We start from the raw sequence: 60,948 nt of genomic DNA, 5'->3' as shown, positions 1-60,948 counted from the left end.
TTGATTGTGTGCAGGTGCAGTCCCTAACGGTCGGGTCCCAACCACGTCTGCATCGGGTCCTGGTGGTCCGACTACGTCTGCCTCGGTTCCTGGTGGTCTGGCACCGACCGCGTCCACAGTGATTCCTGGTGGCCCAGTCCGGGCCACGCCTACCTCAGCTCCTGGTGGTCTGGTCCTGGCCACATCCGCGTCAGCTCCTGGTGGTCTGGTACCGGCCACGTCTTCTTCAGCTCCTGGTGGTCTGGTACCGACCACGTCTGCTTCAGCTCCTGGTGGTCTGACATCGACCACATCCACAGTGTTTCCTGGTGGCCGACTCTCGGCCACGCCTGCCTCAGTTCCTGGTGGTCTGGCGTCGACCACGGTTACCTCAGCTCCTGGTGGTCTGGTACTGGTCACGTCTGTGTCGGTGCCTGATGGTCCAGCACCAACTGCGTCCGCCGGTTCCGGGGTCTCATTTGTCTTCGTTTCTGGTCCTGGTTCCAACGTCTCGTCTCTCCTCATCTCTGGTCCTGGTTACGGCGTCTCTGCTGTCCTCGTCTCTGGTTCTGGTCCCACGTCTAGCTTCGTCTCTGGTTTTGGCTCCGACGCCACGTCTGCCCTCGTCTCTGGTTCTGGTCCCACATCTGTCCTGGTCTCTGGTTTCGGCGTCCCGCCGGCTCTCGTCTTGTCTGTCTGACTGGTGGCCTCGCCCCTGGCACATCCTGCTGCAGGGATGGCGCTGCCTCCTGCGTCGTGGACCACCTCGGCTGCCCGGTCCCGGGAGCGACTCCCTGCCCGGAGGTCACCATTTCCTGCCACTGCAGTGGGGCAGCCTCTGTCGTCGCCGGCCGCCTCGACTCTTCAACCTCCTGTAATGTTGCTCCCTTGGAGTGGATCATCGCTGGTGTTGGGCCACTGGAGGCGTCATGCTCAGACGCCGACCCACTAGGACCCCAGTCTTGTCCTCGGGCACTGAGTGTGCCTTTTCGGCCCGGCGGCTGCAGGGCCTCGACTCTCCTCGCCACCACCCTCCTTGAGGGATTACGTGGACTTTTTTCACCGTCATGGACTCCTCTCATGGACTGTTTTGTCATTCTGTCAATGGTTGTCTTGTGTTTTGTTCTGGCCCTCCTCCGGTCCTCCCTTCACCCATCTTGCTTGGTTGTGGGGGGGGTTCTGTCATGGACTCAGTCATTTAGTCATTGCTTTTGCCTACTTCCGGTTTTATGTCGTACCACTTCCTGTTTCAGTACCTATGTGAACATATCCAGTTTGTAATCACCCACCTGTATTTAAACCTCAGCCGTTACTGTAATGGAAAAATTGTGCCTTTGTGCTATTTCTTATCCAACACAGTTGTCATGTGCTGGTTAGGTGCAATACTGAACTGAACATTGTCACACAAACAACTAATCTCTTGTGCCCTGTTGTACATCAACTCTAAACATCTGATGTTCCATTTGACTGACTAATAATTTATGATATATGTTTGTCTTTTACACCCGGACTCTGGCTCCTTCCTATCTGACTCCCCACCAGACCCAAGTCTGTTAAAGCAAATGCATCTTGTCTTCGAAGCTTGGTGTTCCTTCCTTTGGATAACAAGACACGGATGATGCAGAAGTGAGAATGCAAACATTCTTACTCACAGCAAGATAAGGTGGCACAAACAATTCTATTGGTGCAGAGAGACATTCCATCAGAGCCAGAGAAAGGGGTTAAAAGGCAGAAGCAACTTGAGGATCGTGGGCTCTTTGCATCACACCTTTGTGGTGTGCGCACTGATCTCCCCAGCTGTTTTTTGGTTTGTTGATGTGCACAATCAACATCCATGTTTTTGATTTGATTCCCCATTATTTTTCAATAAATCGCACAAAAGGACAACCCTCTCATATGCCTCTTTATAGAAAATTTCCACCACAAAGGTCTATTCTGCTGTTTTACAATAGTCTGGCATCAGAACATGACCATTTTAAGTTGTAAGCTTAGAAACCAATGCAGAAACACTAAAACATCGTTTTGGAGCTTTTCAGGCCATAAGAACACTAGTTTAAACCAAAACAATTGCGACTGTGCTTTTAAGATGTATCCTGCTGTTTTACAGTAGTCTGGCATCAGAACTTGACCATCATAAGCTGTACTGTTGGAAACCAATGCAGAAACACTAAAACATCGTTTTGGAGCTTTTCAGGTCATAAGAACACTAGTTTAAACCACGGCAATTGCAACTGTGCTTTTAAAGAAGTGACTTTTTAGCAAAAACTTGAAACGGGGCACCTACAGTATTTCATATGTTGGGGTTTTAATTTTGAAAGGATGAGCTGATAATAACAATTCAATTCAAACATGCAACTAATCAATCATGATCTCTCAATAATTACAAATCTATAGTATTTGGTTTAGCTATTTGATATTTTATAAGTTTTGTTTTTTTAATTTAGAAGGACATAAGATTTGTAGAAGTATTTTATTTGCAACAAGAAACCATTGTAATTAGTCGCCATTATTACATAACCACAACCAGAATTCTTCATTTTTATTTAAAAAAGGATCTGGTATGTAATTTAGTATATGATAGAAACTGATGAAAAGAGGAAAGTTGACAAGGTGACTGGCTGAGCTGAGACGTGATGGTCTTTTATACTGTACATGTAGCTGTAGAACTGTAATGTGTGACGGACGGGTTAGTGGTTAGTCTTCACATACAGTAGTCGTGTAAGAGTTTACAGGTGATGTGTGATTTGGTGATATGTACTGTATGCAAGCCAAGAGACGGAACCAACTGGTTTACCTGCCCACGTCCATTAGACATTGTTTTAAGATTACATCCTGTTTTATACCTACTCAGCTCTCTTTCTTGCTTCTAATGTGTGTGTGTGTTTAGCAAACCATCTTACTTTCATTTTTATCATCTTACTGACGAAAACAGAAATCAATCTAAAGACCAAATACAGGAAGGGGAACAAGCCTAGAGAAAGGGTAAGACAGAAACTCAAATTCACAACAATAGTCCAAATTGAAAAAGTTTTATTATTATATTAAAGATTAGTCTTTTACATCTAATTATCAGAGCAAAAATCTGAAATTTACACTGTCACAATGAACTCCCCTTCACTTAGTTTTTATTAAATTGTGTTATACTGTACATATACATATTTACACATGAAAAAACATATTTAAATATAGATAATATAAAATGTGTTTTTCTGTCCTCTACCTAAAAACTGAACTGACTTGAATGATTAGTTGTGTTATATCGTCAAGCGTCTGTTACTACTTATCATTTTAGAGACAGTTCCTAGAGAAAGATAAAATGTTATTTAGAAGACTTACTGTACTTGTACTAAATGAACATATTTAATATAAGTGTGTCTGTATATTCTGATTCCTTTGGTTATATATATAAATACTGGTACACCCCTCAAGACTGCTGAGTTTCTAATATGCATAGGTATGCTAGGTATTTAATTAGGGAATTACCAGAAAAGGAGTGGTGCTAAGGAGGAGGAGGAAACATTTTAAAACAATATTTCATTATAACACTGTCGTGATTCACATCCACTGCCTGACTCCCTTATATGGTGGACCCCCAAACTGATCAGACGAATAAACTGGCTTTATTCAAAATTTTAAATGCGGGGAATTAGAAGCAAGAAAGAGAGCTGAGTAGGTATAAAACAGGATGTAATCTTAAAATGCTTCCAAATGGTAAAAAAAGAAGTACCGAACTGGTAGGTGGGAGCAGCACGGATAACGTTGGAGAAGATGAAATGGCAGTACGGCTTTAAATCAGTATGAATCGGTAATCAACTGAGGAGGGAGGTTGGGTTGGAGGCCCAGCAGGATAAAAATTCTTGAGTAACTAAGAAACACATGATGTCTGGGGTCTTTCCACAGGCCTGTACTGTACCTGACATAGCAATGGTAGTTCTGTGAATCTACAGGCTAAAAGACAACAACAAAAACATAGGGTGCAGGATGGTAGTATAGTCGCTAGACATTTTTCATCTTAAAGCTAGTTAAATAGTAGTGACTCTAGTCCCTTCATAAATCATTCGTCTATTGTCTGTAAGTTAAAACCTGCCATGAACTACTGTACATTTGCTATTTTGCATGGTAGAGAGTGGTGTAAAAAGTATTCACACACAACTACTTTGGTTTAGTGCTTTTTAAGGAACAATCAAACAGGTGCAATTTTCATTGAACTCAGTAAAACATGCGTTTTTAAGTCTGTCGTATTTAGTATGACTAGAGCATCATTTTTTTTCTTTCTTTATAAGATTTTTAAATCCTGCCATTGATCTCCATTTTACAAATTCTTCGATACTTCTAGCAGAGTGACATCATGGCTACTAAACCAGGTGAGTACTTTATGTATACAGTATGTATTCAATTTATAAATATATACACACATATTACTGTAGATGGTAAAAGAGCAGTTTAACTCTTATTCATATTGTTGTTGGTTATGACATCAGTTCAGTTCATGTGTTAAAGTCTGATTTAAAAAAAACGTTAAAGTTAAAATAGATTTTCACTAAATAATAAAAAATAAATTGAAAAACAGAACTGAGCAATTTTACTGTAACTTATCTAAATCTTCAATAATGCACCTAGATATCTAAAATCTATCTAAAAAAATCTCTGTATGTGTGCTGTTTGTGAGATGAAATTTCCCTATTGTGGGACTATTAAAGGTTTTCTTATTCTTATTGTTCTCATTCTTAATCAAAGTCTTTCTTTTTTCTTTATTCTGACAAGTACAAGTACACATTCAACTTACAATTCAACACTTGACCCTGTATGAGCTTGGTTCTGTTGCTCCATGGTCAAATCCAGTCAGGCTTCATTGTGTTTTCTGTTCTGTCTATTTACGAACGGCGGATGCACGAACCTCTTGTGTGATTTTGAGTGATTTGTTCGCGTGCAACATATATTTTGCGAACAGCAAACGCTTTGAAAACAAACGTGAACACAACATATTTATAACGCGTGTGCACGTTTGACCAAGCAGGTGTACTGAGGGAATAAAACGAGTGACGCGAGGGTAAACGCCCACATCAGCCCACCTCAGCGCAGGACGTCCCAGCTTCGCCGCTGCACACTTTCAGTTCCCATTCATTCGCGAGGAAATTGAAACTTACCGATCTGAGATCGGCCCGAGAGACAGAGTGGAGCGAGAAAGAGCCGACAGACACAAACGTGAGGAGCTCAGTGTTGTTCGCATCTTTATTCTCGCCTGTATGGGGTGCCAAATGTAAAAGGAGCACCTATAACTAGTTTTCTCACATTTAACTAAATATCACAACATGTTTTCTCACATTTAGTTAAATGTGCAAAAGTCTAAATGTAAATGTTAAATGTAAATGTTAAATGTTAAATGTAAATGTTAAATGTAAATGTTAAATGCTAAATGTTAAATATAAATGTTAAATGTTAAATGTAAATGTTAAATGCTATATGTTAAATGTAAATGTTAAATGTTAAATGTTAAATGTTAAATGTTAAATGTAAATGTTAAATGTTAAATGTAAATGTTAAATGTTGGCCGAGTGTAAAACTGAATATTCATGAATGGGCAAGTAGACTCCATCTTTACCCTCAAACAGCGCTGGTCTCAGATCAGAGACGCGAACTCAATCACCTCAAACAGTGCGCGCAAACCCCGCCCACATCTGATCTGGAAACTTTTGTTTTTAGCCTGGACGTAACTTCGGCTAGCTAGTATAGTTAGCCAACTAATTCTCCACCGGCGCCACAGAAATATTCTTTTTAAATCTACTTGACTCCTCATTAATGGTGTTTACGACAGAACGGCAGTTTGAAGCGGAGCCTCAGCCCGCACACCTGCCGTTACAGCCCGTTCAATCTCCCCCAACGGGAGGGAGTCGGAGCTGGCGGCCATGATGGCTTCGACTTCAGGCTTCTCTCCAGTATTTTCGTGCACCGATCCAGAGTCAGATGTGGGCGGAGCTATGCGTACTGTTTGACGTGTTTGAGTTCGCGTCTCTGATCTGAGACGAGCGCTGTTTGAGAATAGGGATGGAGTCTTGCCCATTCATGAATATTCAGTTTTACACTCGGCCAACATTTAACATTTACATTTAACATTTAACATTTACATTTAACATTTACATTTAACATTTAACATTTAACATTTAACATTTACATTTAACATTTAACATTTACATTTAACATTTAACATTTACATTTAACATTTATATTTAACATTTAACATTTATATTTAACATTTAACATTTACATTTATATTTAACATTTACATTTATATTTAACATTTACATTTAGACTTTTGCACATTTAACTAAATGTGAGAAAACATGTTGTGTCATTTAGTTAAATGTGAGAAAACTAGTTATAGGTTCTACTTTTACATTTGGCACCCCATACGCCTGCGTCGTTTTCGATGGACTCTTCCAACTACGTCGCTAAACTCAACGAGTATTCGCAGAAGACGCGGTCGCAGCTGAACTATAAGGACCTTGGCTCGAGTGGCCCCGGTCATGACAGTGAGGTATTTAGCATTTCACCTTTTTATCATCAGTACACTGACTAACTAATTCACTAACATCAATATAATTGTGTCTGTGCATTTAGCTGTCATTGGCGTCAACGTCATGTGGAGACAGAGCATCTATGACTAAATCGTAGGTACCTTTCTGTTTTTAGCTACCCATAGTTCATTGGTCTCCCTCATAGCTAAAGATGACTCTTTAAAAGAGTTAAAGCTCACCTTCAGTATGTCTGCCGTCGCTTTTTACCAGGAACGCCAATGAGTCATCCTCACATGACGAGCCAATGAGCATCAGTGACTTTGTAGTATTCAGATATTCATCAAACCATCCAGAGGAACAGGTTTGTCCTCCATTAGTAAAACATAACCGTTGTCAGTGGATAAAACATTTTAGCCAATAGTTTCTAAAAATGCATTTTTGTGTTTTGTTGTGCGTTGCAGATGAGCCTCGGCTCGATAAAAAGCCCGTCCCCTTTACCTTCAGCGTGAGCAATTTATTAATAAGAATAATGAAAAGGTACAGCTGCTCGTATTGTTGGTGCCGCTGTGGTTTATCGCTGCTCGTCACTGTTTTCATCCAGAGGTTCTCTGAAGACGTCCAAAAAAGGGGAAGTGAAATTGTGGCATTTAAAGCTAAGAAGCAGGTACGTTATTAATCTCAGCAATATAATTATGTTGTCTGAAGTTATGTCATTCTTGAAGGATGAAGAGATAGAACTTGGCGTCAGTAAAACATCAACTCCTTCCAGGTTTGAGAACGTGAATCACCATCAAGCTGGTTGTAGAAGCATTTTACTTAAAACCAGTTTGTGACTCTACAGATTCACAGCAGAGTTTGATTCTATTGAGCACCTCGGCAAAGGAGGCTTCGGTTCTGTTTACAAAGCCAGAGAGAAACTGCTGGACACATGTTGTGCTGTGAAGGTTGTCAAGTATCAAGAGTGAGTAAAACTGCAGTCGTGCGTACATTTGCTCAGTAAAATACATTACATGAGAGATGGCTTTAATGAATGAACCACTATAATGTAGGAAAGCTCTGCGAGAGGTGAAGGCGCTGTCAGACCTCAGTCACCACAACATAGTTAGATACTACAGCTGTTGGTTGGAGGACTCACCGTACAAACAGGAGCCCGGCAGCCTGAGCTCTGAGTAAGTCCCTTCAGAACCTTATTAAACTGTACGTCACATATCTACTCAAAGCCTGAGCGTCTGTTTTATTATTTGCTTTTTTAGGTCTACCAGTGCTTCATCATCACAGTATTTATATATTAAGATGGAATTATGTGACACCAAAACCCTTCGGAACTGGATAAGGAACAGGAACCAGAGGACTGAGGACATCAAGAGACGAGAGGAGAGCCTGAAGATCGCTCAGCAAATTGTGCTCGGAGTCGAGTACATTCACTCCAAATATTTCATTCACAGAGACCTGAAGGTGGAAGGATAACATGAATTATATACTCACCTTCATTACACCTTGATCTTAATCAGATGTTCTTTTTGGCTTTGCTGTCGTTTGGTTAGCCTGATAACATCATGTTTGGACATGACAAAGCAGTGAAGATCGGGGACTTTGGTCTGGTCACTGCTGAGGATCGTGCTGATGACGGACACCGGCTAAAGAGAAGCAAAGCTGGAACCAAGTCTTACATGGCTCCAGAACAGGTGAGGCCTCGTTATGCTTTAGTAATACAGCAGTAATAGCAGTAATAGTCATTTTCCTTCTAGGTATCTGACTCATAGCCACCTGCTAATACAGTGTTGATGTATTGGTTTAATTACAGAAGAATCATCCGGAGTACGATCACAAGGTGGACATATTTGCTTTAGGCTTGATTTTCTTTGAACTCCTTTGGAAAATGTCTACCAGCCATGAAAAAGTGGAGGTGAGTTTCTCATACACAAAATCTAACACTGTGTTTTGTTGTTGTTAATAGGTTTCACGTTTAACTTCCCTTTACAAACTATGTGCTGCGACACAAGGAGTAGATTTTTATAGCAAATATACCACAAACATCAGATCAATACTAGACCTTGTTAAGTCATGTTTAATATTACTTGTTAACCAGAATTTGATTTCTTTGTTCATTTCAAACCAACTAACATGTTCATTTTCTTTTTATCTCGGCATGAATGTCAGACTTGGGGGAACGTCAGATGTCAGAAGTTCCCTGAACCATTTAGAGATTCTTTTTTCCAGGAGGTAGATGATCATACTCTTCCCATGTCTAACAGTATTGTACATGTCAGTCAGTTGTGGTGATCACAGGCTGACAGCCAGTGATTTTAAACCTATACAATCTGATGCTGTAGGTAGTTTTGATGTTGAAAGTGCCATTAATTTTATGTACTGACGTGTTTTCATCCACGTCATTACTAGTTAGTTAGTTGTATTGTTAGGGTTAGCTGCTAATGAAAAAGCTGTCAAGCAAATAAAAATGAATGTACATGTCAGACACCAACATCACATAGTGCTGGTAAAGATTTTCCATCTTTGCTTGTTTGTTTTTTGCAGGCACAAATAATGAAGCAGATGCTGAGTGAGAGGCCAGAAGACCGACCTTAAGCGTGTTCTGTGAAGGCAGAGGTGGAAAAGTGGACTCAGCAACAGCTGCTACTGAGAAATGTGACTGTCTGAGTTTATGTGTCATGAGATTGTATGTCCTGATGGCTGTGATATAATGGAATTATCAAAACAGTTCAGCATGAAAACGGGTTATGAATTGCTTTTATTAGCATTTAATCAACAATTACATCATGTTGTAGCAGCTTTGAAAAATGAATGTCATGTCTCATTTTTATAATTTTTCCTAAATAGGAAACCTGAACAATTTTACTTGCAGATTAGATTTGATTGTAACTTATTTGTCTATGAATTTTCTAACAGATGTGGAACTATAAGCCTATAGTTCAGTGTTGAATATGTATTTTTTTGAACCTATCATATTATATATTAAACAAAGATTAGACTATTTCATAAAGGAAAAAGCTTCAGACAAAGAGCAGCTATAACTGTAATGATATATTCTTTTTTAAACAAAAGTATTATAACCTCTGCTTTGGGTCTAGATATAAAATTCAAATGTAGGAGACAAGATTTCCTTTTGTTTCAATTTGGAACAGGTTAACAATGGTATACTGTGATATGACTTCCTTTCTACTGTAGTAGCACTGTGTACCTGTATTTTACTCTATCACAGGTGATGGGGGAGAAAATATAGTGGGTGTTAAGACATACAAGATCATAAAGTGTTTGTTCTATTTCCATACACTAACCTTGTGACATTCTTATTCAAGCGGAAACGTCATGCACAGCTGCTCAGGATGCCAGTTTGATTCACGAATAGAATAGAATAGAATAGAATAGAATAGAATAGAATAGAATAGAATAGAATAGAATAGAATAGAAATACTTTATTTATCCCAGATGGGAAATTACTTTCATCCCAGATGCTCAATAAAAAGTTGCACATACAAAAACAGACCATATAAAGAAATATAAATAAAAAATATATACATATACATAAACATATATAAAGTTACAATATGGTTAACCAATATAGTTATAAAAAAATAATGGTATTTGATCACACACAGAGATCGCAGAGGGAGAAGTTATAAAGATTGATGGCCACAGTATGCTTCACAAGGATGTTGTGCATATGAGGACCATTCTCAGAAATCCCTTGTAGCTTAGACAGCAGTCTCCTATTGGACACTACTGTTAAATTGTCTAACTCCATTCCTACAATGTCACTTGCTTTACTGATGAGTTTGTTGGGCCTATTTCTGTCTGTAAATCTCAGCAGCAAACAGAATAGCACCGGTAACCACAGACTCATAAAACAACCTTAGCATAGTTGGCCTAGATAAATTTATTGTCAATAAATACTCCCAGATATTTATAGTCCTCTACAAATTCCACACTGTGTCCCTGTATATAAACTGGAGCCACCGGTGCCTTGTTCCTCCTCAAGTCCACTACTAGTTCTTTAGTCTTCGCCACATTAAGCTGCAAGTGGTTCTGTTCACACCAAGTGACAAAGTTATCAACCACAGCCCTGTATTCTGACTCATCATCCTTACTAATACATCCAATTATAGCAGAATCATCAGAAAACTTCTGAAGGCTGTCAAGTAGCTGAAGTCCTTTGTATAAAGGGTGAAGAGAAAAGGAGAGAAGACTGTCGCTTGTGAAGCACCAGTGCTACACACAACTGTGTCTGACACAGCATGGTGCAACCATACAAACTGTGGCCTGCTGGTCAGGTAGTCATCAATCCAGGACATGATGAGAAAATCAACCTGCTGTCGCGGTCAGTTTCCTGCCCAGAAGAGCTGGTCTGATCGTAGCACTGGAAAAGTCATTATTCTTACTTATTTTCATTATTCTCTATGTGCTTGCTGGCTTGCCAGGGCTGGTAGGCAAACTGGACACGGTCCAGGTGGGGCCTAACTATTGGTCGGCGTTGCTCCAGGATCAGTCTCTCAAAGGTCTTCATAATATGTGATGTAAGGATGTAACTGCCACGGGTCAGTAATCCGAGGATCCCCTGGGACGTGGTGTCTTTGGCACAGGAACTAGGCAAGATGTTTTCCAAAGCACTGGCATTCTCATGAGACTCAGACTCAGGATAAATAAATGGTGAAACACTCCACAAAGCTGGGCAGCACAGACTTTAAGAACCTGTGTACTGACGCCATCAGCAGCCTTACTTTTAGGGAGTTTACTGTGTTGCTGTCTTTTCACTTGAAGGGGTGTAAAAAGTGCAGATTGCAGGGGGGAGGGAGGTAACTGGAATCATCACTCTCAGTCCAAAAAGACCAGGAAGAGCTATCAGGAGAAAGCGATGGAGGACGACTACAGTTGCTGGAGGCATTATCTGGAGATAGAAGCAGGGGAAGTGACTGTGATCGCAGACAAGAGTCAGGAGAGCTCCTAGATGTTCCGACATTAAACCTGTTAAAAAACAAGTTCAACTCATTGGCCTTAGCCCCACTACCATCAACTTCACTGCTAGCTGGTCTGAAACCAGTGATGGTCTTCAGACCCCCTCCAACCTCTTTCATGTTGTTTTGTTGGAATTTCAACTCCCGCTTCTTCCCATAGCAGTCTTTAGCCTCTTCACCCTCAAGCCCTTCTGGGCACCAAGTTGTAGTAAGATCTTCCGAGAGGTGGGAGGGAGGTAGAGCTGTGACGGTGTATCCTGCAGTGGGTGAAAGTCAAGGTCCAGGATAGATGTTGGCTTTGACAGGACCCTTCTGTCACCCACGTCCTGTATTGCATCCAGAGCACAGCCCAGTACAGCGCTGACCCCTGAACTACTATGTTTCTATTTTGTCAGTCTATATACCCGTTTCCAGTAAAATAGTTTTCTGCAACCAAATGCAGGGTGATTTGGCATAGACACAGTTATAAATAGTTTTTTTTAGTTAATTGCAGATAGGTATGTTAAAGCACACATTTTCCCATTTATCTGCCATAACAGCAGCTGCTTTAACTGGTATATTAAATCGTTAAAGATTACATACAGGTATATTCATGCTGTGTTTGTTTTTTATTTTGTGAACTCAATCTAAGGCATTACACTATTAAAGAGTGTTACTTGAGTTATAAATATTACAGTATGGCAGAGGAAATTCAACTCAGATTAATTTCAGACCAGCTCCGAGCAAGAAGTTACTGCAACTCAGCTCTACAGTTTGTTCAGTGGTCTCACATGGAGGATACAGTAAAATTGAACTGAGTTCATTACAAAGCCTGGAGTTTGCTGTGCAGTAATTCAACTTGAACTGAATGTTAATAGAAGATCATAAATTTGAGGGCTATTCATAAAAAGGTTTTCACTGGATGCAAGCCTCGATATGCTGTCAACATATTTTAACATTAAATATTCGGACGCCCAAACTGAAACTGAAAGAAGCAGGACTCAGTGGGACGGAGTCTACTCGTTAATAAGATGAGGGAAGAGCGATCTTATCAGGACTTCGCGGAGCTGAACAGCTGTTTGGCTACCGAACAAGGTAGTTGGTGCTTAGACACAGTCTACTGTACAGTACAGTACTTAGTTTGGCCTCATTAAATAGTAAGTCCGTCTACCGAACGATCCGTGAGCTAGAGATCCTTGCGGAGTCAGTTCACCAAGCATTTAAACACAGTTTTCTTTCAGGTTTCTATCCAAGCACCAACCACGTTGTTCGGTCTCCAAGCAGCTGAAAATGGTAGCGACGCTTCTACAAGACCCGTCTCTGATAAAACCCTTCGTTAAATAGCCCTTAATATTTTGATTAGCGCAGGAACGGGCTATGCTATTTTTAGCCCCCAGGTAAAAACAGGAAGTGAAAGTTAGACTGACTTAGCTTGTGACCAATCAGAAACAAGACTGGCGTTAGGAAGGAATGGGAAGAGAAGCAGCCAGTCAAGTTAAGTTAACCGGTCCTATCCGTTGGAGGAAATGGCGGGGAAATCAAATTCAAATATTAAAGTCCTGCAGTGACGCCCACGTTTTGCCCATACATTAAGAAGTGATTTGTCATTATGGATGGAAAACAGTGTACTGCGAGACTTAAGAAGTATGCGCGAACGACTGGATCAGCCCTGGAATTCCAAAGGGTAGAGCATAATGGCGATAGGTGAGATCGTGCAGTACATTTTGATAACTTGATACCCGACCTTCCATTCTATTTTATATGGAAGTGTTTCTAGGCAAAGCACGTGCACCTTTAATCACATCAGCATTTAATGTTACAGCCGAAGAAATAAACAACATTTCATACACTTCTTAAACAACTCTACAACTGCGTGTTTAACTTTGTAGGTTTCACTTTCGCAATGACATTTTTTGACCTTTAAATTTCTTCAGATTTAAATGGACTCTTTTTTGCCCTTCCTCATCTTTGCTAATTTCTGTGTAAACTGTGGTCAAACAAGTTGCATGGAACGATAATTATATTATAGGAATATAATCTGCTGTATGTACCACAGCTGCAGGGAACCCTACATTAGAATGCTGACAATTATTAACCCACTCATCAGGATTTGGCGTTACACTTTTAAGTTCCCACACTTAGGTAGTGGGGCCACAAGGTAGAAACCAATAACTACACATACAAGGCCTGGGCTCCCCTGGACCTTGTATGTGTAGGCCACACAGATTTGCTGCCTAAAATGCCAAAATGCAGATATTTGCCAGTCTAACCAGGCTTACAAGTATGATGTATGATATATATGATGTGTGTGTGTGTGTGTGTGTGTGTGTGTGTGTGTGTGTGTGTGTGTGTGTGTGTGTGTGTGTGTGTGTGTGTGTGTGTGAGGCAAAACTATGCTACATGGAGAATACATAACTGGAAACACAGATGACTGAAATGGTTGTCTGTTTGTTTTTTATCGTCAGATTCATCTACCGGGCAGTTATCAATGGTCAATATTTTGACAATGGTGTGGGGGAGAACCAAAAGAAAGCCGAGGAGAATGCAGCTAAAATTGCCCTGAGTAGTTTGAGTGAAAAGGAAAATCAGAGGCCAGTGGTAAGATATGGTGCAGTTTTATCAACAGGGTCGTTGTCTTGGAAAGTAACAGTAATATATATATATATATTTCCTTCATCAGGGAATTATACCTAAACTCAACTATAGACGTCTGCTCAATGAATACGCTCAGAAGAACAGGATGTTTATAAAAGCTGTTGAGACACAAAGACTGAAATCAAGGAATTCTTCACCGTAAGTCTCCATGCTGCTTATTTTTTAAATTCTTTTTGTTTACTTGTCATATTAAATGCTTTAAAGCAAGCTCTACTTGATGTCAGATGTTGTAGTTATGTGGTTGGTGGTACGAAGTACCCATTAGCCTCTGGAAAAACAAAGAAGGAAGCCAAGGAAGAAGCTGCTAAGCTTGCTTATCATGGGATAAATGGCAGTAGAACTGCAGAGGTAGGTTGTGGGGGAGTTTTTGAGTTTTTTTATTTTGAATGTCCATATTATGACATGTGCAAACCAATGTGTCATTTCTGTTTCAGGTGCCCTGTTCAGCTTTGTGTGAAGCTTTTGAACAGCTGCTTACACCACGCACAATACTGTAAGACATTGAGTGATTTCCATGTTTTTTTTGTCAATGTGTTATACTAATATTTGCCTTTTATTCTCCTAGAGACTTTAGTGATGGTGAATCCAATAAGACAAATAAGATGACAGCAACAAAGGTGACAGCAAGAAGCGATTGTGTTGAAACAAACCCTCCCAAGACTCAGGTCTTATATCACTTATAATCATTATTGATACTACTACTGTAAATCCCTGTAGTTTTTTCCTGCAATTTATGATCTAAACCATTATTTCTGTGTTATTAAGGACACAGTGGTTTCTGATACAGGAAACAATCTTGGTGTTACATTTAGGTATGGAAAACAACGTGACATTTTTATGGATGTGAGTGGTTGTGTACTAAGAATTAACAATACAAGAGACATGTCCATGTGTGTCAACAGGAACAAATCAGAATTTGACTCCATTGAGCCTCTGGGTAAAGGAGGGTTTGGCCATGTTGTCAAGGCAAGAGAAAAAGTATTGAACAAGTTCTTTGCTATAAAGATTGTCCCCTGTAAAGAGTAAGTTTAGCATTGTTTTAATTTGATTAAATTTTTCTCATTTACTGATATGGTCTGACATGTCTTTCTACTATTAGCAGCAAAAAAGCTCTGCGGGAGGTGCAGGCCTTGTGTGAGCTGGAGCACTCTAACGTCATTCGCTATTTCTCGTCTTGGCTGGACGACACCGGATGTCCATGGGACAGTGCGGGCGACAGTTGGAGCACTTCACAGTATTTATTTGACTGAAGCTTGTTTTTATAGTTTTTTGTATAGCTGTATATTTCAATACAGTACTTGTGTATTGTTTTCTCAATCTTACAGGTCGGAAAGTTCTCTGGCTACAACGTTTCTATATATTCAAATGGACCTGTGCGACACCAAAACACTTAAAGCCTGGATAGATGAATGTAACACCCTGGGTGTAAGAAATTCGCTGCCAAACAAGAGGAGCATAAAAGGCCTTGACTTTGTTTTACAAATTGTCTGTGGAGTTGAGTACATTCATTCTAAGATGTTCATCCACAGAGACCTGAAGGTGAGCCAGTCTTTACAACAGTTTATCTGCTGCTTATTAAAATACGCTCACTCAATGGACACTTTATTAGGCAGCGTGTATTTGTAGGACGGATTAAATAAGGTGGATTGTTTATAGTGAACTGATGAAACCTGACATTCAATAAGATTATTTATTTATTTATTACTGCACACCAGGCGTAAAGCTACATGTCTATTTCTTTGTCCCATTAGCCATCCAACATTCTGTTCAAAGGGGGCAGAAACTTAAAGATTGCAGACTTTGGTCTTGTCACTACTGAGAAGGATCACAATGATGAGAACATGGAGAGAACAGTGAATAGAGGAACCCCTACATATATGGCCCCTGAGCAGGTGAGAAAAGTAACTGTATGGCGAGTAAATTATAAACACATGCAACTGATGATGAGATTGACTTCAATGCATATTGCCTGAAATATCTGCCTCTTGTTTTCTCATGAACTGATTTTCCTCTTTTACAACAGACATGTGAGAACATATATGACCGAAAAGTTGATATATTTGCTTTGGGGATGATATGCTTTGAAATTCTCTGGAAAATTTCCACTAGTCATGAGAGAGTAGAGGTGAGTTATAATGCGAAGTTAGTCTGTCATTATCTGAAATTCCGACACATCACGTGTTTAGATGTGAAAGGTAGCTTCAGCAGCGCATTAATGATGTGTCAAACTGGATCCATAGAGTGTTGTTGTTTTTGTATTACTTTGTAAATTTCAGGTTTTGAGCAACATGAGAAGACAGGAATTTCCCGAGGAGTTCTCACAAAACTTTTATTCAGAGGTACTGCTATTAATATAGATAATGCAACACAATTCAATATTGCCTACAGAGGGCTGGGTTATGGCCATGATCACCAACAGCTACTGGTGTTTGTATTGTTACCTCTTTAAGACATTTCAGTAGAATTGATCTGGGTCCATCTCAAGCATACCGGTTTTTATTATGTATCCGTTTGACTGGTTGAGCTCTAGAGCGATGCTGTGTAATGTTTGTATGTTCTCACATCAGCTTTTAATGTTACAGTACATGATCATAAGACCAATGCTGAATGTAAAGCCAGAAGATCGGCCTGAAGCAAGTGCTGTTCGAACCACACTGGAAAAGTCCAAACACACCCTTGACACTGAAGAAACTGTACGTCGCAGCAACAGGACCATCTGATTTAGTAGAATGAAAGATTAATGTATTTCATCATGCTTGGAAAGGGCTTGGTGCATATAAGGCCTCATCAGTTTGATGATGACTGTTATATCTGTATTGTTAAGGACACTAAGGATCAGTGAAGGTAAAACTGTTTTGATAGCCTGAAATAACACCAGGATGCTGGCTGTCATCTTGGAAACATACATTTTTTGTCTCCAATATCAGGGCAGTTATTTATGGAGAAGTAACTTCTGAAGTCTAAAATGTTTCTAAAATGTTATGATATAATCTGAAATAAGACAATCAAAATGTGTAATGTGAGACGGGAGATAACACCACAGTTTGTGTCACAATTGCTGTTGCATCATAAAACATTTCATACTATCTTCTGTACAGTTATGTGTAAATGTAGCCATTATTGCTCCGTTTTTACTGCCTTTTTAATGATGTCCTGTTGAGGACTTTTGCACCACAAAGTACCAAAAGCTAAAGTGTATTTTGAAGTCGAGGTATGTGGGGGTTGCATATTATATTATGGTAAGCAAATTTCAGAGATTTTCATAATAAAAGTGGCTTGATACCACATCATGGAGCGTCCTGTGTCACATTCAGTGCTCTTGGTGCCTCAGAGTGTACTCACCTCTGGGGCTTCAGAGCATGTATGTATGGAGAGTTTTTAAAAAAAATTATTTCAGTACTACATTTAAAATGTAGTACTTCAAACAGAACTGTCTGGATCTTTTACTTGCATTTAACTGCATAAACTGCAATAAATTTGAAGCACAGGTGCTAGTGTATGTTTACTACAATACTGTACTAGTACATTTGCAAATAATGTGCAATCGTGCTTAGTTTAATTCATGCACTGAGCTCCAAGACCTGTAGGGGGAGCTGTGGCTCCGCTAAGCTCACGCTGTTCATAGTGTTCTGACTCCAGGTCTCCTCAGCCCGTGGGTGAGAGCGTTACTCACAGTGAGAGGGCCCAAACACAGGGAGCTGTCTGACATTTAATCATGCCTCTGGCGCATGCTGCATGATTAGCATCTCTGCAGAAAGCGCCAGTAACAAGCGCCAAGCGCAGGATCCCACACAATCACCTGGCCGCGGTGCACGCCGGCACACGGGCCCCCGGTAATCAGCCCCAAATCAGCTCCTGGGGTTCAGTGTGTTAACTCAACAATCAGCGCGCTGCAAAGCCCCAACACCGGCTCAGCGCCTGCGGATGGACGACATGACCGGGTTGTGTTACGCAGATTGAATAGTCTGTTTATGTCCGGTGAAGCAATCCAGGGTTACTGCATCCTACCTTACAATGGATGCTCCTCTTACACGTTTATAAAGGCCTAATTCATTTAATAATAATTAAAAGAAACACATATTTTCACATTAACGTGAGGAATTTCTTAGCTGTTTTTGAGCCTCGTTCACAAAGTCCAGAGGAGTCATTGGGCGCCGCCGCTGCCGAGTTCTCCTCAGTGATCACCAGCTATAGCTGCTGTTTAGGGCAGATAGCTTTCAGTGGCTTTATCCCCGTCTTTATCACGCGTTCTCACGGATTCCAGCCGCCTGGTGCCGCTGACGCCGATGGGAATCAAAGCAGTAAAGCCGCGAGCCGTGAAACTGAAACAATGACTTTGAAGTCATTAAAACGGCGCGTGGAGCCGAGGAGGGGCTGAAGCCTGGTGATAACTGTGCGGGTCTGTCACCGTGAGTGACGCCTGTCACATCAGTCACTGGCGAAGTAGAACTGCTTCTGTCTGGCTGAGTGAAGAACAAACTGTGAACTTCTGGGCCTCGTTGCGGGTGATGTGGAGTAAAAACGTTCATTTTGAAGATTTTGTTTAGAGATCAGTGAAGGAAAACTCTGAACGGCCGCTCCCGTGACATTCACACTATCGAACCAACGCCGCCTCTCGTCTTGGCGGCGTCTCCGATAAGGAACCTGGTGAGGTTCCAATCTTCCACAGCTGTCGCGCTTGTGCGAGCAGGGTTATTGGATGTATTGAGGTCACTTCCTCGGAGAGGCGCGCGGCCACTGAAGCGCTGCCCCGGACCATGTAGCCAGGGGTGAAATGGACTCTGCAGTCAGAAGCGCAGCGGCCGAGAGCCTGGGCCGCGTCCCGGGGGTCGAGACGAACCATTAGAAGTAGCAGCAGCTACAGATTGTTATGTGCTGTGTGTTGTGATGCCAGAGCTAACAAACAGCACGTATATTTGAAGCCGTAGCCCATTAGCCTCTGAAGCAGGGTCACGCTTGACTTTATGTTGGACTCACCTCCACTTGATCCACTCAGGAAGAACTGACTCAATTGGACGAGTCACTGAGTTCATAAAGTTTCTTTCTTATAAATGGCCGTTTTTCTTTTGAGGCCTTTGCGATCACAGTCAACCTGCGTGTGAGCGACAACGTTCAGACAGAAACACCTAATGTTTATTCAAGTCACAATGAATCAGCTCCGGCAGCAGAGCAGATGATGAGATCCTCGCTATGACTCCTACATGCCATCCTCCCCCAAACCTGTACAGTAGTTACATAAAACACAGAAATACGAGCTCTCACAGCTGCTCCATGAATCAGAGACACTTCTTTGATAAGGTTGATTTCATATGAAAAAGCAACGCAAACAAGAATCAGAACTGTCAAGTGTCAGAAATAATGTTTTTACCCGTTCCCAACATTTTTAAGGTTTCTCTCCACAGGCTGCGTCTGTAGCAGGATGAATGTAAGACGAGTTCAGACTCAGTCGAAGCAAAAACCTTTATCAAACACAAACACGTACAAACACCGGAGGAAGGTTTGAACCGCTTTCTCAGCATCGTATCACATGTCAGCCGCGGCGCAGGCTCGCGCGCTTCCGGTGGAGTTTCCATAAAGCGATCAGCGTGTCAGCGTGTGTGCAGCTCTGGGCTCCGTGCGGCTGCTGAGGGAGCTGTCGGGAGAACTCTGCGGCGTGTCACTTTGTGTGGGCTGGTAATTTACTACAAATGATGCTGCATTCTCCGCGCTGACAGCCTGCCAACACTGTCAACGGGCAAAGTCGTTTGTCACCCCCCCCAAAAAAGTCCCCAAACGCTCACCGTCGCAGCCCGACCCCGGAGGTTTGAAGGTCAAGGGCGCGGCGGCAGACTCACCTGTTAAATCTTTAATAAGAGAAGGAGCCGACCCCATCTGGAGTTCAGCGGCTCAGCGGCGGCGCGTCGGGAGGCTCCTCTGAAACGATGCTCCCCGTTCTCCTGACAGCCCAGCTGTTGTGCCGATTTCACGCCCGGAGGAGAGACGGTGTGAAGTGATGCAATCGTGATGCTAGGACGGATTCCTCGGGAGACAACGCCGAGAAAGAGACGGAGGAGAGAGAGAGAGAGAGAAAAATGGATGGACTTAAAATAGAAATATAAACTGCACTGGTTGATGTCGGAGCTTCGCCTTCACCTGTGACTGGTGCAGGAGATGAAGGCTGCTCATGAGCACTGCCGCCAGCAGCGCTAATGTTGTTTACTGCCGCAAGGATGCTTTCAAATCAAGGACGGAGCGTCGTCCTCATTGCCGCCATTAATATGTCACAGCAGTAGTAAACACTAGGCTACAGGCAGGTCTCAGACTGGGAGGTAACTGCTTCCACACAGACCCTGCAAAGGGAGACGGATGCTATTAAAGACTCTGCAGTCCACCAAGTGAAATATTCAGCCCTGCCGGGATCAAAGAGAGGGACTCAGATGCATTATTTAAAGGATAAGCGGCGATAATTGAAGCGGCGCGATGGCGCCGGGACCAGACGTGAGGAGGAGAAGAAGCCAAGTGTGAATGGGCACAAGTGCATTTCTTCTGTCGCGTTTGCAGATGCACGCTTGCCTCTTCCGCCCCGTGTCAGTAGTAATCACACAGTCACCTACAGGAGAGGAGGGGGGGGGGGGATGAAAGCGCCGGGAGACCAGGACAGGAACAAAGGCGGCGACAGAGCGAGGAGGCCAGCGCTTGGACGCCGTGCCCTGACAGAGCGCCCGCACGCCTCTGGGACGGCTCCGTCCGTTTATCTGCTCTGCCTCGACGCCCGCACGCCCACCCCTCCGCTCGCCGCTCGGGGGGACTTGTGTCCAGTGTGGCTGCAATCAGCCGCTCGCCTTGCGCTCGACAGCTGGAAACCCAGGCGCGAGCGCGCACGCTGGAGTGAAAGGTCACCTCAGGTCGCGTGCAACATGAACTGTATAAAAACAGGTTGGTGCTCATATTTGAATACAAGTAAGATAATATGATGCTGTTATGTCTGCTAACATTAGCTTATGTATTTAGATGTTGGCTGCCTAATTAATCATGCATATAATGAATTCATATATCTGTAGTTTCCAAACAAGAACACGGAACTCAGCTCGCTGAGTGATTAAGTAACCAATCATCAAGTTTTCATTTGTTATCTAGTCAATCTGCTCCACATTACTGAGATACACCTACTCACTCACTCACTGCTCAACCCCCTTCAGCTGATGACTTCAACCTTTTAAAATCCATCATTTCAAACCTGTGATGAGTTCTCCTGGTCTCTATAAATGAACCGTACACACACACACACACACACACACACACACAGGTGTGAGTGGGCGATACCTGGATGGCTGCATCTGTGGCTCTGTGGGTCCCTGTAAACTGGGCTTAGTCATGGCCCTGGGAGCTGTGTGGGCTGCTGGGTTGTCTTCACTGTGGGCTGGGAGTAGCTTTCTCTTTCTCTCTGCTGCAGTAACAATACTCTGCGTTAAACGTCAGGTGGGTGTTGCTCTGTTATGTGTTCTCACCAGTATATTATAGTCCGTGTGGTAAAACACAACACATCATTATTTTTGCTGGTGCTACAGTTGTGAGGTCATCAGGTGAATCCAAGGCTGCCCCCGTAATGCTTATATTAGCTCAAATACCAGTAATACCAGTTTAATAATAATACTAAAATAATACATTTTAATGTTAATACCAGACATTTTTGTTTTTCAGCCTGAGAATCTTTGCTTTTTTAACTTTTTTATTTCAGCATGGTTTCAGCTGATGATTATGCTATTATTATTTTATACTATATATATTTTTTAATTATTTATACATTTACTATTTCAGACCAATTTACACCAATTTCCAACCATATTTCCATATGATGTCAACAAAAAACAAAAGAACAGAAAGAAATACTACTGGTATGCGACTGGAGAATTTTACAGACCAATAATGAAACATTCCATTTAAACTAATTACTTCATAAACTGACATAAAATGTGGCATTAAGAAAAACAATCTCAGCTGCTCAGCCAGAAATAATTATTGGAAACAAAACCATCCTGGACACTTGCGTCAAACTGGTTGTTAAGCTTTTGTTTCTAATTCTAAATGTAAAAGTCACACATGCCTGGCTGTGGTTCTCCCTGGAGACAAACAAACATCTGATGTGTTACTTTGCAGTAGTTTTACACAGATCTTAGTGTTGCACGCGTGAGAGAAGGTCAGTGTCTGCTTCCATTCTCTCATTTTGTTCCACACAATAAAGAAGCTGTTTGGTGAATGTAATAAAGACTTTTCTCGCCGCCGTGCGCTGTGTATAACCTGATAACACGTCCTCTTAAAAGCACCTCTAGGGATAAACACAGCTGAATCGAGCACATCTGGGCTCTGCGAGATCCTTTTAGGGACGGGCGAAGGTTCTCGTCGCCGGCTCCCGTGTTCCTCGTCAGACCCAAATTAGTGGCATTACCCTCAGAGCGCCTCCTCCTAAATGGATTTCTTGTTGCGCGTGAAGCCTCGTAGGGGAACCGGGCTCCGCGTGGCCATCTGGCTCTGGACTCCCTTCTTCCCAGAAATCAACACCCTGTGGTCTGAATCACACTCACCATTAAGGTCTCTAAGCACTATTGACTGTATGAGCGCATGCTGGGCTTTATCATTACAGGCATGTCATTCTGCGGAGAACATTACAGATGCTGCTGCTCCTAAGAGCTTTTTTAATGCTCCGTATTATCTCCAGTGATGGACATGGACAAAGGAGCCGTATTGATTGCTGACATCACATGTCTCTACAGTCTTTCAGCGACGGCCCCCTGCATACGTTTCTGTTCATGGCATCTCGCCTGCGTGACAGAATCACTAGAACTAATTTATCTTGTTTCATCTGCTTAAAGAAACAAAGTTATCGTCTGTGCAGGTTTGCAAGAGGACAACTGATGAGACTGATGCCACTTGTATTTGGGTATTAGAGTTGTGTTAGAATTAACTGGGTAGCTATGACAATTCTTGTCGTGATTCTGAGTGAGAACTTTTACTGTGAAAAATCTGTCTGAGGTATGAAGAATAGCAAGAAAGAAAGAAGTGAACCTTAATAAATTTCACTCTGTGACACTGGTAAAATTATTGTGATTTTGTTAATGAATTTAAGCGATTGTTATGAGCCTCATGTACATCAAATATGATAAAACAAATCTCCAAATTATAACATGCTGTATTAAACACCGTCTTTTTTCTTCTTTTAGTTGGTTCCTGTTTTTTTAAGACAATTGGTCCTTCATATACAATACAATATTATGGTTTTATGTGCCATAAGTGTATGCCCTTCTGGGCTCCTCATTGTGTTTCTCCCCCATCTGCTGGATTCCTGGGAGAACAATGACTGAACCCACATGCCAGTAAAGTTTCCTGCCAAACAACCAAACAACCAGGGCTCAGTAAAACAGACTCCTGCTTGACTTCTGCTGCTCGGTCGTCTTTCTCTTTGTCACATTTAGCATTCAGTGCATCACCTTGTAATTAGAAAATACGCTCAGCTAATTACACCGTGATAATGACATTACACAAACATTATGTTGGGAATAATTTTCAATCTGTAGAAACACCTGGATTTGCCCTTGGTTGCCTTAAGTTCACTGTTTGTGTAAAACCCAGCGTGGCCTCCAGGGGGCACTGTTGTACCAGGCTACATCTTGTGAGAGCTGGATGAGGGGAAGCTGTGGAGCTGTCTACCACCCCATCTGTGTTTGTGTCCTCACTTGGTGAGACAAAGGCACTATATTCTTACTCAATCTAACTTCTACCTACGGAAGAAGACAGATCACATTTCACTGTCCCTCCTACAGCAAATTAAATCAAAATCCTATTGTAGAAAAAACGATAAAACCCCAAAAAATTCACTACCACCATTGTATGACCAAAACAGGACACAGGCTACATGTTGACTGCAGGATACATATATATATATCACCTCAGAGAGGAATGTATGGACAGCTCTCAATTAGCAGAGTCCATCAATCGACACCAGGCGTGATTCTGAATGACTGTCCCCCTGTTCATAAAACCAACGAGCTCATTTGAATCGCGGCCGTGTTACTGGAGGAATGTTGATCCCAGCAGGAACAATAGGTCTGATCCCAGTCCAGGCAACATGTAATTAGTCAGAGGCTGCATGTGTTGTCCATGTTTCAGAAGCTCTGGGATAATGCAGGCCGTGCTGTATAATTTCCTTGACCTTGCCCCGTGTATTTTACTGCAATCCTCCTCTGAAAATCTTTGATTGGCCTGCCCCTCACATCTCACCTCCACTCGTTGCAGCGCCTGTTAAACCCACTCGCTCCTCAGGTATTTGAATATGGACACCATCTTTCACCGTGTTATTGGCTTCCTTCTCCCCACACGTCCTTCATTACAAATGATCTCTCAGCACTAATGAGTACGTGTCTAAAAATACCCGGCTCGTCCAGAGAGCTGGATGTGTCGTGGCGCGTCCTGGGCTTTAACAGATGTTAATGCTTATGGAACATCAGACCGGTGTAATGAACAGAGGAGCGTTTAGAGAGAGAGTATCTTAATATTCAGCATGCATCACCCGCCCTCTGAAATTCCACAGCCTTGGATTTAGTGCCCCTCCTCACTACCTTTTTAACATACCAGTGGTGTTCTCTGTTGCCACGGTAACACCAAATGACCTTTCTTGGGAGGTCGAGCTCATGTCAGCGTGTTGCTCGAAAGATTTCGTTCCACCTCACGTCTCACTGGTGGCTGCTGCAAGTGGAAATGCTGTAATGTGTAATGTGTGTGTGTGCGCGGCGACATACTGGACTTTGTGCTGATTGACGGATGAAACTCATGAGGCATAAGGTGTTAATCGTTAATGTAGACGCGTGCATTGGCAGATGTTCAGAATGAGAGGCAAGATGCTCCTGCTGCTGAGCTACAGTGGGTTGATTGCTAAACCACCCCTCAGATCTAACAACGGTGTGAGGTTGGCTTCACGGAATGAACCAGAAAAGAAAATGCAGTCTAGTGAATTCCTGAACAGGTGGTGGTGATCTTCTCATCTTTCCCCCCATCAGACTGGTACCGCTACAGGATCTTACTTTCCTGGAGGGGAGCCATCATCCCATTAGAGAGCCCTTCGGCGAATGTCACACCTCTCACGCGGCTAAAAGACAAAACCTGGGAACGACACTGTGAAACAAAGACCTCCGTCGGGTGAGCGGCTCAGAAGGACCGACCCAGCATGAGCAGGAGCAGCCAGAAACTCAGAGGACTCAGGGAACGTGGGTTCCAACCGCCCAGAATTCTTGCCCAAAAATTCAAGTCTAATCCAGACAAGATGTTGGATGTTGAACAACCTTGTTTTCCTTTTTGTGGCGCAGATCTAGATAAGAAGGTGATGTGTGGCAGCAGCAGACCCCTCTGGAGGGGCTTTCATTAGATATTGCAGCCCAAGCTTCCTGCAGGGCCGGGGTCAAAGATGGCTCCTATTTGCACCTGATTTCAGGGCCAGGAAGATAATTGACCACCGCAAAGTCCATGTGGTTCAAATGGAGGTCTTGTTTAGAAACAGGCGTCGTTGCACGCAATGCAGAGCAGCTCACGCGACTGCAACGTTGTGGGATAAAATAAAGACTGAACAAGGAAACACTGAAAGTTCTGTTTAACCTGACCGGATCTACACCTCACTGAACTCGGAGACCTCAGGACAGACATGTGACAACATCACGGGTTGTCGGCCTTCCAGTAAGTCTCTCGTGCTCCTGTAGTTTTCCTGTGCGGCATAATGTCATTGTTATCACCCCTTCCGCTCAGTGTGTGTGTGTGTGTGTGTGTGTGTGTGTGTGTGTGTGTGTGTGTGTGTGTGTGTGTGTGTGTTTCCGTGTCCGTGTCCTTCACAGGTGGTAATAAGATCCTGTGGACTGATTGTGGAACAAACGGCCCGGGGCAGTCCAGCTGCACAGGGGTAGGGTTTCAACCCGTAAATGATGATGTCACTGTCCCCATGTGACATAGCTCGGTTTCACTGTCAGATCAATTATTCACAGCATTTAATTGGATCAGCTGAATCTAGACCGCTCCAGGGATCCGTTTCCAGTAACAGCAGCTGCAAATAAACCCTGAGCCAGCACACGAGACATAAGGCTCCAGATCAATAAGGCCTCGCACAGTTTCTGACCACCTCGCTGGCTGTAAAGCTGCTGCCCAGATGACGTGTGGAAGGAAATAATCTCCATGGTGAAGTATATGTTTCCTCCTCGCAGATGAACCTGGGCTGCTCCACACCACATAAGACGAAGGGGAGGAGTGGAGGTGGTGATCTCAGAGCTCTGGTTGAAGGCCAGTCTGCGATGATGCTGCATCCATTAATCACACAGCCGTGTACAGTTGCATTCACAGCCTCTGAGTCATCAGATATTCCCCTGGCCTCTGCTCCACTCCCGTCTCCAAATCATTACAGGCCTCCCAGTCAAAGATGGCCTTTGTATGGACCAAGGCGGTCATACCCCCCCACATTAGTACTGGGTTTCAGGACAGGGACTGTAGCAGAGAGGCTTCTATTCACAAGGCGGGGGATCAAAACCCACAAGGCCCCGTATCTCGTTGAAAAAGGAGAAAGAGCAGCCCATTCATCTTCGGTCTCAGGATGGTGGTCACATGTGTGGGGCTCATGGAAACGTTGCGTTTCTAATCCAACACAGTCATCTGTGTTTTCACGTGAAAGCCACAGTGTTTGTCTTACCTCCTTTCACTGGGCGGAAACCGCCTCCTTTGTTTTTGTCCCATTTGTTTTATGCAAGAGTCAATAATCATCAATAACTGCATCTGAATGTAAGCAAATAAGCTGTTAAGTAACTCAGTATACACACCAGTGAACAGTTATGCTAGTCGCTGAAAGCCTATAAGCTGCTGATTAAAAAGATTTATGCAGCCTCTGGTTCCCATCATCATGAAATGACTCCGAAGGCATGAATAAGTCTCTTTCATTCCCCCCATGTATGCAGCCTTACACCACCTATAGAGGCAGAGCTCACAAAGTCTCGAGTGTCTCTTGGCAGCTCACCAGACATGTTCTTTGGTAAAAAGGTAACAAAACCGAGCCAAGCGGCTTCTCCATTAATGCCGCAGCCTTTGACTGGAGGACACTGGCTCCATTGACGGCCGCAGACCCGCCGTCAGCGCTCACCTCTGTCCGCAGCAACACTTGGAAATGAACAGTTGCGCCGCTCGTTGACATTTCCAACACATTTCTGAGCGCAGCTTCCTATTAATCTTTCTTTTAAGCGCGGGTCTTATCGTCGGGCTAATTAGCGATGCGCGTAGCGGGTTCAAGAGGCAGCTTTTCGCAGGAGAGCTAGCGGCGTTGTTGGAGCTAAACGCGGCTAAGTCCGCGGGATTGCGCATGGTTCAGAGCGAGCAGAGATAGTGCTGATTAATGTTCCCACTGTCTAATTCTGCTAATTATACGTGCTGAGACGCCGAGGCCGGCCGGCCGGCGGCTCCGCGGTGACCTTGGAGCCGGTGACCTTTTCGGCGCGGAGAGACGGCTAATCGGCTTTGTTCGCCATTCAGCTCTAATAAGCCTATTGGTCTGGCTGAGTATTGATCCGGTGCTCAGGCTGGAGCCGGGCCGCGCTCGCACGTTGCGGCGGCGACGTGCGAGCAGAGGTGGGGTTTGATTGGTCGTTTGTCATGCGGCGCATCGGTTTTTCCTTCTAACGTGGACTGTTTAACGGGAACAAAGAAGAACAATAACTCTGCTTTAGTCTGGGGCTGAAGTGGCTCCAATCGTGAGCTCAATAAACCAATTCCACCCTCGGCATCACACAGAACCTTCCTGTTGGACCTGCGTCGCACCGGCCCGTCTGCACGCAGGCGAGAGCGCCCGCTGATTAACAGCTCGCGCTCTAATGTATGGCTTTCACTTTATTGAAAATGCCGCATTGTGCGCGCGGGACAGTTTACATATTCAATATGTGCATGTAATGAAAGGGGCATTATGTCAGGTCAGCAGAGACACCCCTCCGGAATTCACCGCCCGGCTCTGCAGTAATAACGCGGCGTGTGCCGGAAGATGCTGCTCGTTCATATTATAAAATATGTTATTCAATTTTGCGCCTGAGTCGTCACAGTGTGCGCCGTGATGCTTAGTACTGGGAGTCGTGTGTGGGGCGATGGATGTCGTGCTGGTGGTCACGGCAACGCTGGTTAAGCGGCTCAAATTAGCCCAAATCCTTTAAAATGAATCGCCTTGAAATTTGGCACAGGAACGAAGAGGAGTCTGATAAAGTTGAGAAGTGGCTCGACTCCGTGCAGGGACATCGTCACTCACATTAAACGCGACAACGCGCGCCGCCTATTTCTGGCCGCTTACATAAACATTCTCCGTTGCGCCGTGAGCCCTGACGAGTCCGGTCGAAGGAGTCCTGCCAGAAGAGGAGTCCGTGAGCCGGCGCGAGCGCTGCGAGAACGCTCGGGAGCGTTGTGAGTCAGACGGCGGCGGGTCACGGCAGCTCACTTCCTCTGGAACCCCTCTGCGGGCGGCCACACCTCGCACACTCACACACGCGCTTCACTGCGAACGGGATCCGGAAGAGGGGAGGCCATCGCCGCTGCCTGTGCTGGAAATCAGTCGTCGTCACAGCGGCGGCGTTCACGCCACTTCCCAGACAGGAAAAAAAAAAAAAAAAGAGACCTCCGCTCTGCTGCAGCAAACGCAACCTGACAGGAGAGGAGTAGTCTGAGCTGACACTGGGTTAAACGCGTTTGAGCTGCAGAGGCGAATCGGGGCGAAATGGGAGCGGGAACGGAACAGACAGGCCCGGGTTCCTCCGGGGGCGATTATGAAACTGGCCCCTACAGTGGAGCCGCGCTCCATTCTCATGTTTTCATGAAACATTTCTATTTCTGGACTGTACTTATCCCCCGCTCGCCGGGCACACAAACATCAGATCCCGCTCAGCGCGCCGGGCGTCACTCGAGCGTTATCGTGGACGGCAGACGTAGCCGTGCAAACATGCAACGTGTTCCCGGGGACGTGCGCTCCCGCACGCGAGCGTGCACGTCGCGGAGCCCGCTTTTGTGCCCATAGTATCAAAATAGTTGTGCATTTGGTTGTAGGTTCCCACTGCACGCGCGGTGACTGTGCAGCACACACCCTGGCAGCGCGGCGCTCTTCCTCGCGTTCGTACGAAACACCATAATTAGGGTTGAGTAACATTAGCGTTGCGTAACACTTCTTTGTTTTCTCCGGGACTATGTGGAAACTGTACTGAGCGAAAAACTCATCCAACAACTATGTTTAATTCCCACTCCCGTCTCCCACAAAGCAAAACAAATCCCACCCCCAATGCCGATCCCACACACACACACACACACACACACACACACACACACACACTCTCGGCCCGTGGCAACAAATACTTGGTGGTCGCCTTCCCTCACAGAGTGAGATCACCGTGTGTGTGTGTGTGTGTGTGTGTGTGTGTGTGTGCGTGCGTGCGTGCGTGCGTGTGTGTGTTGCAAATATTCTCAGCTCCCCCAGCCAAGTCTGCCCTGCCCCCGTCAGACAGCAAAACACTTGCATGTGTAATTTTTGGCCCGGAGGAGCGACCGAACAAAAAGTAACAGTTGGTGTGCATGTGTGCACTGGCTGCCAGTGCCAACATGTTTTCTGTTCCTCTTATTTGTAGACGTGTGCGAGCCTGGAATGCTTTGTGCTGCCGTAGAGCGAATCTCCGGGTGCTCCGGAGCCGCCGCCTCCGAGCGAGGGGTCAGAGGTCGCGGCACATGTTGTCCCAATATGGAAGCCGCTCCTCCAGCTCTGCGGCACAAAGGGCTCGCCACACTGAGGCCCCGGTGGGGTCAGCGCTGACACCTCCACACCAATCAACAAAAGGGCTTCAGCAATAAAGGTGCACTTTGTACAATGGAGGTAAAAACATGGAAAAGACCAGAATCTCTGCCTCTCCTGTCTGTCTGTAATCTTTAAAATAGCCCCAGAACCATCTGGCTCGGCTCCAGCTGTTATGAGAGGATGGAGAGGAAGAGATTTGCTAGGAAGAGGGTGTGTGTGTGTGTGTTGGGGGGGGGGGGGGAGTCACAGAAGAGGAGGGGCGTTTGCTATGAAATCCTGTTATGCAACCCCTTTTCTGTGGCCGGCCTACTGTTAAAAAGCGGAGGAGAAAAACAGCGCCGCAATTAGCGCTCCGTGTCCTGAGGGTCCTCGTCTCCCCCAATCACAGCGCTGTCCTGCTCTCCCCCGGCGTGCGTGTTGCTAAGCAGATGATGTGACTCAGGGAGCGCACGTCGTCGGCGCGGCGCAGACGCGCCGCTGTTTACTGGAACACGCCGGTCTTTTCGGCCGTGTTCCAGTTGTTTTCTTTCTGCCCGTGCTCCTTCGCAGCGACTCGGGGTGTGGTTTCTCTACACGGGTGCTTCCTCTGCGGTGAGTGGGGTGTTTATAGGTCTGGCCCTGTTTCCTGACTCCCAGATAAGGACCACCCAGCGGGGCCTCATCACTGCAGATCCATCAGCAGGAAGGAGGAAGGCACATTCTCATAGCAGCAGTGACGTAACTACTGAGCGTCCTAAACACTAGGTTAATGTAGAATAGCAGGGCGGGGTTTCCATCACATGTCTGGGTGCAATATCCTTTTGTATATTGTTGCTAATGATTTTTTTTTTTTGGCATGCGCCCCCCCTCGGGGGGGGGGGGGGGGGGGAGGACGAGGCCTTTCCTACTGTCATTGTTCCACTAATTGTTAGAGTCCTTTTCAGAGGTTAATCCGAGCCGAAACCAGGCGAGTGCGTAACGCGAGCCTCAAACGACTGAACGTCGAGGCTGCTCAATTAGGTCAGCAGCACTAAAATGATGCCTCGCAGAAGCACCGGAGTGAAGGGGGGGGGTCTATCTAGCGGTTATATAAAAAGAAAGAGGATACACAGGCTGTATTTCATTGTTCCACGCGGCCCCGGCTAATGGTCTCCGTTCCTGGTGTGAATGGAAGTTATTTGTGTGAGTGTGCGATGCATTATTTAGGAGTAAACAGGGTGGAAACAGAGAGGCCCCGCGGTGGTGGCTGCTATTGATTGTGACAGGCCAGAGGGGACATGCGCACCTCTCCTAAGTGTCTGGGGCTTCTCACAATGCCCCCACAAATCAGCTTTTATTGCTCCGGCTCTGGAGTCGGCGCGGCCTCTCGGGCCGAGCAGCAGTCCCGCGGCGGGCGTCGCCGCTACCACTCGATCGCTCGCCGCTGCAGCCAAAAGGCGGCCGGGCCCCCCCCCGTCGGGTTCCATTTGGTAGCGGCTCCGCGCGGGAGAAGCTGAAACATCTCGGGAGGACGGGGAGAAGAAAAGTAATGAGAAAAACTTTCTGAAGGAGGTCGGATGAAATGTGGCCCCCCGGTGCCCCCGTCTCCTCTGCGCCCCCCCCTCCTCCGGCCCTCCTGCACATTCCTCTCCTCTCAGCAGATCTGGCATGCCCCACAGGAGGCGGCGGCGGCAGCAGCACAGTAATCTTTTCAAAAGGGCGGATTTGAGTGGCCGCCAGGGCGTCCGGCCAACTATTTCTCATTTGGAGCTGGCCCGGAGATGACCCTCCTGTTGGAGCCCCGCGCTCAGGGGCGACGGAGAGAGGCGCTAGCGCGGAGCGAGGGAGCACCTTGGCAACGGCCGGCGAGGGGGAAAACGGCGAGACCGCATGCCTGCTCACATCTGCACCGCCTTCCTGTGTAAAAAGATAAAAAAAATTAAACTTAATACCGTCTGCATGTGTCCGGAGGGCTTAACAAAAACATGGGAGGGCTGTGTTTCATTTGCGTTTTTTTTTTTTTTTTTTCTTGGAACTCTGTCTGCGTGTCTTTTTTTTCTACTTTGGTCCATTTCCCTCTCTGTCTAACAATTTCCTGACCCCCCCCCCCACCCTCCGAGCTGGCCTGGCCTCCTGCACTTTGAGTGGGAGCCCACCCTTAGTTTGGGAGGAGCTGCTCCGGGTCCCTGTTATGCTTGCTCAATGATGGATGGACGGGAAAAAACTAAGAATCGAAGTCCAGCATTCCTGCTTTTTACAGTAGTGAGAGGGGAAAAGCAAGGGGGGGGGAGTGTTCTTGAGTGACTTTGTGATCACTGTAAGTCTGACAGCAGCAGCAGGGATCCTGATCCAAACTTGTGGTCAAGCCCCAGACGCGAGTGCCCGCTAATTATCTGGGTGTTTCTTACAAAAGTAACGGGGGGGGGGGTCCGGCTTCCAGCTTCCAGAAAAAGTGAAACACAGAAAGGGAGCAGGACATGTGGAAATGTTTGGAGGCTTTCAGGCAGATCTAAGACTTGGAATTCCACATGCTGGGTTCAGATATCGTGTCTCCATGCGATGTTTACAGCCGCGCTCGGCCCCGACTCGGCCACGGGGCCAATGAGACGCCCCTGTGGCCGAGTCGGGGAGGGAGCACGGGACGACAACAAAGGGAGCCCTTATGTTTTCCCTCTAAAAAAAAAAAAAACCCATCTCTCCACCCCCCCCCCTCCCGCTCCCTCCCCCATGCACACATACAACAACACTCCAAAGGACAGAAAGAAGAAGAAGAAAAAAAAATAACGCTTCAGTAAAAACTCATCACACATCTGCCAGATCTGCTGAGGCCTGCCTCCAATTATCCGCCCACCACGCTGGAATCCCAGGAAGGCTCTGTCCGGCCGAGCGTTTGATGTTGCCACGCAACATTTGACAGAGAACAGGGCGGCTTTGAAAATCGGAGTGTAAACCCGCCTGCCAAGTTTGACGTGAAGAAAGAAGGGATGGTGCTGGTGCGGGGGGAGGGGAGGGGGGGGGGGGCGCTGAGGGCCAGACGAGGAAAATGCCACTAGATGGAAAGCAGCTGCTGACAGCTGGGGAACATTGCTTTAAATGGGCCCAAATGCGGCGGCGCCCGGCAAACCTCAGCCAAGTGGTCAGCATTAAGTCTTCAGAGGCCTTTTTTTATGCTGAGGTGGAGAAAGAGCCGGAGAGCAGGGTTGCTCCCTGTGTCATTAGTCTGTGAAAGGAGCTTTTAGTGTCGCGTTTTCAGAAATGAGCCAAGTGACGCCACCAGCGTCGTGACAAACACGTGCTGCCGTAATCACGCAGCCATCGCTGCACATTCTCTCTGCAGGAGGACGACCCCACTCATTCTCCATCTGAATCACCGCCCACGCTAATTATCCTCCGACGGCACCGCGATCAATGTAAAGCGAAACCACAGTCCTGTGCTGTGAACCTCCCGAGGCGAATGAGGTCACTCCCGCTCCGGTTTGTTTAGAGTCTTTCCCCATCGCGGTATCAACGCCGCGATCTGGAAAGGCGACACCTCCGAGGCGCGACTGTCATGGGAAGCCGCGGCGAGCACCTCGCCCGGCGACCGGGGCCGCGCCTCCGGCACAAAGGCGAGCGGGTACAGTAGGAGGGCCGCATTCTTTCCCACGATTACTGCTGGAGCAAAGTAAGGTGAGCCGGATTTGTTGCGAGTGCAAACAGACGCCCACACAAGCACCCCAACACACACACACACACACACACACACACACACGCACACACGCACACACGCACACACACACACACACACACACACGCACACACGCACACACACACACACACACGCACACACGCACACACGCACACACACACACACACACACACACACACACACACACAACCATGCATCTACCGTCAGGCTAAAACGTGACAAAACGTCACAACCGGCACATGATTTTTACACATGTAACGCGTCCGTTCGGGACGTTCTGGTTGCGAGTTGAATTCCGTGTTGAACCGTGACATGATGAAACAGGAACTGAACGCAGACGCGCCTCCTCCGCGGGCTGTTTGGATGGTAAACAGTGGTGCTCCGGCCAAGAGTGAACTCAGTCAAAGTTCAGACGAGCTCAGCAGGATTTTCACACTTTGTTTGCTATGATCACATGCAGTCGTCACGTGAATGTTGGCTGCAAACCGACCGGGCTTGGAGTGAAACGCCGCTGGGACCCGAGTTGAGGCGTCGTGTTCACTAAAAACGAGGCGGCGGCGCGTCACGTGGGACAATGGTCGCGTCGGACCCGCGGCGGCGGCTGGAAACGACACCACGGCGGGGACGCGTGACGATGCCTGGATCCTTTGTCCCGCTTCATTGAAGCTGCAGCTCGTGTTGCACACGCTGAGTTATCCGTCCAAACGGGGCCCGTCGGGCATCAAACGAACGCAGCATGTGACACGCCGAACACACGAACGGGCAGCGGAAGTGGAAACGGAGGGGCTCTATTTCTGCCGTGATCGGCTTTCTGCCTCCATCCTCTCACTGGACGCAAAATAGCGAGCGTGCGTGGCGAGCTTTCTCTCCCCCGAGGAAGATAAATAAATAAAGAGCGAATAATGTTTGAAAGGATTTACTCAAAGGGCATCAGCTGACTGTCTACAGCTGCTTTTGGCCCTTCAAGTGGTCTCCATGGCAACAGCCCTTCCAAATCTGGCCGGTGCCAGCCTCACTCCATCACAACAACAAATCCCATTGATGCTTCTCCGTAATGCGTTGACCTGTTTCTAGGGGAAACCTGAGGCCATTTGCGCAGCTGCTCGGCGCCGAGCGGACGCGGACGCGCCGCCGCTCTGCTGCAGAACAAGCGTGCGCATGCACAAAGGAGCGCGCCGTTTTAAGGTCCCACTCCGCCTGCCGCCCTTCAAGTAACTCACGGACACAGCGTTTGAGACTAAAAATAAAGAAACGGGGCATTTTACGTTGTCACCATTGGTTTTTCTAAGGGCTTAAAAGATATTTAGCGCCATTCCAGCTGCATCTCAATCATTTGACACTAAGCCGTTCACTCATTAAGATGTAAATGCTGTTGTCAAGCAACTGGCACATCATTAGTCAAAAATTAATTACTTCTCTGTGTAAAGCAGCGTCTCAATAACAAGTCAGTGTGTAAATAAAGACTGAAGGGGGTCCTGGAGTCAGACTAGTCAGGGTGCGTAGAATATGGGCCCCCGTCTATTAATGTCTGTGTTTACAATGAATAAAATCTGGATCAGATCTCTGGGGGGAGCATGTTGAACTCTGCGCCTCCCCCCGAGTGTACGTTACCGCGTGCGATCGCCCCACGAGGCCAAGGTAAATGTCAGTGGGCTTCCCATCGGGAGCGATGAAGTCAGTGCTATGTTTAGGAGCGCATTCATGGTGCGTGGCAGCCATTCTGCCTGCTCACATGAGAGACAGAGAGGGGCTGATATCTGTTCTCATCTTGCTCTAAAAGCATCTCTGGAAACCTAAGTCGTAATATTGAGTTACTCTAATCAACTACTTCGTGCTATTGATCTTGTTCCCCTCGCTGGCTGCTCGGCCAGTGAATGGATGTGCAGGGAACAGTGCGGTCTTTGTGTGCGGCGCCGCCTCCCCTCTCTCACCCCCCCCACCCCTCGCTCGACCTCCATCCACCTTCCATCCGCAGCGGCAAGTAACCCAATCTTTGAAGTCACGAGCCCCCCCCCACCGTTTCGTCCGAGCAGGTAGCGAGACCAGCTGTTGCCATGGTTACGAGTCACAACCAGTCTCAAGATAGAGCAGACGAAGGAGGGGGAGGGGGGGTGCAATCACAAGGACGACTCAATCACATCCAGCTTTAGCTCGGCTGCACACGGGCACTCGTTTCCCTTCTTTCTCCATTTTTTTTTCTGCGACACAGGATTTAATCATCCCGCCGCCGTTCGGCTAAACGCCGCGCATCAGGGGGAAGGGAGGATCGCCTGACCGGGGCTCAGAATAGCATGATTAACTGCAAAAAGCATTTGCTACCAGTTACTGTGAGTCAGCTGTAGATGCACACGGGCCATCTGGCTATTAACTCGCTGGCGATGCCATCAGGCAAAGGGAGAAAAATATGTAAAGGGCATCGTGACATGATGAATGTGCAGCAGTTTCGTAAGAGACACAAGATGTTGGCTCATGAATCCTCAATGTTTTTCTTCAGATTTCCTCGCCATTACGTGCCTTTACCTATGCAGTCATGCCTTGGTAAATATTTGTGCTCGTATCCACTATCGTGCATGTTTCCAGCGTAGATTATGAAACCATCTGCAACACTTGGGTTAAGGGAACATAACCTGTCTTACAGGGTTGTCTGATGCTGCCTCCCGTAACTGAAGGATTAGAGGAGGAAGGTCAGGAACATCTTGTCCTTTTCTGTTTATGTTTGGCATAAACATGACGCAACGCAGCGACGGCCGATTGGTACATTTTAAAACGCCGTCAAACGCTTAACGTTTATATTCTCGTCATGAGTGGTAAATGAAATGAAGCGGCGGTAAACGAATACGCGCTCCCTGCACCTGCCTGTCCATCCGACCAGCCAGTCGTCCAACCCCGACTCTGTTAGACTGTCGTCATGGCAACTGGGAGAGCGAGCCCCCTTTGAAATGCGATTCTTCCATGAAATTACAATGACTCCTATTCGTATGGATTCCTCGTCGCCTCCTCAGTATGTGTCGGGAATACGCATCCGCATGTGTAGGTGATATATGCTGAGGGTGTAATGGGAGGAAAAGGGGGATGCATGAATTTCTATCAGTTAGCATCCAGGTGTTAGTCAGAGTTGGAGCATCTGCCAGCCACCGAGGGCCAGCAGTCCCCCCACAGATGTGAGCATCCTCTAAAGGTTTAAAAGCAAATGATGACGGAAGAGAAAAATATGTGACCTAATGAAAAATGAATCAACTCTAAAGAAGCCGCCGTTCTGATTCTAATTTATTCAACCGAGCAATTAGTATCGGTTAATTAGCATTGGTAACATACCTCCATCAGTCCTAACAACAACAAAACCGCCGATTCTCTTTGAAATGCAAAGTCACTGGAAATGCTTTGTCTGCGACATGAAAGACATTTAGACAGCGAAATAATAAAATCCCACAATGCTTGTCTCATCAGTATTATCATTATTCTTGTGAATAAGGAGCTCGAGCAGCCTCTCGCCGACGTGTATGAGGGATGATTCACTTCCATCCCTAACCCACGCTACCTCATGCATAAATTCCCATTTGTTCCTGCATTAGGGTCATTCTGCAGTAATTGTTTGTTTTACTTCTGATGATTGAATAACAACCTTGTGGCAGTGCCATGCTGTGTTTACCACATGTTGCTATGGTTCATGGGCTCCTTTAATTGGATTTCGTTGTTTCCTGGGAAACGAGGTAACCCACTGTATTGCTCAGTAACCTCACCAATTTACCCCATGTGTGTGAAGATGGCGAATTTGCATTTAAGATCCGCCCGGGCTGATCCTGAACGTACGTGAAGGAAGCCGCGTGAGTGTGGAAAAACCCAAACTTCAGGCCCGGTATTTTCCGCGCGTCGTGGCCGAACATGCACGGGCCGAGTGTTCGTGTGCTGGGAGACAGGAGAGCGCGGCGTCCATGTGAACTGATGGGTGAATAATTACAGAGATAGCGCGCAAGCTGTTAGCTTTTCCAGCCGGCGATGGCCGGGGCCCGAAAGAGGAGGCGCTGTGACGAGTGGCATGTAATTACCGTGGCTCGCCGCCCCCGACTCGGCCCCCGGGAGCTGGACGCCCTCACGCAGCCCCTCCGCGCAAACAACTGCGGCAAAAAAAACAAAAAAAAACAATGATACAACGTCCTTGAGTTTGTCACTCGGGCTGCGAGCGCTCCTCTATCACAAGCTTCCAGACTCTTGGTCCACTCGATGCCTGAGTGACTAATCGCTTTAGAGGAGTGGGGACCGGCAAAGCCCAGAGGCACGGGGTAAAAACTACTGCTTCACCGCAGTTCTCAAGTTTGGGAGGGGAGGGGGTGAGGGGGGTGAGGATAGTGTGGAGTGAGTGACAGAGAGGCTTTGAGAACTGAAGGGTTGGCAGAAGGATGGGAGTGATGATTAGGATATGAAAGGGAGGACTGTTGGGGGTGCCAGTAGCATATCAACACCCACCTGACTGCAGGAGGTGATATCTGCCCGCGTGGGCGCTCACTTCCTCCCTCGTCTTTCTCCTCTCTCCAACAGTTTGCAGGTGCCTCCATTCGAAATTGGCGAATTCTTCCGAGGAAAGAGCCCGACTCTGTGCAGGATGTGAATCATGCAGGATGAGCGCCATGCAAAATTGATGCCACTGGCTGCAAACTTCTCAATTATATAAGTGCGCCCCGCGTTTATGAATCTATTAATGCGTCTGCAGCGCTGTGTTTACAGCTCCGTGTGCATGTGTGGATGTCTCACGGCTCCGCACAGCTGGTGTTTTGAGAGATGAAGAGGAGACTGTCTCTCCCCTTTATCTGATATAGGAGATGATTGGAATATTAATGGACCACGCCGAGCGGAGCACAAGCAATGCCCGGGCAGATTTATTCAGCAATCAGGAGGAAGTGGCGGCGCACAGGCTGAATGAGGATGAAGTCAAACAGTGTTGTCAGTGATGTTCAGACTAGTAAACTGGGCTCGGTGTGTTTATTCCAGTGTCTTTTCGCGGCTTTCATTTCAAGTTTGGAAAAATGTTTGAAGTGAGAGAGCAAACGAGAAATTGCACTAATGTGTCTGGGCTGTGTACCATATAAAGGCAGCGTTTGGCCCAAGTGGAAACATGAAAACAGGAACGTAAATAATGAGCCCCTGAGGCCGGAGCACAAACCGCCTCCGTTCAAAGGCCTTGTTTCATCAGCCCTCCGCTTATCGCGCGGCGCCACCCCTGTCGTCCCGTGGCACCGCGTGCTGCCGCTCCGCGTTGGACCGGGGCTCCCGGCCGCCAGCATCAATCATCCGCCTTGCCACGCGCCGCTGGTCTCGCCCCGCGTGGAAACCTGGGCGCTGCTGGCTGTCACGGCGGGCCGGATGAATGGAGCGGATGAAAGAGTAAAACCTACGAAACAGATGTGAACAAATGACACTCCTGACGTGGATAGTGATGAGGTACCAACAGACCAGTGGTTCTGGTCCAGATCTACGGGTGCACCTGCGTGGGTCCAATCTGTCTGCTTGTGTGCTGCTTTTATTTTTCTCATCTGCCTTTAATGCTCACAAACAGTGAATGGAGGTAATTATGTCACAAAAACAATCTCGGTACTAGCGAGTATGTTTGCCATGGCAACCGTCTCCTCACCCCGGTGCATCACTGCCAGCAAATGATCACCGAGAAGAGCCGAGGACGAGTAAGACAAAGCAACCAGGTGCTTGAAATCTTCTCCAAACTACTGGTTCCGTGGTTCTGCAGAGAGCAGCGTTACACACCAGTCACCCCAGGAGCGGTCATCCCAGCACATACACATCAAAGTAATGTAAAAATACACAAAACAATCTCAGATCCTTAATGAGCTACTTTAATGTCGAAGTCTATGGCAGAATAATTAGAAGAAGCCCGACCCAGAATGGTTTTGGAAGGGTTGAAAGCCTTTTCTGTCTGAACAGGGCATGAAAGCAAGTGAGCTCCGTAAAACAGCGTCTGAACCAACCGCAGCACTGCTGGAACAGCGTTTTATGGCGTGTGGTTGTTGGGTCTTAATGCCCAGACAACCGAGCTCACACTAAGGCAGCTCATTCCGGGACATTTTACATTTTACATGTCAGAGCGGCGGAAACATAAATGGATGACTGATACAGTTAGAAGGAATACAATTACTTCAGGTCACTGCTGCCACGAGCGCTGAATCACGGATGACATCTTTGTTCAATAAATGATGGCATCGTGAAAATATGTTGTTACCACATGTTGTTTGCCTGAGGTTGTATCTGCTATAATCAACCCATGTTTATTTTGGTATTAAACAAAAAGTGCAGTATTCATTCATTTGTCCAGTCAGCTCTGAAATACGATCTGTTCAGCTTCACATTCGACACCAATTAGCGGCTCCGGTCCGGGGTTTTCTCAGCGACCACTACGGGACGTTAACAGCTGTGAAACGACAGTAAATGCCCATGTTTAACCATGACGCAGTATTAAGCTGCAGACAGACAGCTAAGCCTGGTCGGGCGTGTGTCTGTGCTGTGGAATAAGGCACACGCACCACTGTACGGGTCCGTGCTGGAGCCGGGCCAATGTCATTTCACAGAGCTAAGCCTTGTAAGATAAGATGGGAGACATCAGACCCTGACCAGCTCAAATGAATGGGATGTCACTTCTGCTTAGAACCACAAGCCTCGTCCTCTGCACTGGCGAGCGTGTGTGTGTGTTTGTGTGTGTGTGCGTGTGTGTGTGTGTGTGTGTGTGTGTGTGTGTGTGTGTGTGTGTGTGTGTGTGTGTGTGTGTGTGTGTGTAGACCCTAAACAGAGAGGACATATCCAATCCGAAGGAAAGTTCCACTGTCTGTACGCAGCCCGGCGACTTGTAATAAGATTCCCCACAAAGAGCCCGGACATCTGCTCAATGATAGTTGATTTTTAATCTGGCCCGAGTAATTGCCTTGAAACAATGGTGCCGCTTGAGCCCCGTAGTATTTCTGCAGTGCCTCGGGGCAGACGGGAACAGGTGGGTTCGCCTCCAGAACGCGAGCATTTCTAATTATCATCCCCCACAAACAGATATTTACACATAAACGAGGTGCCTGGCAGAGGTGCAGGCACATCAGTAGTGCCAGCGCAGCCTCATCCTGGCCACAGATCATCTAAAGGTTACCCTCCTCGGATGAGGTTGAAAGGTTGTTTATTTCAGACTGAGGCCCGGGGGCTGTTGCCACGGCAACCTTTCATGGCGCTGGCACTGGCGGGCGCTGGGGCGGAGCTTGGCGTCAGCCGGGGAGGCGGCGGGCACACAGGTGCCCCGGCCCGAGCAGCTGCCGCTCCTGTCAGATAAAGGGTGGTTTGTTGTTCTCGCCCATCCCTCCCCGACACACATGTCAATCTCCTTCGCCCTTTTCACTTCTCTGTCTCCTCTCCCTTCTCGTACCCTTTTTTCTCCTTGGCCTTTGATCAGGGATTGGATTTGCTGGTAGAATGACAGAGGCAGGAAATGCTCCAAGGCACAGGGGGAACCTGGGGGGAGGAGTGGGGGGTTGCAGGACTAGGGCCAGGGCAGACCCACAATGCACTCTGTTTTGCTGGGCCTGCGTCATCCGTGGCCTGGCCCTGCAGTCACAGAGCCTGGCTTTCAGCCTCGACTCTCATCCTGATCTGTGTGTCAGACCGGCCCAATCACAACATCCTATGCCACAACACTGATCACAGGGGGTGGGAGTGGGAGTGGGGGGGGGGGGGGGGGGGGGGGGGGGGGGGCAGTGGCTGCAGATTCAAGCCCTGCCTCGATACAGCCACGGGCAAAATGGCATCATGTACTTATCCACAAATTACAAAGCCGACCCTCGTCGTACCCTCGGGGAGGATCGTGACCTTTGACCCCTCAGATTCTCTCCAGAGGGACCGTAGGATTTCAGTTAATTCCACCAACCTCTGTTCCGTTTTCTGTATTTGTGTTCGCTGCTTCTCAGTAATGGCCACGTGTGTGTATACACAAGCACGCCTCCCACTGCTGCTTCAGCGTTGTTGACATTACAGTACATGTGCGGCGCGGCGCTCGACCTGCGCGCACTTTCTGGCGAAGCCGCCGGAGACACCTTGCCCTCCATTCTCTGTTTACCCGCCGCTTCATCCTGTTTGTTTTCCATCCCGTTACAAAACTCGCACTGTGCGCGCCGTCCGTTGCCAAGCAAAACAGTCACTCAGTTCCCGGCTTTCTGGGAAACGGGGGGCCGGGCGGTCGCGGAGGCCACTGTGATGACATGTCAGCGCAAGGCCGACACAGCGCGGCCTTTAGAGTCACAGCTCAGCACCAGCCGCGGCCTTGGCTGCTCACGTGTGCCGGCGCCGGAAAAGACGGAGCACGTGATTAAAGGAGCGACCCGCGGGATGCCGACGTTTGACCGTTCACCCCCACTTAGGTTCAGTTGAAATCCATTTAAGCCTCGCCGGTTCTGGCGGCGGCCGCGTCTTTGTTCTTCCTCCCCTTCCTCCGAGCGGGGGTAACGTTCAGTTCATCTCACCTCAAAATCGCTCCAAACATCTTTGGAGCCACTTCAAAATAAGCTCCGAGCGTTCCCGCGCCGACGTCGTCGAAATCCAAGGCAGCTGTTTTGTGCTTCCACGGCTTATCTTGCCCATGTAAAGACATCTCCGGGCTTCCAGCGAGCCCAGCGGACCAGCTGTGGCCAGGCCGGGGATAGAAAGCAGCAATTGCAGCGCACGCAATTACTTTTCCGTCCCCTGAAAAGCTGCGCCGAGCGAGAGCGATGGCTTTAGTTTATATGAATGTAACACTATAACTGTGCAGTAATTTCTTTGGCAGCCGCCGGAGCTGGCGTGTTTCTGAGAGCCATCTAGCTGCTGAGGGATTACAAGCTGTTCAAAGCCTCTGAAGGTATGTGGGTTTGGACGGCTGCTGTTTTTCCACAGCAGTAAATGGTATTGCAGTTAATTCTGTATTTTGGCACTGATGTGCAGCTGGAAAACAACTTGTCCGTGCCAGAAACTGTTTATTATTGCAGCGAGCTTTTACCCAAAATGGCCATTGAGCTATGCGGTGTCCATGTTGTTCTGACCCGGTTGCATAGTAACCAAGCGAGAACGTGGCAGACTGGAGGAGAGCAGCCTCGCGGATGCACCCACACCCACATGCATTATTACAGTGTACAAACACAGCAGATTCGTTTGAGGAAGCGTCTTTACGGGCAGCAGCGCGAGGGAGGGAAGCGGCTTTGCAGATTTATCTTTAGCGAGCCTCTGACACAGCAGCTTTCCAGTGAAGTCATACGTGCGTGAAAATCCCAAGCTGCACATTAACTGGACCACAGTTATTATCTTTGGATCAGTTGGGATTCGCGCGTGTCAGCTGCATCCGCGGTGCCGGGCAGCGCTCCTTTGGCTCGGGTTCAGGCCGCGATATCAAAGGGGCGGCCGCCGCCTCGCGCGAGTCGTCATCAAAGCCGGGGGAGACATCAAGGTGAAAAACAGGAGGAAGAGCGAACAATGGCGGCGCTGCAGTCCCAGGAAGGGGTTAACGGTGGACTCGGAGCTTTCATTTCCTCTTCTGTTCCATCTGAACAAACAAGGCGGGTGACCTGACAGAGCACGGAGGGGCGGGGATGGGAGGGAGGGGTGGCGGGGGGCTGCCGTGACTGGAATCGAACCAAGGGGAGAGGGAGGGAGGGAGGCGAGGGGAGGCAGAGTACAAGCGCACCACGTGACGCTGAAAAGCCTGCAGGCTGCAGCGCTGGGAAAGGCAGACAGAGACATCCCCCCATATTGACGCTGCCGTTTCACCACAACAACAGTTCTGGGAAATGGCTGCCGTCTGTACTGTAGCTGCTATTTACACCAGGCTGATTCAGCCCCGGTTGTCGCTTTCATCATCAGCTACGGCGGCTGCCTCGAATCCCCCCCACCCCCTTCCTCACGCCTCCCCCCGATTCCTCCTCATTTTCGTTCTCCCTTCCCTAAAAGCTTGCTGACGAGGCTTCATCTCGCCCCGAGTCGACACAAAGCGCAGCAAATGGCCAAACTATGAAGGGTAACATAAACACGAAGCCGGTTGCAGGGTAGAAAAAAGGCAGCGTGGCTCAGAGATGAGGAGGGGGGGGTGCAGTCTGGACCAGAAGCACTGGAGACATGAGTCATGGCAAGCAATCTCCCAGGGGGCTCGTTGGTGCAGTCTATAAATGGAAATAGCAGAAAAACAGCGGCTTCCCTCGCCCACCCAGGACTAGGTTATGCCTTATTAGAGTCTGATGGCTTATGACAGGGCTGCTTTACTTAGGCCCGGCTGGAACTTTGCTATCTTTACTTTCCGTAACCCGTCAAACACTGCGAGGTTAATGTAAATGAATATATATAAAATAAGCTGCTTAGTGTCAGAAGAATCACTCGGCGTGAGCGAACGAGTTACGGAAAACAGGTCACGGGGCGTTTTTTTAACTAGACGCTCTTCATGGAAGCGGCTGCCTTGTTATTTCCCACTAAGTGCAACCCATATCTGTTAGCGTAAGTTGATGAGTGACGTGAACTAGTTAGCGTGGCTCCTTGGTTTCCCCTTGACTACCCTGCTGTGGAGTGGCCTACATCAAACATTGCCAGATATCTGGGACAACCTCTGGAAAAAATGATGTCTCGTGAAGTGACCAAGAGGGAAAATACCTCAGAGAAACCCGGAGGATGCTCCTCAATCTGTTTAAACTCGCACGAAGAGGTGAAAAGCACACATGTAACTTTAATACTTCACTTTGAGAGATATAACATCCAGGGGTTCTGTTTGACTAATGCATTGCTAAAGATTAACCCAGTCATTCTCCAAACGTTTACTACTCATTTATTTTTCCTGGTCACATCTGGACCCAGTCTTGCCACTGTCTGAGAAAACCAGGCTTTAGCACAGGCGAGCAGATGGCTGCATCCAGATTTTTCGGTCTGCGCCTTTGTCTCTGTTACTGTAGAGACGAGTGCGCGACACATCTGCGTGATTTCATCAGCAGTGTCATGTCAACCGGCTGCTTGGCGCGCCTCCTCCTCCTCCTCCTCCCCCTCCTCCTCCTCCTTTGTGCCTCTCGCTGCGTTCTGCTCACCTGCTTCCATGGTAAGCAGACACACCCTGCCCACCGTTCCACCCTTGAAGCCCGCGGCTAACATGGTGCTAGTCGGCGCAGGAGCGCAGATGCAGACAGCGTGCCAGCTCGCCGTACCGGAGGAGGGAGGGATCTGCGTGGCTGCGGGGCCTTTTGTTTCAAACCTCCCCGCCAGCTCGTGTTTGCTCGCCTTGTTTTTCACCTGCCACCCGATCATCCCCCGAGGCAGCAAAGACATTATCTTAGCGGAGTAGAAGCGAGAGGTAAAGTGACGGAGGCAGCTTTAAGTGCCTGGCTGAAAACACCACCGAAGGCCCGCAGCTATTTTTGTTTGGCACCGTAAATTTTCCAGGCTCTGCTGAGATGAACAGGAAGGGGATGCAGGCGAGGGGCCGAGGCACCCCCCTGAAAGCCACCCCCGTGTTCATCGTTGCTGTTGTTTTTCTGGTTCTAATAGTGTGTGTTTATCTGGAGCTGATGCTGACGTTCCCCTGGTGACTGATATTCGACCTCACCGACGTTTCATTAGCAGCATTTTGTAGCATTTTTGTTGGAATAAAATGAATAAATGTCTGGGACGGTTGACCAATTCTGTGGTTGTGTGGTAAATTTTTTAAATAAAAGCATTTACATGGAGACAAATCTTGCTTTAAATATTCATGGAAGCATGCTTTTAAAAAATTCCTTCTAGAGGTCACTGAACACTACTGTAAAAAACTATATTAAAATTTTCAAATCTGATCAATATTTATAATAGTAAGAACACACACATAAATTTGATTGCATACTTTTATTTTGTTAAACTGCAGAACCCAAACTGAAAAGCAGTTTACGTGGTGTCTAACGCAACTGGCGACACCTTAAAATAATACAGGAAGACATAATAATGTGTTTTTTAGTTTCAGTTTATAAGTCCTATTTGTTTTTCCTCCAGCTGGGTGAGTGTAATGCTAGTTCAGCGCAGCGTAAACAGCCCACAGGGGCTCAGTCTTAAACATAGTCCTCCTCCATAAACTGATCTCACCGCAGGGCTTTGGCTCTCCGTCCCAGCAGCCCTCTGGCCCACATGACAACAGGAGGCCTATTTTTTCCCGTAGCATGGCGACACCGCCCTGAGCTAACTCTGACCCTTGACAGTCAAAACATATTATTGGCCCAAGTGACAGAAGCTTTACACTAAGCAACACAAATACTCCAGGGGAATGGGAGTGTTCGCGCCGAGTAGCATGATGTCACGGCTGAAGATTTTAATATACAAAGTGAGCAGAGACCACAAATTTGCTTCGTTGAATAATTTCCCAAACAGAAACTGCAGAGGAGCTCAAAGGTTGAGCTCAGGGTCAAGGGGAGGGGCTACTGTTTAAAAAGGGCCACATCTACTGTACGTCTGACTCAGACGACCTACTGCCCCTATACTTTGCTCTCATTCTCCCCATCTACGGCTGCAAGAGTCCATGTTGGTCTGTTTGAATCCCCACAGGGGTCTGAGTCTTCAGGCTTCTGGCCCAGTGTGCTGCTCCAGCACCGAGACAAAGAAGGGAACAAACAGGTAATCTGCCGTCATGTCCTTGCACCCCCTTCCAGTGAGCCTGTTGTTTGTCCTCAAAGACATTGTGCTTGTGTTTATGTATGCCCTCATACATATCAATTACTTTACGACTTGGGCACTGTCATCCTCAAGGAGCTTGAAAATTAGGTTTCAATGTCAGCGGAGAGACACATTCCAGACAGAAATAACGGAGCTTTCACTCCAGGCTGTTTAGCCTCCCTGTCAGCGCGCGGTGACTGAAACTGAAACCCTCCCATTTAAATGAGTGAAATCCAGGCTTACACAAGCAACGTATTCCTCTTGCATCAGTTTTCTTTTTCTACATAACACTTTAACTGTCAGCAACTGTGGTGTTTATGGGGAAGAGAAAAGAGGGGAAGTGAAACCTCTCGGTGCCTCTTTGTTGCCGTGGAGCACATGGAGGACTGGATTCCTGAAAACTCGGACAGCAAATATGGCGTCACCCTCGCTCTGAGTCAGAGACACCAAGCGTGCCCTGAATGAACTTCCTGTTTCAGTCTGCCACAGATATAGGGTTTCTCCAGCCCGGCTACACACAGGAAGTGAGTCACACTTATTCACCAGTCGTCTGCAGGCTGCAGACTCGTTGTGCCCCAGAGTGACAGGCCATGGAGGGGGCCAAATTAGCTCCTGAAACTTTAATCTCCTACAACTCAATTATTTAATATCTGAGCCACCCACTTCAAAGGAATACCTCAGCTCTCTCCTCGCCGGCTGCCTTGATGGCGGCTTTCAATCCTGTCTCCTCGAGCACACGCCCATTTTATATATCTAGCCTGCGGTGTGAACGACACTCTGCAGAAATCTGACAGTTGCTCCCTGAAATCCGAGATATACGGCAACAATAAACCAGGGGGCATCATAAACCGAGGTGGCTGAAGGTGAAATCTTAGCGTGAAACTCCAGTTTTGTCGCCACGTATTCGCCCATGCTAATTTTGGATTACCCCGTCCATTTGTAAAACCAAATCATCTGCAGCTGCGGAGCGTAATCTCCTCAGGCTCAAAGAGGCAAGAGGAGGAAGCAATTACTGTGACGTGGAATGAAGTGTGAATACAAAAAGCCTAATAGAAATATGCCAAGCACGCTTACGTAATGAATAGGAGATGAATTTTAATGTAACGAGAAACGCGTGTTTCACAGGGACTGTCGCGTTTCCTGCAAAATAACAATAAACATCCTCTGTATGTAAATGACGTCCTTGTTTACAAAAAGCCTCCTGATGAGGATGAGGTCTACGAAATGAATGGGAAGGGAAAGGTAACGCCGGAAACAACCTTGAGACTGGGGTCGTAAATTATTTTGGAGCTGACCTTGATTTTTGTCTCACCCAGCCGCAGAACACATTTCCAGACCTGCATAGCTACTGGCTCTGTGAAAAAGTGGATCAGAGAAGTGGAAAGTTAATCCCCCAGACCCTCCCAGTCCGAGACGACGAGAGAGGCAGCTGCTGGCAGCTGCAGAGAGGCAGCGGGGTTTGTCTCCGCAGATTCAAATGCACGCGCGAACAACCTGCTGCGGTGAAACGCAAGGTGAAAAAGAAGATCGCGTATGAATCCAGGATTATTGAATTGTTTTGATTTTTATTGAGAGCATTTTTGAAAAAACAGCATAATTAAAATGCCAGCAAAGTGAAATGCTGTTGTAAAAGTTTCTTCCTCAAATCTGAGTTAACTTCGCTGCATGAACGTTTACAGCACAACATTTACTTGACTTGACTTCTTCTGATGTATTTGCATGTAACATTTGGTAAGAAAAGTTAATATGCACAATATGAAATGTTCTTTTTCTGTATAAATCCACCCTTTATAGCAAAATGTTCTCAGTTTCCCCTGAGGAACCTTTAGTACTGGTTGTCAGGCTGTAGTCGCGTCCCACCGCACTTCAACCATCTTCCAGAATGGTAAACAAGAGCAACTATAGCTGCCAGCATCACATCATATCTGGCACCGTTCGCCTGGAACAGATGGCTTTTCAGCCAGACTACATTAAATGCACCTAATGAGCCAGAGCACACATGATCTCATGCTAGCCTACTTCCATTCTTAATCTGCCTACGTCACGCACATGTGTGCATGTTGAGGCGAGCGATCCTGCCCGGCTCCATCCCTGGGTGCATGCGGACAAATACAGATGTGTCTTCTCGGGAGCCAGGATGCAGGATGCCGGATATTTTCTGTTCCCTTAAAAGCTTTTTTTTTTTACAATTGGAGTGAGTCTATCAAGGGAACAATGGGTATTCTGAGCCCAGCAATGGTGACAAAGGTTCACGCTGACACGCTTTCCCAAATTAGGCTGTTCATGCACAGGAGGGAAGTGAGCCTTGCTCCTATTCTTCTGCTCCACTCCAGGGTCATTGCGCAGACAGGAACGGCCGCAGAGACGTATGTGTTGACATGATGCCAAAGTAGGTTAAGGGCGTTCTACTTGTGAGTCCCAAAACATGCAGAAATATGCGTGAAGGGGAAAACTGCTCCGTGGCATCGACGGCGCAAATTCTTGAGCGGTTCATATCGACGTTCACCATCAGCTACTAAGAATTATACAGATAATTTAGATGTTTGGTTGATAATAACTTCCAGATTAGCAACAATAGAGGCAAAGGAATGTGTGCGTTTCCGTGCAGGGTGAGTCATCAATCTCTGACGGCTGGAGAAAGAAAACCCTCCTACCTCCATTTCACCTTTCACCCCCGAGCGCACCAGACCCTTCAGCATGAGAACTGATGTCAGTGTGAGATAACCTGCATTATGTCAAAGCCTGTTTTCCCACAATGGATGCTTTCCCCCCTTCGCGTAAACACGGGCTCACGGAGACGTTGCGACACCGCTCAAGGAGCCGCAGATGTGAACAGAGGGGCCTTTGAAGAGGCAGATCCGAGGCCCCCCCCCCCAAGCCCGAGCTCCCACTGCACAAGTCTGTTTCCAGGAAACCAGCTGTTGAACCGGGGAAAAGGGAGGAGGTGATATTCTATATCAGGGCTGTGAATCACAGTTCCATGCTCTGTTTTTTCCTACGGTGGTTTGGCTGCCGGAGTGGCTGGCAGGAGCAGGAATGTGTTGTTGAGCAGGCCCCAGCACCGAGGGACTGCCTGGAAGACTGGGACAAGAGGCTGCTGGGTTATTACACGCCCCCGGGGGATGCTTATTTAAACCAAAGTCCTGCCTGGACTATGGCACTGTTATTATAGTGCAGATGCACATGACCAAAGACAGAGGGCTAGAAACAGAGAGGAGGAGGAAGAGGGGGAGGCACGGGAGAGAGAGAATTACGAGAGGGGGAGGGGGGGCAGGAAGAGAGGCGGCCTGGCCTGTGTCAAGCGTCTTTCCCAGTAAACAAGATGATGAGAGGAGAGAATCTGGTGGCGCAGGAGCGGGATCGGCGCGGGGACAGGCCGCAATTAGCCGCGCGATGACGAAGGAGCCGCGCAAGCTAAAAATGGAAGTGGAACAAGCCCCGATCGTAAAGGCGACCGTGAACTGTAGCTGCCGGATGCTGGAGGTGACGTGCGCTCTGTAAAGCGCGCGGCCCGACGGTTGATTTCTGGTGCCGTTTTAATTAAAGCGGACGCGAGGGCCTGCAGACGGAGAGGAGAGCTCCCAGGACCTGGCAGGCGCCGTGGAATGGCACAAATCCGGCTCTGACTTTGCAGCAGTGTTTGCTTGTGCTCAGACAGCTCTTAGGAAAGGAATGTGTGGCCTACATTCACTCTCCAGCCCCCGCCTCCGCTTGTCCAACACCAACACTCACTGTCAGCACAGCGAAGTTTAAGAGGCTGCATACCAGAAGCAACAAAGGACGGAAATGTTAGCAGCACATGATTTACTGGCATTTTCCAGGGAGGGAGGGGGCGAGTGGGGGGTTTGCAGGGACTCAGTGTATAAGAAGAAACACATGGCCACTGGCAGAATGTTTGCTCTGCAGCTTTGAAATTGCTGCGATGCAATGATTTGAGGGAAGCAGGAGGCACAAACGGGTTAAGTCTACCGCATAGACAGAAGCGCGGGGGGGTCGGGGGGGGGGCTCGTCCACGTGTGTGTGTGCGTGTGTGGCTGCGCTGCATTCAGATGAAATTAAATGGAGGCTAAAGTGCTGACTCATTGCGTTCGGGCCCTTTATTACCTGCTCCGTCACCCAGGCTTTATGGGGTGGGTTGCCAGAAGACGACCGGGGGGATGCAGCAGCGGGGCAGGCAGCCCTCATTTACAGGAAACCTTCTGGAGGCAATAACACCGCAGTCAGCCAGTGAACCCAGTGGCTCACCTGCACTCTGCACAAGTACCCTTCAGGGCAACCCTTCACACGCACACGCACACACACACACGAACACACATTTTTTGGCTAAACAGGAGGAAACCTGTTTTTGCTGCTAATGAGACTTCAAGGGGAGCTGGGAATTCTGGCCTTGGGGGGGTCTGGCGTACTGGTTTCTCTCTCTAAAAACGCATTCGTTTGCTTTTCTGACCTCTGCTGTGATGTAGTAGTCGGGGGGCTTTGCATCACGGAGCCATATGACAAACAGAAACTCGGCTGCCGTCGAACCCGTCGCCGGCGTTGTTGACGCTCCGCTCTCCTCCGCGCGCTCTCGGCTTGAAGACGGTCACGTCTGAATGTCAACGCGTTCGCTGGGAGACGAAACGGATCGCAGGACTCGACGCTGGATAAACAAACATAATTGGAGTGGTTATACAATGTGCATGATGTATGGCTGTGGCCGGTGTGGAGCACTCACTGGCTGTGGAAAGTGCTTATTGCTGCTGATCAGATGAAATGGACTCCAGCACTGTGTCAGGCTCCAGTTTGTCTCAAATGGTCTGGGCAATCAGTGCATACAGCCAATAAATGAAGGCATTCTCTATGTCCTGGCTCTGCCGCTCCATCTCCCTCATTACTCTCATTACTCTGCAGCTTGTGGGTTATCTAATGCTCTCCCCGTGGCTTAACGGTTTGGCTGGGGATTAGACTAATTTTTCCAAGGGCATTTTATAAACAACCCCGTGTGGCTCTCGTCCGACGCAGGCGGCAGAATTTACGACCTCGGAAGCCTCGCGGCCTCGCTCCCATTGCGGCGGGTTATCTTCAAATTCATCCCCTCTCTCGAAGCACGGATTGAGCGGAGGTGGGGTCAACTTTTTGGCTGGAAGCTCGCCCGCGACGGCAGAGACGAGATCGAGGTTGTAGAAACGAAACGGTTTGATGTTTGAGCGAAGTCTCCCGTGTCAGACCTCGCTTCAGAATTCCTAGAACGGAATTTCAACTCTTTCCCAATCAGGCCTTTTTGTTTTTTTACAGCACTAACTGGACACTGGGCCGCCTGCACATGCCGTCACATGGATTTTCCCCCGAAACAACAGCAAAAACCCTCAGAAATTCACCGTCACGTCCTCGCCGCCCTTCAAATCACACTTCAGCACATAAAGTGGTGAATGGGAAGTACGTAGGAGCAAAAAAAAAAAAAACAGCCTAGTGATCTCATGCGTGCATTAAGTTATTAAAGCTGTCCCACACTCAGCAGTGAGACGCTGCAGCTCATCTCTGTCTCACCTACGTCATGATGTAAGCGGCGCTCACACCACAACCACGTGCACGTTTGTGCCATTCGCATGCTGCATTACGGCGCTATAAGCGTGACTGCAGGTCACACTGGATGACACCCCCCCCCCATCTGCATGAGCCACGTATTAACACTGTACGCTGTCATTATGATTAACAAAGAGGAAGGAGGCACTGCAGTGTTTTCCTGTTTAGACGCGGTCTCGCCCACTCAAACCCCATTCGAGTTTCACAGACAAGGTGGTAAATTCCTATCTAATTTGCAATCAGCTTTTTTTGGGACTGTCATCAGACGTCTTCACCGCCACGCGCCCACTCTTTCTTTTCATATTTCTTGACCTTTGGCGAGTCAGTGTTCTTTTATGATTTTCCCAGTGAGGGCACAGAAATAAAACAATGTACAGCTGCAGGAAGGTTTCAGTTCTTGAGCTTTCGCGAGGACGCAGAGCAGCGATGTGAACGTCTCATATATGTGGCCTGTATCCGATAACACTGCGGGACACAAAGTGCTAAATCAGATCCTTTATTTTGAAAACAGCTGCCATCTGGAAACAAAGCTGGGAGCTGCAGTCGCGGGCCTCAGAAACCAAAACAACGAGCTGAAAGATGCTAAACGCGGTCGTAGCTGAGCTCGTCGCTGCAGGCGACACGTTTCCCAACACAAACACATTCAGCCCTGTGTTTCATAACGGCAATAAATGTTGATAAGAGCAGCTTTGAAAACAGTCATACGGTTTAATACGTGCTATCAGCGGCCGTTAGCCAACCTTTGTAGCGCTTTTCTTGTGCTACTGCACAGAAATGAGGTCATGTGTGAGCAGCGTTACGAAACACATTCGTCACCGAGTCCTGACGCTGTGCCTAATCACCGTTTTACCCTGCACCCCCTGGCCATGCGGCCCAGACGTGTTGGCACATATTGGGTTCAAAGGTCAGGTTCAGCACAGGAAGCGCTCCACTGTGTTCCTTCGTTGAAGTCCTTTTGTGTTGGAACCGGTGTGTGAGGCCTTTTGTGCTATAGGCAGCGCTAGCGTTTCCAACAGCACATCTGCCCCAGAATCTCATGTGACTGTATCCAGTTGCCGTCACTGATACCGTGGAAGCAATCACGGAGATAGCCGCGCCGCCGCCGAAGCGCTGAAAGCGGGACGAGGCGCTCCCACGGGCGCCGCGTTCGTTTACAACCCGTCGGGTTGAAAAGCGCCGTGATGCAACCGCGGCTCCGCTCCCTGACAGCACACGGTGGGAGGGTTTGGGCGGCGGGCGCCCGTGGCTTTCGTAAATAAATCATCTAAACGCTCCGCGGAGAAAAGGCTCCGACAATAAAAGATTTTTCTCCCCCCGACGGGTGAGTCACCGTTCAAAGGGAAGAAAGAGACGGGGGCCCGGATTCTTATGCTGTCGAGCATCCAGGCATCGGTTTCACTCGTGTGAAAAGCCAGCTGACAATGGAGCTAATTGACGAGGATTATCCGGCAGAAAAAGGAAGCCTCGTGACGTGACTCACCGGGCCATCTGTGCGCCTCTACTGTATTTTCACAACCATGCTTTCGAGCGCAGGGCCACTTCCTCTTTGGCACGAAGCCCCAACAAACAGCGTCCTACCCTGACTGCGGCGCTGCCTCCATCGTACTTTCACTTGCACCTGCGCTTTAAACCGCCCTCGGTGTCTGACTAGTTGCTGCTGAGGCAAATACACCCACTGACTGAGACACGCTGAGGGAAATGTGAGTCACACCGAGCATCAAAACACTTACCTCAAAATGCTGAGGCCTGATGTCACACATTCCTCTCTCTCTTTCACACACACACACACACACACACACATGCTCCAAATTCCCAGTGAGTGGACTCGCTAATGACGTTTTTTCATCACCAGCTAATCCAGACACAAAGGCACGACACAGGGCTCTTAGGAACCTATTTTAATTATTGGGAAGTGTCTCAGGCTGAGTATTAGGCCTTCAAAAGTTTACCTCTATCGGGGACATATGAGCCAGGCTACGCGGCGTTAATGAGAGTCAGATGGACGTAGTCGAGCTTAAAGCTCAATCCCGCCTTTGTCTCGTCGTGTTAGCGCCGCGTCTTCCATTCGTCTCCTCTGTTTTTCCCTTCGTTCTCGCCCGGGGCTGCACACTTGATCTCGCTGGTGACGCATCGCCGCAGACTGGCAGCGTCTCTGCCGCCTGCGGTCGGATCCCTCGGCTGGTGAGAGTGAAGTCTGGGTTTCGGAGGCGCAGAATCGCGGGGCCGCGAGAGGAGCCGGACGCGCGCGACGCGGCGACACGCGGGCGCCGGCTCTCCTGACGAAGGGGAAATCACAGAGTTTACTGGGTGATTTTTCTGATCCAGTCAAAGCGAAAATACCCTTTAACTTCAAAGCGACCTTACAGGAAGATCGCATTGAAACTCCGTAGGAGGATTTCATGTGTCTGAAGGCTTATAAACAAAAGTGCGCATACGCACTTGCATCTTATCAGTCTGTGAATAAGGGAGAGTGATGAAATAAAGCGGCTCTGGCCTTCCCCGCCCACACACCCACAGACGTGCACGCTCCCCCCCCCCCACCAGCCGGGTCCCTTCTGACTCATAGGGGATTACTTGTCTGATCGCTTTGATCTGCTTGCCGGTGCCAAAGTTATTTTCTCCACCCAGTGATCCGCATGCGAGGCCGCATTAGCCCGCAGGCGGGAGACGCGCATTCAGCTCCGAATTTCACCTTCCCCACCGACACCCAGGCTGCGCCCACTGAAGCCACGTTTCACGCTGTGTGTGTGTGTGTGTGTGTGTGTGTGTGTGTGTGTGTGTGTGTGTGTGTGTGTGTGTGTGTGTGTGTTGCAGCGAGCGGGTGGAGGAGTCGATTCGGAGCCAATTTCAGTTAGGATTGGCAAGAGCGGTCTCTGGTCGTTCGAGGATGTTGCACAACAGCGATGAATAACAGTCACGTCGAGCCGCAAACAGTTTGCTCCTGATGCAACAGGATATCTCACACATGACAAGTGTTCTGGTATAAAAGGAAGGTCACACGCTGACACGGAGCACTGGGATGGGGAACGTGGGCCCGAACCATCGCAGAGCCGGTGGCGCGAATGCAGAAGGAGGAGAAGCATTCTGACACGTTCACACTTATCTGTTGATGGTGATGAATATATATATGTAAAAAAGCGGGGAGCAGATGGTGGCGCGTGAACCTCGCTTCAAACGTTTCCCTTCCCCTCGCAGCCAAAGCGGGGAGAATTTGATGACACTTTTTTTTTTTTTTTGCTCATGACACGTGAATCTACATGAGGCGTTTGACTTATGCCGCCGCTGAGGAGCTGCCGCCGCCATGCCTCGTCTGGGTCTCTGTGCTCCTGTCACCGCTGGCTTCAATGCCAGGTAAACTGCTCCAGCTGGGAGAGAGGAAGCGCGCCGCGCCATGACTCGGATTCTGCCAGAAACGACTGCCCCCCCAACACCCCCCCCCCCAACACCCACCCGCACATCCGTCCGTCCTCGCTCCCGGGGACTCGGAGGAGCCGCCGTTATCAGCGGGCGTCATTTTCACGAGAGCCATCATCAGAGGCAGCTGCCCGGTTTCCATGGAAACAGCCCACTTTAGGGGAGGCAGATCGGAGGAGGCGCGTGTTAGAATGCTGCGGGTTGCCATGGCGACTGCAGCCACGGCTTACATAAGTATTCAGCGCGCGCGTCTGTTGCGCCGAGGCACATTCCGCCGTATAATTAATGCCCGGAGTGTTTGCTCGCCGCTGCCGAAAAATTACAACAATGTCACTTCAAGTGGCGGGCGGCGGCGCGGCCGCAGTCAAGGTCAGGCTAATTTCCCTGCCAATTAAACCCGGCCTGTGCGCGGAGCAGCTGTCATCTGCCATCTCCAAGGTGACACGTGAACAGATTCCTCTTTACCCGCCTAAAGTAGCTCCCGAACACTTCGCAGAGAGCCCCCGCGTGCGGCCGATTTGGCTTCGGAGGCGCCCAAACGCTGCCGTGCTGCATGGGGCTGAGCGAGGAGCGTTCGAGGTGTAATAGGAGAGCATGAACCAATAAGTGGCTCGGACAGGAAAGGAAATAGGATACAAAGGTGGGAGTCAGCGTGGTTTATTGGCCCCGAGCTATTCTGCCAATATCTAATGGATCCCTTCTGAAGAGAAACACTGCAGTCAAATTGCCTTGAGTGCCTGGATCCCAAATGGAAGCAGACAAATGATGTCTATCTTATCTGAACAGTGCATAATGCATTTCTCTATCTCTGATTTATACACCCCATCACATCGTATATTCCGCCATATCCGCCGGGCTGCAGCCTTTCAAGTCCTGATTGCAATTAAGCTGTGTGTACTGCACGCGCCTCGCTTTCATCTGGCGCGTGTATGTCTCGCAGTGATGCGACGCAGCTGCGGCGACAGAGCCACAAAACAAAAGGCGGGGCTCGTTTGGAGCGGAGGGGAACCGCGGCGTGAGCAGAAAGGGCCCCGTCTTCGTCTGAGACGCTCACGTCGGCCTCGCGTGAGCCAACGTGTGCACGGGTTCATGTCGGATCCTGGTGAGATGAAACACAACACACTGGTGAGACTGGTTTCACTTTCTACTAGCTGCGCTATACTGGTATACTGGTATATGGAAATGATCAGTCTCGCAGCACTACGCCTCACCCTTCACCCATTTCCTCCTGCAGCCGTGGTCACGCCACCAAACAGAAGCGAGCGTCGGCCACGTGACTGCATGAGAAATCCATTTTGTCTCGTGCTTCTCTAAAAAGCAGGGTGCACTCGTAACTGAAACCAAACAATGTGGCATGTGGAGCCATCTCAGCAGCTTCAGAGCACATGGGGGGGTGGAAGGGGTTAAACACATCGGTTGCGAAGCCACAACATGACAAACGCTGCATTAATGCCACTGTCACAACAGCCGTGACTCATGGACGAGGACTTCCTCTTTTCACTGCAGGGCACAGGCGTCTTTTGTTGCTTTTGTGTCAGGGCTAATAATGAAACGTGCATCGCTCAGTGTGATGGAAGCGCAGCGTTGTCATGCCGACTGGACGGATGCTGGCGGTCGGGGAACATGATGTGCTGGAGCTCGCCGGTGCTTCTTGTTATGGATTCCAGCTGCTGTGCTGTTGTCTTTTTTTTCCCAGCACAACCGCATTCAGGATGTTTAGTTTACTGTGTTGGATGCACGACCACTACCTCCGTTCCAAAAAACGATCAGTATTAACAGCGTGGTTTCTAGTGTTTGTTGTTTTTTTTTTTTTTGTGGCGTCAGCAGAACACAGAGGAACGCTGCAAACTCCAACACGCGACTACAACACCAGCAACAGATGGCGGGAGGGGAACGCCGTCCGACTGCAGCGGCCACACGCTCTGCTAAGCGAGAGGAACGCGCCGTGACGCTCCTCCGGGGCGCCGCGTGCGCACGAAAGCGTCAACGCGCCGGTCCTCGCGCTCCGCTTCCGCGCCGCGGGAACAGCGGGTGCAGATGCCGCTGGGAGTGTCCTCCGCTCGTCGCCCCCGCGGCTGTTGTTGTCACCGCTGCCTGCGAATAGCTTTCATAATTCCGTCAGCTCCGCTGAGTCAACCCGCCGCAAACTGTGTCAGAGCGGCCGTTGCGCCACATCACCTTCCCGTGTTGCGCAAAGACGGCAAGCACTGAAACTACCGCATCGCTGTTTCGGCAGGTAATGACAACCTGCTCACCTGTAATCACGCTGGAGGCCAACGCCCCTCGTTGGAGCGTCGCGGCCTCGGCCTCGGCCTCTCCGCCTGCGTGTGAGTTACATAAGTGGGGGGATGGAGCAGACCCTTCCCCGCTTTACCCAATAATCAGTCTATTTTAAGCAGAAACACAATGACCATCAACGTCATTCACACAATAATGAGACTAGTAATTTCCTTGTCTTCCAGGGGAGAGCCTGGCGAAACAGGCTGCGTTTTCTCCAGATGAGTTATTAGCATTTATTGTGATGCCCTGCAGGCGGCTTACGCATCGCAGGCCCATATTTCTTGGCAGCAAACATATTAGAGTTTGAACCTCTGTCATGCCTACTCTGCACCCTTCCTGATACCCCGTAACCACCTCCAGTCATAATCAGAATGTCAGACTGGTGCAGGGAGGGTGAATAATTAATGCTGTGTTTTTTGGCTCCGCTTATTTCACTACGCGGGGGGGGGGGGGGAGCGAAGTTCCGTGCCTCCATCGCCCGCGGCCGAATACTTGGCTTGCCTGGCACCGCGTTCGGCTTCTAAAGGGATGATGCATGGCTCGGAGAGCTTTTTTTGACAAACCATCACGTAAGGATTCGACACAGGAAAACAAACTTGCGGAGGAATAAAACTCCGGATGAACTCGGCGCATCACGGGGGGAGGGGGAGGAGGGGGTGGGCATCAAAGCCGCCATCCATGACCGGAGAGAACGCTGATGTCTGGAGCCGTGTCGTTAGCATGCGAGGTGGATGAGGCTGGGGGGGGGGGGGTGTTGGGGTCTTTCCGTGTTCTTCTGTCGTCTTCTGTCGTCGCGACCTTGTGTCTACAGCTGACGTCCGGCCGGAGTCGGAGAAATCGGTGAAATCGCCTCCATCGCTGCAGACGTGTTCTACAGCCACAGCCATTACGGCGTGTTCTTTTTTCCCTCAGGCTGTCAGATGCTAAAGTTAGCCTCCGTGGCCTTATCTAAAAGCAGCACCATACCTAACTGTCTTCAGGTGGCCCTATCTGCCTGGCTGTGATACACAGCGCCGGCTGTCTGTCACAGATAGACTTGGCCCGTACTAAATCTAGCCGCGCTGTCCACATTAGCACAAAGTAGCACAGAGTTCAGCTGCATTATACAGTATGTGACAGGGAAATCAATGGTAAATCTCTGTTTCCATAATGAAAAATGTTCAGGTGAGTACTTATAGTGGGGCAATATTACCAAGATTGCCTTATTGTATTTTTGGTATTGATCCTGCAGATTCCCACGTCTACGTTTTGTTGGATTTGTTGCCTGTTCCCAAAAAAAGCCAAATAAAAACGCGTCGAGAAAAGCGGGTGAGACGTTTACACAAAGCCTCCTCGGTTCTCGGCGGGTTTGATATTAGCTCTTAAAGTAAAATGTAAACTCGCTGCCGTCTTGCTGTCACTCCATCAGACAGGCGGATCGGCGCGTGTTTGTGCGTCTGCCCTACAGTCGCTAGTCAACATGAAAACACGAGCCTCAGCATCAATTTGTCAGCTCGTCTGGATGGGCCTTAAAACGGAGTCATTATCACAGCAGGTGTAAATCCCCTTTCCGATTGCCTGAGGGTGCACTGCTTACCCAAGGCCACCCAGTGACTCCCGGAGCCACCGGCTTATTACAGGCGTTCAACAGGTCCAGGCTGCGGCGCCCGCTCAGGGACCGCCCTTAATCTGTAGCTGTTTGTGTGAAGGTCGCCGAGTTACTTCCAACTGTGCGGCCGCCCAGTAACACAGAGCTTATGTGAGTCAGTCATAATCAGAGAGCGTTCCCCGCGTCCTTGGAGGGTTCAACAGGTGGTGAAATGCTTTACGGCACCGCGGGATTTACGGTCCCGCTGTGGCTTTGCTCGTTTCCTCCCGCCGGCGGGGGTGGCGGCGGCCGCGTTCGACTCGACCCGGTGTCACTCGACCGCTCGTTGGTCGTGGGCGACGTCCGCTGCGGCTCCTTCGAAACCGGAGCTGAGTCATCGGGCGGCGCGTTGAAAATAACAGTCGTTCCACTGTGACTGTGCCGTCGCATCCACGATCACGGGTGAACGTGAAAAATCTGTGTTTGGAGGTTGCAAAAATAGGGAGGAGTCCGTGTTTACGCTGGATGACCTCCACGCGTCTAAGGTGACAGCCACCATCAACACGCTGATGTGGTTTAGTCAACAGAGTATTTCACTGTAGTAAACAATCAACAATGCTGCGCCGCGGGTGTATTTGTGGACTGCAACGTATGGTTCAGAATGATTTCATGGCAGGTAGCTGTAGCGCGCGCGTGGGTGGCTGCTTGTGTGTCTGTGTGAATGAAACAGCATGGGAGAGGAAGGGGGGGGGGGGTGAATAACGTGTCAGGCTTTTTAGTTGAGAGACTTCTCGTGTTGATGAATAATTGAGCTGTAGCCAGGCGGAGAGCCGTTTCATGAGCCCCTCTGTCTCCAAGTTAAAATTAGAGCCTTCTCCCGATGCAGACGGTCCCTTTGAACTACTACTGTCTCCGAGCATCACTCATCTCTCTCCACAGCCTACTTGTGCCTTTCAGCGCAACGCGCCTCAGTAGATATGAGGAGAGACGCGAACGTGCTCGGTGGACGGGCGGAAAATCTGTGTTACACAAGCCGGGGAACAGAGGCATCGGCGTGATGAGGGACATTTTGGATTGTAATGGATCCTGACATGTTTGAATTTGTGTTTAGGTGAAAAAAAATGTAATGGAATAAGAGCATGAAAGCAGACGTGTTTCTCTGTGTTGATTGGGGGGCACCAATCTGATATTCAAAGCCCCTCGGAGCAGCCGTTATAATGAAGTTCTGCTCCCGTCCTCTGTCTACCTGTCATACCCGCATCCCCCAGGCTTTGCTGTCTGAGCCTGGCCTCTGAGTACCAGCAGCCCATCTCAATCTGTCACTCCTGTCAGGCCCACAACGCCACCAAAGAACCCGGAAAGTAGGACGCGGCGAACCCGCTCCGAGCGGCTGGGTGGCTGGATCGCAGGCGCCGGAAAAAAAAAAAAAAAAAAAAAAAAAGCGCGACGGAGGCCTGAGAATCCGTCAGCGTCATATCGGCTGTTATCTACGGGCAGCAGCTCTAAATGGGGCATTCAGCGGCGCTTCAAAGTCCCCGGTTCTGCGGGGCGACTCGGGCGGCATTGTTGCTGTTTTAATTAGAACCGCTTGTTGCCTGTTCCCGGAGATCTGCCGAGCTGCGACATCAAAGCCGGGCTCTGAATAATGATGTAGCCCTCCACGCCTCAGGTACAGCCGGAATCTCACGCCCCCCCCCCCCCCCCATCCTCCTCATCCTCCTCATCCTCCTCCAGCCCTCCCTCCTTGTACCTCTCTGCTTCCCAGTTCACCGCCGCTGCTCTGCGCATACGTGACAGCATTTGTTCACGTTCGGGGCGGCAGGCTGTCGGGGAGCGTCCTGTCCGATCCCAGCGGCCTGCTGGTTAAAAGGACGGGTTCTTTCTATTTTGGTCCACGGCGTATTAATATAAACACG

At 48.3% G+C, this 60,948-nt stretch overlaps 1 protein-coding gene and 1 long non-coding RNA gene across 2 annotated transcripts; one reads left to right on the top strand and one right to left on the bottom strand.

Annotated features, from left to right (window-relative positions):
• The first annotated feature begins 6,212 nt into the window (after nt 1-6,212).
• On the top strand, nt 6,213-17,388 carry LOC114870758 (interferon-induced, double-stranded RNA-activated protein kinase-like). Its single transcript, XM_029175811.3, is given in 24 exon segments — nt 6,213-6,514; nt 6,598-6,647; nt 6,765-6,855; nt 6,956-6,999; nt 7,096-7,263; nt 7,336-7,455; nt 7,544-7,949; nt 8,039-8,179; nt 8,299-8,400; nt 8,655-8,717; nt 13,044-13,147; nt 13,909-14,041; nt 14,124-14,236; nt 14,323-14,446; nt 14,533-14,591; nt 14,664-14,763; nt 14,864-14,910; nt 15,001-15,120; nt 15,198-15,332; nt 15,424-15,637; nt 15,850-15,990; nt 16,122-16,223; nt 16,375-16,437; nt 16,681-17,388. Coding segments are annotated over 24 exon segments (2,886 nt in total). The 5' UTR covers nt 6,213-6,406; the 3' UTR covers nt 16,819-17,388.
• A 1,821-nt stretch (nt 17,389-19,209) lies between these two features.
• Nucleotides 19,210-30,918, bottom strand: LOC129603013 (uncharacterized). The gene is made up of 2 exons (XR_008692550.1): nt 19,933-30,918; nt 19,210-19,318 (listed from the first exon to the last, which is right to left on the bottom strand). It is a non-coding gene; the product is annotated as an uncharacterized LOC129603013 (long non-coding RNA).
• Between the last annotated feature and the right edge of the window lie 30,030 nt (nt 30,919-60,948).

Source organism: Betta splendens, chromosome 15 (assembly GCF_900634795.4).
Source record: "Betta splendens chromosome 15, fBetSpl5.4, whole genome shotgun sequence".
Classification (NCBI taxonomy): domain Eukaryota; kingdom Metazoa; phylum Chordata; class Actinopteri; order Anabantiformes; family Osphronemidae; genus Betta; species Betta splendens.
The sequence above is the reverse complement of the archived record's forward strand: the minus strand, read 5'-3'. Positions and strand labels throughout refer to the sequence as shown.